General features: G+C 42.4%; 3 protein-coding genes across 4 annotated transcripts in view; 2 read left to right on the top strand and 1 right to left on the bottom strand.

Moving 5' to 3' along the window:
- The first annotated feature begins 15552 nt into the window (after window positions 1-15552).
- ELL2 (elongation factor for RNA polymerase II 2) lies at window positions 15553-50593 on the top strand. Its single transcript, XM_005145977.2, has 12 exons — window positions 15553-15681; window positions 24617-24664; window positions 31850-31971; window positions 34343-34506; window positions 39384-39643; window positions 41347-41471; window positions 41591-41678; window positions 43159-43720; window positions 46560-46629; window positions 49180-49351; window positions 50283-50327; window positions 50465-50593. Exons 1-12 carry the CDS (start codon window positions 15553-15555, stop codon window positions 50591-50593), a joined length of 1914 nt encoding a protein of 637 aa, XP_005146034.2.
- Window positions 50594-59777: 9184 nt separating this feature from the next.
- GLRX (glutaredoxin) lies at window positions 59778-62520 on the top strand. Of its 2 annotated transcripts, XM_031046200.2 has the most exons (3): window positions 59778-60054; window positions 61816-61930; window positions 62300-62520. In XM_031046200.2, the coding sequence occupies exons 1-2, from the start codon at window positions 59857-59859 to the stop codon at window positions 61921-61923; spliced, it is 306 nt and encodes a 101-aa protein (XP_030902060.2). In that variant the 5' UTR covers window positions 59778-59856; the 3' UTR covers window positions 61924-61930; window positions 62300-62520. The 2 variants fall into 2 exon arrangements, with proteins under 2 accessions (XP_030902060.2, XP_030902061.2); XM_031046201.2 differs by lacking the exons at window positions 61816-61930; window positions 62300-62520 and adding an exon at window positions 61657-61800.
- A 5587-nt stretch (window positions 62521-68107) lies between these two features.
- RHOBTB3 (Rho related BTB domain containing 3) overlaps window positions 68108-71281 on the bottom strand; it is a 31283-nt gene continuing 28109 nt past the window's right edge. The window contains exons 11-12 of the mRNA XM_005145971.2: window positions 71204-71281; window positions 68108-68223 (exon numbers count right to left, since the gene is read on the bottom strand). The exon at window positions 71204-71281 is cut by the window's right edge and continues 19 nt beyond it. Of these exons, the coding sequence (XP_005146028.1) occupies window positions 68108-68223; window positions 71204-71281 (194 nt within the window). The remainder of the gene's footprint in view (window positions 68224-71203) is intronic.

Here is a 71281-nt window from a genome sequence, read left to right as displayed (position 1 = left end):
CTCTGAATCTCTTCTCTGCCCAACCTGTAGCTGTGCCTGGGATTGCTCCGACTCAGGTGTAGACCCTTGTACTTGGCATGGTTAAACTTCATGAGGTTGGCATCAGCCCACTTCACAAGCATGTCAAGGTCCCTCTGGGTGGCATCCCTTCCCTCCAGCGTATCAACAGAACCACACAGCTTGGTGTCATCGGCAAACTTGCTGAGGGTGCACTCAATCCCACTGTCCATGTCAGCGACAAAGACATTAAATAAGACCGGTCCCAACACCAATCCCTCAGGGACACCACTCGTTACTGGTCTCCAGCTGGACATTGAGCCATTGACCACAACTCTTTGCGTGTGGCCATCCAGGCGGTTCTTTATCCACCGAGTGGTCCACGTATCAAATTGATGTCTCTCCAATTTAGAGACAAGGATGTTGTGCGAGACAGTGTCAAAAGCTTTGCACAAGTCCAGGCAGGTGATATCAACTGCTCCACCCCTGTCCATTGTTTCCGTAGCCCCATTGTAGAAGGCCACCAAATTGATCAGGCAGATTTCCCCTTAGTGAAGCCATGCTGGCTGTCACCAAGCACCTTGTTGTTTTTCGTATGCCTTAACATGCCTTCCAGGAGAATCTGCTCTAAGATTTTGCCAGGCACACTCCATCTCTAGGCATATCAAGGATGAAGGGGTCATTAAGAACAGCCAACATGGTTTTATGAGGGGGAAGTCATGTTTGACCAACCTTATAGCCTTCTATGAGGAAGTGACTAGGTGGGCGGATGATGGTAGAGTGGTAGATGTGGTTTTTCTTGATTTCAGTAAGGCATTTGATACTGTCTCCCACAGCATTCTCATAGATAAGCTAAGAAAGTGTGGGCTTGACGATCAGGTAGTGAGGTCGATCAAGAACTGGTTGAAAGGAAGAAGGCAGAGAGTTGTGGTCAATGGCGTGGAATCTAGCTGGAGGTCTGTGACTAGTGGAGTCCCTCAGGGGTCGGTGCTGGGACCAGTGCTGTTTAATATTTTCATCAACGACCTGGATGAGGGAACTGAGTGTACCCTCAGCAAGTTCTCTGATGGCACTAAATTGGGAGGAGTGGTTGACACACCAGAAGGCTGTGTTGCCATTCAGCCAGACCTGGACAGGCTGGAGAGTTGGGCAGGGAGAAGCTTGATGAAATTCAACAAGAGCAAGTGTAGAGTCTTGCATCTGGGGAAGAACAACCCCATGTACCAGTACAGGTTGGGGGTTGACCTGCTGGAAAGGAGTGAAGGGGAAAGGGACCTGGGGGTCCTGGTGGACAGGAGGATGACCATGAGCCAGCAATGTGCCCTTGTGGCCAAGAAGGCAAATGGCATCCTAGGGTGCATTAGAAAGGGTGTGGTTAGTAGGGCAAGAGAGGTTCTCCTCCTCCTCTACTCTGCCTTTGTGAGGCTGCATCTGGAATATTGCGTCCAGTTCTGGGCCCCTCAGTTCAAGAAGGACAGGGAATTGCTTGAAAGAGTCCAGCGCAGAGCCACGAAGATGATGAAGGGAGTGGAACACCTCCATTATGAGGAGAGGCTGAGGGAGCTGGGTCTCTTTAGCTTGGAGAAGGGGAGACTGAGGGGTGACCTCATCAGTGTTTACAAATATGTATAGGGTGGGTGTCAGGATGATGGAGCTAGGCTCTTTTCGGTGATATCCAGTGGTAGGACAAGGGGCAATGGGTGTAAACTGGAGCATAGGAAGTTTCACGTTAACATCAGGAAGAACTTCCTTACTGTGAGAGTGACAGAGCACTGGAACAGGTTGCCCATGGGGGTTGTGGAGTCTCCTACGTTGGAGATATTCAAGGCCCATCTGGACAAGTTCCTGTGTGATGTACTCTAAGTTACCCTGCTCTTGCAGGGGGGTTGGACTAGATGATCTTTTGAGGTCTCTTCCAAACCTTGGGATTCTGGGATTCTGTGATTCTGTGAGACTGACTGGTCTGTAATTCTCTGGGTCATCCATTTTCCCCTTCTTGAAAATGGGGCTTGTATTTCCCTTTTTCCAGTCATCAGGAACTTTACCTGACTGCCATGATTTTTCAAATATGATGGCCAGTGGCTTTGCAACTTCATTCGCCAGCTCCTTCAGGACCCACGGATGGATTTCATCAGGAAATCACATCAATCTGACTTGTGCTAAAACCAAGGCAGTGGTGTGCTGTGCTGTATGTGGTGGGTGCTCCCCAGCAGCGACCACACCTGCAAGGCATGTCGCGAGTACACAGGCAGTCTATATTTAATTAGTCTTTGCCTTAAAATATTGGTTTTTTTTTTCTTTAAGCAGGATAAAGAAAAATCTGTATTTCACAGCAGAAAAGTCAGTAATACCAACAGCACACATTGTGCAGGAATAATTGTTTCACAATTCTGCTGAATTTCAGCTGAAAAAGTAATGGTGATGGTTAGATTTAAAATATCACAAAACATTTTTTCCTCTCATGTATTTTCAACAGCCTTTTCAAAACAGAAATCTTGCCTGTTTTGATATATTGCCATGGAAATAAATACCATATATTGATTGATGGCTTGTCTTCGTGAGCATAGATTTTGGGAAGGGATTTAACCATGCTTACTTCAAGCATGATGACCAAGGGCAAGTGGGATATGCAAATCTGGTTTGAAAAGAGTGCTTAGGCAATCAGGAGTGTCTGACCAGGCCAGGGATGGAAGGTTTTACTTTTTGCCACAGTGATGAATGATCCCATGTAGAACAGGGATCAGGGATTACAGTGATGACTATAAAAAGAGAGACAAGACATAATTCTGTATCATTTGTATAATGGACAGTATTTCACTAACACTATTTTATGAACGCAGTGAAGAATCACATAAGTGGTTAAAGAGATTAAAATGTCAATATTGCACTGAATTTTAAAGCAACATTTTGACATCCTTGGAAATAATTTACCATTGAAGACTACCAGAAACTAAGTACAACCATTTCTTAGGTACACTTCAAGATTTTGTTTCAGCTCTCTGTGGAAGCATATTTTTAAGCTGTATAATGAGGAAATGGACATTTTTCTTGGCAGACCACAAAATATGCCCACATTATTTGGCACCACTCTTTTAGCAGCATGAATTATCACTGCAGTCTCCCTTGTTCCATAAACTACAAAGAGCTTGGAGTGCATTAAAGGAGGAACAAACAATGCATATGTCTGTTTTGCAGGAGTAAGTGGTCATTTCTCCACAAATGCAGGCTACTTCATATTTTTCTAAGTTAAAAGAAATCACTTTCTGTAACATTTGTTAGAGAAAGTGCTAGCCATTAAAACCTTGAGGGGTCCTGACTATTCAAGCTGTCCACATTTCAGTGGGCTCAATGTAGTACCACAGTAAGACTAAGCGGGACGCGAGTCATCTGAATTTTGATTGCAGTACCAAGCATATAAAACAGAAAACCCCCAAATTCCACAGGCTGGGTCATGGCAGCCACCTGTGAGATCTGATCCTACTTAACAGGAGCAGGTGGATGTCCTGCCATTGACATTATTGAACGGAAGATCACACCAAAACCTTTAAGTTGCAAAAGTCCTTTGCAGGTAGTTGCCTTCATCAGGCACTTACAAGCCCACCCTGCATACCAGTATTTCACACTCTTAAGTAGCAGCACTTCAGGGGTGCTGAACTGCTGTGTGCCCACCAGCGAAGTGCTCTAGAGAAACCCTTGCTAGAAATGAAGGGTTTCCAAAGCATCGCTATTTCCTTCTTCTCTTCCTGAACACAGAACAAAGCAATGCTGATTTTCAGCTGTGGCGTCATAGGAATGATAGCCCCATTCCTACCACCTGCCAGCTAAACCTTGTGCGACAGTAGCATACAAGCCAACACACCATACGCCTTAAAAAATTGTTGCTAAAGCTTGCTCTTTAATTTTGTGTGTGTGTGCATATAAATGCCCTACAGTGTTGAAAAACTGCAAAGCAATTTTGCTCATTTCAGTATAGAATGAAATACAGGAGAAGCAGAGGAAGGAATGAAAATAGTCTGTTTTTATCTGTCATTTCCCTTTGGCTGTGGTATTTGCTACAAGCTTAATTGCGCACCTCTGAATCACATCTGGGTTCTTACATATGCACTCCCTGTCTCCTTTCACACACACTCTGCTCTGTCACACCTTAATAGCCAAGGGAGGAATGATGCTGTTGCCCAGCTACCAAGCTGCTTCTTTTACAGATCCTTTTTTCAAGAAGCTCATCTAGGACAAAGTAGATTATGGAAGAGAAAATAGTATACAAAACTAGCAGTATAGTCAGCTCCCTTCTTTCATCCACTCTCCTCTTCCGCTTTAAACAAATAAAATCTCCCAAACCTTACATAGAGATAGTAGCCTCTGCTTTTACAAAGCAACTATCACAAAGGAGTAATAATTTAAGCTTTTCAAAATGAAATTAGATTCCTCAATTTGACACTTGCACAATGCTGTTTGAAAAAAATCTATAAGAAGATCTAGAAACTGCACAAACGTTAAAGCTCATTTGGAATTTGCATTTTAAACAATTGAAGAATAAAAAACAAACACAAAACAAAAAGCCTTCTTCCATATCTATCTATGCTTATGAAGAAATTATTTCACTTATCACTTGCCTCTAAAGCAGTTAACTAAGTTCTTAACTTAGTTTTGTAAGACAAATTTAAACAACTTACTGTGAAAGAGACCTGTGTCAATTAGCCTAAACCTACTACTTACAAAGCTGCACCAGTTTAAGTAGCTCAGCATGCAATCACACCTTTAATTAAAGCATGCCAGGTTTTCTTCTGGGGCTGTTTGCAGGGAGAGGTCCTAAGAACATGCTTTGAAAAACCACAGAGCTGTGGTGTTGCCATTAACCTGGCAAGCTGTCTACTGGGTTTTTTTTTGTGACTCTCATACTGCATCCTTGTCCACTGTGATCCCAATTATAACAGGAGCTGGACCAGTTCCTAGATAAAGTGAACAAACAGAAATGTTTCATTTCCCACAAAACATTATTTACATTCTGCATGTTCTCACAAAGGAAAACTAGCAGCAGAAAGACAATCTGCAAGTCAGTGAACTGAGCACATATTAGGCTGTGCTTTTGCCATTGCTGAAGGTGTTTATTTTTCCACTATAAACCTTTGGTTTGTTTTACTACAGCTTCTGGCTATGTGTCTCTTGGATGAGGCTGTCTCAGCTTTTCCTAGGACTGCTGGTGGGGAAGAGAATTTGCCACCTTCTTCCTGTGGTGATCTGTCTGCAAACTTACTGGAGAGGAAAGGGGTGGCGAAGTCCCAAAATGAAGAGCACACTGCTCTATTCTCTTTGTCATGCATCTGATATCTGAAAATACAGAAAGAATTAAAATACACACCACACACTCCCAAAACAAGCAAATGAAAGCAAAGACCAAAAAACTCTCTAAAGGGCTGAGCAATGGTAGAATGTGGCTGAGCAGTGGTAGAATGCGTTAAGGGAACAGAGAATATGGAAGAGAAATGCACAGGGCTACTAAAAGGACCAACTATCTTCGAAGAGCTTACACAAATATTTTTCCTTCTACTTTCTTGTCTTTATTTTTGTACATATTTTGCATTACCACTTGTTGAATATATTATGGCCTGGTGAAAACTCCAAGACCTACACATTAAGGTGTTTTGAAGAAGTCACTAATATCTATTCTCCATACCCTAACAGTCCCCGAGAAGTTACTTATGTAAGAAAGTAGTCATGTTAAGAAAGATTCACATTCCAGAGAACCAGTCTTGTAAGGAAACAGGCAATCTTGATTGCAACAGAACACTGCATAGGCACACCTATAGGTACAACATTTATAGGTCTTGCTTAAGCCATCTCTAAATAAAAAATGACACAGTATGGATAGAATTATGCATATATATGGTCAAGAGACTGTTACCATGAGCTTCCTTTTTCTTTTTTTTTTTTTTTTTAATTATTTAGCTTGGCAAAAAAAGTGAAGCTAAACAGGTATATATCAAGAAGTTACCTGAAGAAAGGGAGTCATATGAGGGTGCATATGTATATGTATGTATGTGTACATATATATATGTATGCATAAATGAGGTTGTGTGAATATATATGTAGTCACATGAAAAACAACAAGGTGCTTGGTGACAGCCAGCATGGCTTCACTAAGGGGAAATCTGCCTGATCAATTTGGTGGCCTTCTACAATGGGGCTACGGAAACAATGGACAGGGGTGGAGCAGTTGATATCACCTGCCTGGACTTGTGCAAAGCTTTTGACACTGTCTCGCACAACATCCTTGTCTCTAAATTGGAGAGACATCAATTTGATACGTGGACCACTCGGTGGATAAAGAACCGCCTGGATGGCCACACGCAAAGAGTTGTGGTCAATGGCTCAATGTCCAGCTGGAGACCAGTAACGAGTGGTGTCCCTGAGGGATTGGTGTTGGGACCGGTCTTATTTAATGTCTTTGTCGCTGACATGGACAGTGGGATTGAGTGCACCCTCAGCAAGTTTGCCGATGACACCAAGCTGTGTGGTTCTGTTGATACGCTGGAGGGAAGGGATGCCACCCAGAGGGACCTTGACATGCTTGTGAAGTGGGCTGATGCCAACCTCATGAAGTTTAACCATGCCAAGTACAAGGGTCTACACCTGAGTCGGAGCAATCCCAGGCACAGCTACAGGTTGGGCAGAGAAGAGATTCAGAGCAACCCTGCGGAGAAGGACTTAGGGATGTTGGTTGATGAGAAATGAACATGAGCCAGCTTCAGTGTGCGCTTGCAGCCCAGAAAGCCAACCATATCCTGGGCTGCATCAAAAGAAGTGTGACCAGCATTTTGAAGGAGGTGATCCTGCCCCTCTACTCTGCTCTCGTGAGACCCCACTTGGAGTATTGCGTGCAGTTGTGGTGTCTTCAACATAAAAAGGACATGGAACTGTTGGAACAAGTCCAGAGGAGGGCCACGAGGACAATCAGGGGACTGGAGCGCCTCCCATATAAAGACAGGCTGAGAAAGTTGGGAAAGCTGTGGTTGTTCAGCCTGGAGAAGAGAAGGCTGCATAGAGTCCTCATAGCAGCCTTCCAGTATCTGAAGGGGGGCTACAGGGGTGCTGGGGAGGGACTATTTGTTAGGGACTGTAGTGAACAGGACAAGTGGTAACAGGTTAAAACTTAAACAGGGGAAGTTTAGGTTGGATATAAGGAAGAAATTCTTTCCTGTAAGAGTGGTGAGGTACTGGAATGGGTTGCCCAGGGAGGTTGTGAATGCTCCATCCCTGGCAGTGTTCAAGTCCAGGCTGGACAGAGCCTTGTGTGACATTGTTTTGTGTGAGGTGTCCCTGCCCATAGCAGGGGGGTTAGAACTAGATGATCTTGAGGTCCTTTCCTACCCTAACTATTCTATGATTCTATGGTGTGGTGCTTTTAAATTCACTTGGCTAACATGAAGTTGCTAAAGTAACCAAGACTGGAACAAAGAAACAGGAGAACCAACCAGTAGTTCATCTGGCCAAAGGACATTATCCACTTCTGTAATCAACTGTACACAAACATAATCATTACCATGACAACCTGGCATTTCTGAAGCAAATGTTGTACTTTCATTAAGGAGTAGCTTCAGGTGCACAAGGATGACTCTTTATGCTTCTCTGAAGTCATCTAGTAGTTTATAACTAAATTATTGCTTATTAGACAGTAACACTGGGCTGAGACAGGAAGAAACTAGGATTTGACTTTATGATTCGATTTTACTAATGCTTGAAAGATGTGAATAGAATGACAGAGTAGTTCACAGAAAGTTTTGTAAGTTTTGTTGTTGCTCTGTTTTATATAAGTTTGTGTATTTTAGTCTATAATATTTCAAAAGATAGTATCTGCTCATAGTTCAGTATGCACACAAGTGTTCGCAGGATGAAAAGTAAAGTAAAGTCACATATGTCTAAAGCAGAAGCACTATCAAGTACTTGCTCTCTGCCATGAGAATTTAGTTTAAGTAGTCCTGTATTTGTAATGTTAACTTGATGTTTCTTTGCAAAGCTGAGTAATTTTCTTGATCCATTATCAAGGCATGAAATTTGTTCCCCTGTTGGTTTAGGTGATTTTGGTAGGTAAAATGATATACCCATGTTTTTTTCTTCATGGTCAGAGAAATGGTCCAAAGCAACAGCAGCTGTTTGGATGCCCTCACAGGAGTCCCCTGCTCTTCACACTGTCATCTGAGTGTCTTGTCCCCATGTGGAGCCCATGTGGGACCCCGTGCTTCAGCTCCTGCTCCTGAAGGAGCAGAGGGACCTGCCTGTGGCATGAGAGGCTGTGCATAGCTGAAACACCAGCATCAACAGGCTAGCATCTGAAACCAAAGCTGTTACCAGTCAGGTTTACCACACCTAATTCTGCCTGGCTTATTAGCCATGGGTTGCAACACACTGTCCTTTGTCTCTTTTTTCCTCTCTGGAAAGCATGAGTTTTGCCCAGAATTAATTTTAAAAATATGCCTTCCTGGACTGGGGTAATTTTTCCCTGTTTCTTGGAGAGAAGGAGGTCAGTTTTCTGAATCCCTCCTTTCATTCGTGCTGTTCTAGGAGCTCTAGAGCATCACTTGGGAGCAGATGGTTGTCTGGGAAGTGGCTCTCTTTCTCCACAGCTGCAATAGGAAGAAGAGCTCATATGCCACACTCTGTGGTTTGGTAACCTTGTGCATTTGCAGTGAAAATTCATCGCATTTAGTATATTAATTGCAATTGAAATAAATGTAATTGAAACTGGTATATGCTGGTCCTAGAGGTTTGAACCAATTCAGCTGATTTCATCCTCCAGGTAATACTACATCCAGTCCTAGAAAGCCTCAACTGGACCAAAACGGCTTTGTCTGTCTGGTGAGGTATGCTAAAACTAAACATAAAATCACTGTGATGATTTGAGTGAAATCAAATCTGGAAACCAAGCACAAAAACTGCGTTTTATTTCTGTCAGACAGCAGTCTCGGGTGTCCAGCAGCCAGCGCAGAGCTGATGCCAGCATTGTGTGGTGTCTGCTGGCCATGTGTCCATATGGTGGTGCCAGCATCCTGGCACTTACATGGGGAGAAATGAGCAATACAAATTACTTAACACAAACTGGCTTGTGCTTTGAAATTATCTAGAGGCTTTTAACTAAGTTGTTGCTTAATAATAGATGGAAGTGGTAGCATTGGAATAGCACTGTTTGAGGCTGAGCAGTGAGAATGCTGCAAATATTGTATTTATGTTTTCTTGTCTATACTTCTGCTTGGCTCAGGCCAAGTTCATAGGGTCAGCTTGTTCTCAAACTGAGCAACACAGCTACATGTGTTGCAGAGGCATGGGCTTACCTGCTGTGTATTGCTGCAGTGAATGGAGAAGAGCTCACGGTACAGCTTCTTCACATCCCCTGTCTTGCAAACAGCTACAATCATCAATCCAGTCTCTCTGGATCCTCTCTAGTATTTCCAGACTTTAAAACAGTCATAATATTAAATCAGAAGCAGTCTTGTTTTGTCCTGAAATGTTGTCAGAGAGGACAGACCTTAACTTTGGTTTCCATTCACTTTAAAAATTAGTAATAATCTATAATATTCTTGGTTTCTCTAATGAATGAGCATTTTGTGGTTGTACTTTCTGTAAATAGCCAAGTACAAAGCAAATGTTATTAGAAGAAAATAAACATGACTTTTGCTTTCTGTCCTTACTTTTTGACCTTTTTTTTTTTAGAGAGGAAAAGAAGCTATAATTACATAATTTTCCCAAAATGGGGAAAATAGGGCAGTGATGGTGAACTTTTAAGTTCTACTTATTATTTTCTTTGTGAGAATGACACCTGATTTCCATATTTTTCTCTTTATTTTAAGATTATAGAATCAGTAAAAGCTTCCAGATTTTCTGAAGTTTCTTTTCATATCACTTTTTAACACACTGTGTATCAAGTATCTTTTATTTCATTGCTTGAATAAAATGTAGACAATTATAAAGGATTTTTTTACTCAGCACTACTTTTGCATAGTTAGAAACGTACCAGCCTTGATGTGCTTTCTTATGGAAGAGTTCAGCTGCTGAACTTGCTCCTTGTTAAAACATACGATTGAGTCCTTATTGTAGTTTTAGTTCTTATTGTAATTTTACTCTATAAATAGAAATACAGCCTCTTTGCAATATAATACATGTCTTATATGCGTCTCTTATGCTGCAGAATCATTAAACCAATTAGAGACATGTTTTCCTGACTATAATTTCTTTGAGATTTGCAACCTGTAATTTATGTGTAACTTAGTATGCAGCAAGACATTTGGTTTTTTCTTCTCTCTCTCAGCACCATTCTTAAAACTAAAATTGTCCCAAATGTTACAGCCGTTCAAATAGGGACATGCAGCACTGGATTTCTTTACAGAATAGCCCTATCCGCTGTAGTAACAAGATTTGTTTACCCTATTTGCTAGAAGTAGTCATAGTCACCATTCAGATATCTTCAGCTCTGTCAAAATACTACAGGTATTGTTATTTTGACAATTAGAATTGTGCATCCCAACTTCGCCGTTGTTTATACTATTAGGTAATTGTTAGGTAGCTACCCCTTATTATTTTACATTGCACTGTTTCAAATGTGTTTCGTTTTGTGTTCATTTGTTGTTTGTGTTTTTTTTGGTTGGTTGTTTTTTTTTCTTTCTTGTATTTTAAATCAGCTTTTTTCCTTCCTTTTTTTTTCTTTTTTTTTTATTTTTTTGTTGTCTTTCAATTGTAAGCTTGAAGTTTTTTCTACTTTGTCGAAGAGAATTTTAAATTTTAGACATAGGCTGTGACTGCTGAAACCAGCTTATATATGTTCACTTGGTTTTGATTTACATATGCTCTGTTCACTTGATTTTGGTTTACATATGCTCTGTAAAGCTTATTCATTCATCCAGACACTTAAGTATGACTTGGAATATTTGCCTTCCACATTAGCTTCCAGTCTTTAAATCTCTGTCATACACTCAAAAGGAAGACATAAATTTTGGTGAAAAAAGTAGGTACTCCATGTGGTCCACTGCATAAGGCAATTGATTACAATGTATTGCGTAAACAAAAATAATTAAATACATATACTCACTCAAAAACAAGAAAAAAAGGAAAGAGGTGCCATATACTAACCACTATCATTTGCTTTTAGGCTGAAATTCTGATCCCACTTAAACTGTTGAGAAACCTGCTGCTGACTGCACAGGGACACAGGTTTCACCCTAGGTGCCATCGTGCATGGCAAAGGAAGTAAACACAGCTCCCATTCTTTTTCCTTCCACCTCTGACCCACTGAAAAAAATGCTTTCTGGCTCAGACAGCAGCAGAAGCAAAGGCAATTCAGTTTCTTCACAAAAGCAAACAAAATCAAAATAACTAAATATGAGATGAAGTTTTCAGTGATACCTACTGTAAAGGAAAACTGGTTTATGATTAGGAACTGGTAGATGCTAGAGTTGTACAAGTATATAATAACAAAAGGGGTGGGGCTTTGTTCCTGCTCCTGGCAGTGACTTGCAAGGAAATAATTTCTTGGCATATAATTCTCATTTACGTACCTTTGCAGGTAAAAATACAATGACTATAATATATCTGCCTTACTACAAAGCTAAACTGGAGAGTAAGATTAATTGTATTCTCGTGCCATACAATAAATAATTTATCCTTAATCCTGAAAACCTTTTCATGTGTGATTTATATTTCCTAGGAGCGGTTTCAGTGATGGAGAGCCACCACCTGTGAAGCCCAGAGTGGGATTAGTTGGTAATTAGTTCTCCAGATAATGTGAGATGATCATAAAGAAATGGACAACTTTCAGAAAGGGACTTTCTCCCGATAATACTTTTCCTGAGTGGTGCATGTTGTGTGTGTTCCTGAGTGGTGTTGTGTGTGCTGGGGTGGGGGAGAGCTATTTCACAGGGAGAAACCCATACATTCACAAGTGGCCTGAGGTTCTATTTTGCAAATAATTCCAATAAGGTAAAATACACGAGCTTATTCTGATAAGATGTAAAACATCCCTTTTAGGCCATTCTGCAGCTTGTGTTTCTGGATGCTGCCAGTGAGGTAGTGTAGGAACTAAAAAGCAGATTTTGGGGAGTTGCCAAAATTACTAGAGTAGAAAAATTAATAAGCAGTTGCCACTGACTCATCCTACCTGCTAGCCCTTCTTCAGTATCCTGAGGCAAACTCTCCTTCTGACTATCCCAGAACTGTCTTGGACCACTTCCTTGAAAGGGCCTTTAATAGATATGTCAAGCTTGCAGGCTTCTAAGAGCCACCATATACATGATTTCTCTTTCCAGGACACTTGTGGACTAAGTCTTACAGCATTGGTTGGTTCACAGTAGGTCCCTGTGGAATCTTGTTAGCACATTTCTAAGTCACTGTCATCAAAACCCATAATGACTTTGCTCAGGATTTCATTAAGTTAGGAGTAGATCTAATTAGCTCCTTGGTGTTAAAACAGAAGGGCCTGTAACTCTTTCTCTGGACAAAAGACTTCACTGACAAAATTAATGTCCTCACCTTTCAAGGGCACCTGACATGCAGGGGACAGGAATGCTGCCTCGCATTCCTGACAGAATCCTTGCAGGGAGCCCGGATTCCCAAGGCGATCTCAGACCACTCTTGGTGCCTCATCCAGGCATGTATGGCCTGATTTCTTCATTTGAATCTTTTCTGTGTGGAAGAGACAGACTTGCCAGTGTGTTTACGGATTTCTCAACCATCTTGCCCCTGCGAGCTGATATGTGACATATCTTCCTGCTCATTCTTCATATGAGGCAGGGGTTCAAATGCAAGAAATGCTCTTTTTTTAAAGTTTAGGGATTTTCAGTGCATTTTTTTTCTCTGTAAGTAGCATAACATTACTCCTAGCACTACACAATCTCCCTATAATAAAGTTTCCTTCCTGGATAAAGTTTTCTTTCTGTATAGCTCCTAGAAAGGCTGCCATGGGGGGATGCCTGCCAGGATGCACATCTACCAGGCTTTGTCCTTACCTGGACTGCTCTGAAACGTTTTGGTGGAGAGAAGTCACCCATTGCTAAGTGCTGTGACTTCTTGCCAGTGTCTTGAGAACTGTTTTTTGTGGTGGTAGGATGCAGTGACTGCTGCCCCAAGCCTTGCCAAGCTGTGTGATTCTGCTGAATTTACCACTGGAGCAGAAAAATGCATTCAGCCCTTTTACCAGCCTTTAGACATCTTGAATTGAGGTAGAGGATAAATCTCATCCACAGAAGGAAGCAGGTAAGAGCAATAGCTACAACACGACATGAAGTGTGCATTTGGCACAGGGCTGAAGGGGGGCTACAGGGGTGCTGGGGAGGGACTATTTGTTAGGGACTGTAGTGAACAGGACAAGTGGTAACAGGTTAAAACTTAAACAGGGGAAGTTTAGGTTGGATATAAGGAAGAAATTCTTTACTGTTAGGGTGGTGAGGTACTGGAATGGGTTGCCCAGGGAGGTTGTGAATGCTCCATCCCTGGCAGTGTTCAAGTCCAGGCTGGACAGAGCCTTGTGTGACATTGTTTTGTGTGAGGTGTCCCTGCCCATAGCAGAGGGTTTGGAACTAGGTGATCTTAAGGTCCATTCCAACCCTAACTATTCTATGATTCTATGATTCTATATCAGAAAGATAATTTGGTCTAAGGCAATATAAAACAAAGATCAACTATTACTGGAGGAAAAGAACAAAACTGGTAGAGATGAAAACCTAATCAGTAAATTATAATCTGAGCATGTCAGCCAGGAGACCAGAGCATGGCAGATACAGATGTAGTCTTAAAGGTAAAGATAGGAGTTTAATTTGTGACATGGGAAATGTGCTTTGGAAGATAACAGTGAACACATTTTTAATAGTATGCTTTTAAATGCCAACTCTGTGAAGACTGGACCCAGATTTTTTGGTGCTAGCTGACCGAAATGGATGGTAGAGAAGATGGGATAGCAGGAAAATGGAAGTAAAACTATTTTAAACTGCCTGCACTTTCCATGCATGTAAGATTAAATTGCTACCCGCAATCAGCAGGACTGTAATTTTGGTCAAGGGCTAAAGCAATCACTGTTTCATGCCAGCTCCTCCTACAGAGAACATGGAAGCCTTTGGATGCTGCTGGCTTGCCTCTTTTTAGGAAACTGTGGGGTGGGAAAGAAGGAAATCTCAGATGGATTTTGTTAAATAGATTAAATGAATGACCACATATTTTTGATCAGGCATTGGAACAAGCTGCCCAGCCTGTTCCAAACCCTGTTCCAAGCCCAGGGACACATGGTCCCTGAAGTGTTCACAAACCGTGTAGCCAAGTTTCTTAGCGACATGGTTTAGTGGTAGCCTTGGCAGTGCTGGGGGAACAGTTGGACTTCATGATCTTAAAGTTTTTTTCAGTCTGGTTGATTCTGCGCTATCATTCTAAATTATGTGAGGCCTACACTAGAAGGGTACATGTGTGCAGTGATATTAAACTGTTCCTTTTCCTATGAGACAATAAAATGGGGTAGTTTCCTACTGAAACACTCAATCCACACTAGAAAACTGCTTCAAAATGCCTAGTGCACTACGTCCAAAACAAAACAGTAATTAGCAATAGTGGTGCAGTGGATGAAACTGGCAATCTCCAAGGTACCATCATGCCTTCCTACAGGTAGTATGCCCGAAACAAGCAAGGCAGTTTCATGATGTTTCTTAGAATCATAGAATTGACCAGGTTGGAACAGACCTTTAAGATCAAGTCCAGCCTTTACACCAGCATTGCCAAGGACATCACTAAACCATGTCACTGAGGGCCTTGTCTATACAGTTTGTGAACACTTCCAGGGACTGTGGCTCCACCACTGCCCTGGACAGCCTGTTCCAATGCCTGAACACCCTTTTGGAGAATTTTTTTTCCTTTCCAACCTAAATTTCCTGTGGCACAGTTTGAGGCCGTTTGCCCCTGAACTTGTTATTTCGGAGAAGAGGTTGACCCCCACCTCACTACAACCTCCATTCAGGTAGCTGTAGAGAGCAATAAGGCCTTCCTGAGCTTTCTCTTCTCCAGACTAACCCCTCCCCCCCCCCTCCCAGTTCTCTCAGCCATTCCTCATCTTGTGCTCCAGGTCCTTCACCATCTCTATTGCTCTCCTGTGGACCCACTCCAGCATCTCAATGTCCTCCTTGTAGTTAGCATCCCAGAACTGGCTGACTTTCCCAAGGCCGGGTTAACTTGCCCCAGGGTCTCTGCCCTACACCTTAAGACCTGGTGTGAAGGGCACTAGTGCCTCCTCAGGCACCTGGACGAGTCTTCACCCAGAGTCGATCACAATCCCCCCGCCGCCACCCTGTGGAAAAACCCCCTTCACGAGCATCGAGAGCACCACGACCACCACCTCCACTGCCCCCACCGCCGCCGTGGAACCTCCCCTCAGTGACGCCACGTGTCCGCCCCTTCCCTAGCCTTTATAAGGAGGCCCCGCCGTGCCGGGCTAGTGAGCCATACGCGGTCGCGGGCAGGCGGTCCGGTAATCACCGGGATGAACAGTGAGCATGGTAGTGGCGGCGGTAGGAGCAGTTGAGGGGCTCGTTAAAGATGGCGGAGCTGCGGGAGAGGGTGAAGTACACCATGTCCAGCGCGCAAAGGGCACCCAATATTTCGGTGCTGCCCATCAGGATGACCGAATCCGCGATGCGAGCGCTGGAGGAGTACCAGAGCAGCAAGGTAGGGGGTGTGTGCTCTGCTGGTTCGCACCGCGGAGAGGGGTGTCACTTCGGTTTCGAGGTGTGCAACACCTAGTGTCCCTCCTGCAGGACCTGCAGTAACGGGTGGGCAGGTGTTGTGCTCCCGTCTTCGAGCAGCGCTCGCTCTGTCTCCGCTCCTGCTCTGTGGGCTTCCCGGGACGCAACGCCCCTGGGGACGGGTCCAGGGCTCTAGGTGTAAGACAGCGGTTATTGCACTTTTCCGTGGCACTTGACGAACTTCCAGCCCCACTTCGCCGCACCTCCCACCCAAAACTAAGGACTCCATCGCCGTGCAGTCCTTGGTACAAGGGCCGCTCTGCTGTCACAGCAGGTTGCTCTCACACATCTCTTGGGCTGCCACAAGCTCGAAGCCCGCGCGCGTCCAAAAGTGACTCAGGTTCTTGGTAGTTGAAGACGGTAGTCGCCGTCTCTTTCCTTGGTGCCAGCATGCCGTAAGCTCACCGAAAGCTTTTAACTGAGGACGGGCGAGTTCCGTGGTCCGGAGAGGGGATGCGTGTACCTGGCGACAGGCGCTGAGCGCCTCTTCTCGGGTGTTTAGGCGTTCTGATGGGGAGAGGTGAATCTCGGGGAGTCGCATACACATTACAGTTGTCGCGGTTTGACACCGGGCGATTTTGTATGTTCGAGCATGCTGACCGTAAAAAAAAAAACAAACCTGCTTTCTTCATGGCAGGCAGATAAGTTTGGAAGATTTTTTTTTTTTATTTATGAAAACGGAATTACCTGTGGTTTTTTTGTTGTGTTTTTTTTTGTCTTCTTTATCTAAACCAGAATGAATTTCCCAGTTAAATATAATTTTCCATTTAAAAAGCGTAATACAATGCCTAGTTATCTGGAAACTGCAAACTTGCTAACAAGCTATTTGTGGTCATTCTGATAGCGAAAATAATTGAGATTCTTTTCCCTATTTCACTATTTTTTCTTCTCCCAAACTGTAAATGAGTCTCTCCACTCTTCCTGCCAGGTCTGCTTTCCCTCACCTACTCACGCTGGAGTTTGAATGTGCTGTGTAGAAGAATGTGGCAAAGTGGAAGAATAATGGAACACAAAAACTTAAACTTTGTTATTTTAGCTTCCAGAATTTCTGGGTTTAGGAAGGGTAATCTTTAAAACTGTTTATCCAAATCATGCATTTCTGACTTTTGCACTGTCAGAAAATCCTTCTATGGCACTACTTGGGAAGTGATCTCAGAGTTATCTTGCTGCAGATGCTTTGTGGTTTGTTTTACTAGTATTTGACAAGAATATCTGCATCAGGCAGAAGAATCAGGGAGGGAGAGCAAACTCTCTCTGTTCTCTCAATTTTAAATAGGTACAGTTGTGATCTGCTAGCTCACACATCTGCCTGGTGCAGGAGAAGGACAGGATTGATGGTCTGTAGATGGTGCTACCTTCCTTCTGTCTAGCTTAACGCTCAGCTACGTTGCTGGCCCATTTCAGTTCTGACTGTGCAACTGAAAAATTTGCAGTGAAGGGTGAAAATCAGCCTTGCTGAAAACTGAGGAATGTGATAAAGTGAATATGTGGGAGGTAGCAGACAGCTTTACTGCTGCCTCTGTCCTGGGCTGGAAGATCTTATTTGTGTAATGCTGGTAATCATATCACAAAAAGTTGTAGAGGAGAGAAATCAGGATAACCCTCCCATGACTTATCACCATCACCTGTAGAATCTGGGCAGCTATAATCAGTCTCTGCATACTTAATTGCTTAATGTTCAAATTTAAACAGTGTGCATAAAGAATGAAGAACTCACTCCTTGTTACTGCTGCTCAGGATTTTCTTAGCTGGCATGACAGTTAAAGTTTGAAAGACTCTTGAATTCTTACATTAAAAACATTAGCTTCACCTCCTTCTTTACAAATACAGAATAGAGGTTGTGTCTCTTGGGCAGCCTGATCTCTGCAGCTTTCCATAGGTGAGGAGAAATTCTGATGCTGTACTAGCTTTCCATCATGTACACTCCATCATTGTGGCCTGGGACTGACTGGATTCAGGGGATGGAGAGCATTCTTGCCTAGACTTCTTTTGACTGTATTGAGCAGCACGCTTTAAGATCCTTGCACATCATCTGTGGCAGTATTAATTTAAAGCACAGCTAATGTTTTTGTGTTCTGTGTAGTTGGGAGCAGTACTTTGGCTTTAGTTTGGTTAAGTGCTATGTGTTGCCCTGAAGGGTAGAGTTGCAGCTATGCCTCTGGAGAGAACTGGGAGAAGTGTGGGACAGCTTGCCCTGGTTCAGTGTCTGTGTCCTGCAGGCAGGATGTCCCGCGATCCTGCACTAAGAGCAAGGCCAGGCAGTCCCTGCCCAGTTTGGGAATGGGTAAGTGCTAGAGGGAATGTGTAAAGAAAGGAGCCAGACTTAACTCTTTCAGGCACCGTGGGCTGTTAAGCAGTTGATGGCCATGTAACAAGAATACAGCTTAGTTCCATCTTCTAGCCAGCAGACCACCTCTTTCCCTCTTCCAAGGGTTATCCTTTCTGGCCCCAGAGCTGTAATGTCAGTACTGTGGACCCAGGAGATGGGATGAGCAGATGGAGATGTGCCAGGGAGGCCCATTCTGCTCTGCATCTGCATGCTGATTCTGTTTATGTTGTTCCAGTGCTGTCAGTCTGGTTTTGGTGGTTGAGTGCTCTCTTTGGCAGGATTCCTTGCACAGACTGCCACTGCAATGTGCTGGTCATGGGTACAGTAAAGGGAACCACGAGCTACAGGTAAGCATACTGGGTGCCAAAGAGCCTCAGTGAAAATCTTAACTTTGATTTTTCACATCTGACACCCAGAACTACCAGGCAATACGGATTGTTATAATTTCTTACTGCTTGTAAAATGGTATTTAAGCCTGCTTATGGTGAATACGATAAATTAACTGGTTTTTGTGAGGTGCTGCTAAGGTCTTTTCAATGTTTTGGGGTTTCTGCTTACTGAATACTGTGCAGAAGGCATTGCATATTAAAAAAAAAAAAATCCACAAACCAAAAAATTAAAACTACCAACAAAACACTAACTCTAGACCTCAAAAAATCAGAATGGAGGCACCAAAGGAGTCTAAGTTACTGTTGCATCTCCATATCCATGTGTTGAAATGGCTCTGCCACCCAGAGCATGTTTGTTTTTTTTAATGTGATACACTTTGGGAAGTCAAAGTTGGCTATCAGAACTTCAGTAAGTGCAGATTGGCTGGTTGCTTTGGTACCTCTGTCTTTGCAGCCAATGGGAAGCATGATATGATGGATGCACTCGCTGGAGTGTGTATGTAAGGAGGGATCCTCCATGGAAGCGGTACTATTCTCTGTAGTAATTTAATGGAATTTGTCAGTGCAGGTAGTCTTTCCACCCAAATGCTTTTTAGTTTTCCTTGTGAGACCTCTATAATAAATTGTGTTGATACATGGGATGCTCTGAATTGACAAATAACATTTTTTGGCTCACTGATTGGCTATAAGCCCTGAAAGGAAAGAGAAGCTGCGTATGGGAGGATGAGGGAGAGTGAAGAAATCCTTAGGATGGCATTCTCAGAGAGTCCTGGTGTCTTCTAGCCTCCTCCTGCATAATACATAGTTCTTTAAAGAGTTATCAAAGCACATGAAGAATTTTATAATACATCACAATCTTTAATGTGCTGATACGAAGGCATCTTCTGCTTACTCTGAGTCATCATGCCTGAAAAACAGTAAGTCAGTAGCTTCATATACAGAGGTGTTGCCTTATAAATATCCGAGTTATTTGCAGTGTGCCATGTGTGTGCAAAGAGACTTAAGCAAAACAGTGGACCTGGAGAAGCTCTTGAGTTTTTGGGCCCCAAATTAAGGGGAGATATAAGACCTGACTGTCACACCTCTAACTAATATTTTTAAGCAGGCCTGTGTAGAACTTATTCCTTACCTAACAAAGAGCAATTATGTAGGGGTGATGGAGAGAGTCGCTTTGGTGCTCTGCAAAGCTCTTTGGTGCTCTGCCAACCCACACTTTGAGTCCCCTGTACAATCTTAGTTTCTGAGGGGTACAAGGAAAGACTACTGTCCTCAGCTTGTTCTCTTCAGCTGTAGCAGGAGAGACCATGAAGGCTCAGGTATGGAGGATATGGTACTGTGGCTCAGGGAATTGTAGGTGAGGTGATGGTAGAAACTGATACTGCCCACATCTTCAGTACTGGAGCAAGAGGGCAGCTGATGAAGCTGGCAGAAAAAAGTAAAGCAAGTGGGTCTGTTCACCTGTTGAATGGTGGACTTGTGCACCTTGCTGTCATAGGAGGCTAGGAGTGCTCAGTATCAGAAGGTCTGAACAGGAACTCAACTAATTAGTGGACAGCAAGTATATAAATGGATGCAGTACAGGGCTAATGAGGGTTGCACCCTCTAAACACCTAACAAGGGTGGATGGTAAGGAAGTATGAGGGGAATGAGCATGGGAAAGTTATGGGACTTTTGGTCTCTGGCTTCTCCAAAGCTTCATACTCTTTGTTGTGAGAAAAGAAACTCAGAAAACCTGGGGATCTTGGGAGCAGAGGGAATGGGGGCTTTGAGTAGCGCCTTCTGCATCTGTGCTGAAACCTGAGATTTACCTCCTCAGGTCCACAGCTTGTGGTGGTTGTCAGCTTGTAAGACACAGAGGTGACAGAAGGTTTGGCTGCCCCTCTCCCTGCCACAGTAGCCTGCTGCTCCAGGCCATCTCTCAGCACTTAGGTGGGACCTTTCTGGTTGATGCCCTGCTAAATTTGCATTGTTTTTAATGGCATTTTTCTCACTGAAGCAGGGGAGGTGGCTGGTTACACCAGCATGGTCGCTCCAGCTCAAAAACCAGTTTGTGTCAAATTCTGTGAGTCACTGCTTCAGTGATGACTGCTGCGTGGTCCTACGCTATCATTGCATTGCCTGTCTGGCTTGGTGTTTTGTGAATTGCCTTCATAGGTTAAACTTCATCCTGGAAAATGCCAGACAAGGGTTAGGATTCACAGCTGTTAGACAGACTTTGTATAACACTAATTTTTAGAATTAGCTTACTAGGGTGTGCTGGCTTAAGCAGACAGGTACATTGGTAGTCTCAAATTCATCTCATTTCTAAAACCTTCTGCCTGTAAGTTGGAAGGTCTGTGGATGTCATGGGTTCAGCAGTTCACATCCTCAGAGTTCTTTTCCAGGAATCCCAGTGTCAGACTTGTTTCGCCCACGACGACCCTGCAGCAAGGACTGCTGAGATGCGCTGGAAACAAAACTCAGCCCTGATGAGCCAGACCTCCTCGCTCCCCTGGCTGACGGGTGAAATCTTTTCGCATATTCCACAGCTCAGTTGAGGTCCGAGATCGAGAAGTCACCTCTTCTTCTTCGTCGTGTGATGATGACCCCTGATCAGATACTAGACCAGGTAGTGGATGCGTAGTTTCTTCATCCTGCCTCGTCCTTCTTGCCTCTCTTTTGGTTTTTCTCTTGTGTACAGGAGCAACCGATATTGGTACGAATTGGTCCTGTAGTTCAGCTGCACTGTCTATCGCAGTCGAGGTTTGAGTAGCTGCTGTACTTGTTGCTGGGGTAGCAGTTTGGGTAGCAACTGTACTTACTACTGGGGATGGTGTAGCTGCTGTACTTGGAATTGGAACAGCTGCGCTGACTTCTGTGTTGCTATCAGATCCAGGGGCATTTTTTTCCTTTTGAAGATGTTGGATAATGTCGATCAAGGCCCTATAAGCATAGGCCAAGCCCCAGCACGTTGCTGTAATTTGTCCATCTCTGGTATGGCCAGGACGACAACACACCTCATTTAGCTGTTTTACTAATTCTTCCGGATTCTTCACTTGTTCAGGAGTAAAATTCCAAAGTACTGGAGGGGCCCACTGACCTAGATGCTTGCCCATACTATCCCATACACCCTGCCACTCATGACTATCCAGCCTCTGGGAAGATTTCCTGGTCCTCCTATTTCGTCGTTTAACCCCAACACAGGACCAGACCTGACTCCGCTTAACTCTTGAAATCAGATGAAATAACTGTGGGCAAAACACACTCTGTATGCGTGCTAATATGGTGATCCCCATCGCAATCAGCATACAAGTCTCAACAGTATTGAAAGGCCATTCAAAAACTTCAAAACCCTCAAATGATGTTGCAGACCATCTGGAGAGAACACTGGGAGGATAGCAGAATGTCTCCTTCACAGGTTGACCACCCGAGAAGGAGAAAAAAGATGTGAAATTCCCAAGCATTTCTATTATATACCTCCCAAAATATAAAGTTGGTGACCATACCGGGAGCATAAACCAAATCAGTTTCATGATTAATGTTTCTATTGTATTACAAGTCATTACCATAAAGTACAATGAGACCAGAACCTTAGCCCAAATCCCATGATTGATAAACACTAACACAGCTAATATATATGAAAAGTAATTGGTAAAATCCTGAAACCGTGAGAGCAAGAGAAAAAACTGTGAGAGCCAATAAAACAGCATTGTGACAAATGACTATAAATCCGCTCAGATCTGTTCTTATCTCAAACCCTCTGCCCCACGTTGGGCGCCAAAAAATGTTGTGGTTTAAATCAAGTCTCCCTACTCCCGGAGAGTTAGGAAGAAGAATCCAAAGAATGTAGCCCCCACGGATTGAGATAAAAACGGTTTAAACTAAATCTGCACAGTTCCCCCTCTGTTCCCCTTCCCCCCCCTCTCCTTCCCACTCCCGGAGGGATGGGAAGGAGAGCCGGAGGGATACAACTCCCACGGATCGAGGTAAAATCAGTCCAGCAATCAAGGTATAACAGAAGTAAACTACCGGTACCAATAACAAATCAAAGTTAGAGGAGACAAACAGAGAGAGAGAATACGATACCACCAGCCGCCACGAGGCCAGCAGCCGGAACCCCCCAGCCGGAAGCCCCAGCCCGCGCTTCCCCTTCCCTTCCCGAGCTCAGCCCGGCGTGTTAACTCCTTCCCTCCCGGCTAGCTTCCAGTCCCCTCCCCAAGCAGGACGTGCTGTGGTATGGAATACCTCCCCGACTAGCCCAGACCAGGCGCCCTATCTCTCCCTCCTCACTGGCAGAGCATGAGCTACTGCTGAACCCATGACAGTGGAGCAGACAAATTTTCAGCAACCTATATTTCAGTGTTTAAGGTTGTATTTGTTGTTGGCTGCTGTGTATCTTGAGATAATGTATAAGCCTCCAATTGTGGAAAAACAAGCATAGTAATTTCTGAAGACCCTACTGCCAATTCATGTGTGAACTCCAGCCCACCAGTGGTATTACTTCTGCCTGAGCCCCTCTCCATGGTTTTGTGGCACTAGGTGATGATCTTATGCAGTGTTGAGACTTGGCTTAGTCATACATACCAGCACTCGCTGGCACTCATATAAGCAGCACCAGTTCATTGGCAAGATCAGTGTGGGGAGTTTTCTGCTGGATGAGTGAGACAGATTTTATTGCAAGAGGGTGAGAGAAGTGCAAGTGAAGGAGGAGGAATCTGTAGCTGGAAGGGAGAGCAGGGGTTGTGTCTAACTTGACTTCCCAATCCTGGATGCTTCTGAATGGCACCTAAACTCCAAATCCATAAACACTTGCTTTTGCTGGAATGAAGTCTTTATTCATTAGGATTTAATCCTTTGGTACAACTTGTTTAGGTTAAGTGTTTGCAGTGGGCTGGCAAACTCCCTGTAATACGCTGTGGACAAAGCCTAGCAAATTGAGCTTGTCAGCATAGCTTACCATGGTTTTGTGTCCAGCAGCATAATTTCAGGATCCAGTAGTACTGAGCAAAGTCAGCATTGTTGCTAGAATGGGATATTCTTATCAGTGGGCTCCTGCTGGCACTGGTGGTGTTGCTGTTTGAGCTGTTTCGAGGAGCAGACCTGATCAGAAACCAGCTTGTGACAGAGAAAAGACATTTCAACTAGCAAGCTCCTTGCTTTTTTTTGCTTTTCCTTTAACATTTGCACATCTTCACAGACAGTGTTGTCAGCACAGCAGCAAAGAACTCTTCCATCCTCACAGGTCAGGTGCAGGCTGAGGACTTCATAGTGACAAAGTGAGAGTGTCTTTTACTATTTTTGGCCATGTTGTGTATTTTGCTTGGCAGATAGGTACTAAAGAAGTGAGGATTGTTTGAGGGAGCTCAGGATTTTTTGGGAGCCAGTTTGATTTTTGACTTTAAGACACATGCTCGTTTAAGTTGGAGAGTTCAGAGTGTGAGGGAGAAGAGGCTACTCCTTGCCTTTCTAAGGACAGCAGGGCTGACTGCACTGCTGGGAGGTGGTAGGATGCTTGGTTTCTAGCACTGCAAGTGCTCCTTGGCATGGTCCACACCTGGAGATCTGTTCAGAGAGCAGTTAATCTGTAACAGGGGAAGTGACAGGGCCCTGCACATTGTCCTGATGAGGAATGCTGTTGTTATCAAGACCTTTTGAGTAGACGGGTTGCTTGTGTTCATCATGTAATCTAAGCTAATACCTAGAACTCAAGTACATGTGAAAATGTGTCATTGAGTAGCCTCTTGTGAAATGAAGCCATCTCAGTCCATAAGCAACTGCGGCAGTAGGGCAGGGTTTGAGAGTGGGTCAGCACATGATTTTGGACTCCCACATTAGTGGTACTTCAGGCAGAGAAAGGATTGGTTTTCCCTTCAGTGCCAGCAGATACCATTGTACAGCTTTTTCTGGGCTCCCCATGGTACCCTGATGATGATAAAGTATCAGCTGTTGTGCTCCTTGGCACCAAATGGAGGAAGCCCTGCATACAGTGAGGAGCCTGGAGCCGCTGCTGGAGCCCTGGCCACTGGGGTCTGCATCATGGTAGGAGCATGAGGAGTCTGCTGTTGGTGCATCCACCTTCTCTCTCTGCAGACAAAGACCTCTCTGCCAGAGTGTGGAGGTTTGTCAGTTTACTTACATTCTACTTATTTTTCCTCTTGTAGGATCATGTTTCTTCTCAGCCTTCAATTCAGTTTCAAGGATTCCAAGGGGTAAGTATTTTGTACGCTTATTATATTAGAAAATAGATGCAGTGTAGATTAACCACTTCTACTTTTTTAAAAATAAGCTACATTCATAAAATCTGCTTAATGCCTGATGTTTTTCATTGCGTATTTACTTAGTAATAATTAATTCAGTGTAGTTGAAAGTGAAAGAGAATCATGCTTTAGATATGCTTATTTTTTATCTTGCTTTTCTTACTTTTTAGCCTAAATTTGAAAGCAATGGGAATACCTTGTAAGTCATCAACTAAGCAGTGCAAAGTTAAGATTTTAAAATGGACTTTCAGTGGTTGGTTTCAAGGTGTAAAGTGCAATGGCAGTGCTCAGGGGTCGGGGTTTGTATACCACAGACTACCAATTGTTCTTGACCCTGTCCTGAAACTCTAATAAAACAGTATTTCAAGCCTGTTGAAAAGTTGAAGGAAAACAAGAGGAAATGGGGCCTCCTAAAGGCCATAGGTCCTGTTAAACAATCAGTTTTGCTGTGGTGCAAATTGGATAACTAAGGCTGAGCATAAAATTAAATACAGACTGCTTTCCAAGTAGAATGATTAAAGATTCTGGGTTTAATATGTGAATTTTAGGGGATGGTCAAAGACTCATTTTTAAAGACTGCCCACAGGTGTGAAACTACAGCCCCAGTCCAGCTCAGTCTGGCTGAAGGGCACTCAGATGTTGGGAGAATCATGTCTATAACAAAGCTACTTCTGCAGACAAAAGTCTCTTAACATTGCACTTGTAAGAAGATCCTTTCTCATTGTAGATTATTTGCAATTTAAACTATACTGGCAAATATTTATACTAGTAAAAGAATTTCTTTGCTAGAGTGGATAATCATCTTAGTTAAGAGAGTCAGCCAAAATAGCAGTACCAGGAGAGAGTGGATGCGAGCACAGATCTATCTGAATTTGTGCTGCCATCAAGAGGAGAGTTGTGTTGTACTTGTTAATTTGGCTGGGAAGTGAAATTGACTGTCTGGCTCCACTGATCAGCTTCCTGACCCGCTGTTTGTGGCAGCAGATGCCTGAGGGCTGCAAGGGATGGAGCAGGAGAGGAATTCAAAATAAGCTCTCAGAGTAGAAATAATGAATCTATCTGTTAGCATGATGACCTGCAAGTGAAGGAAAAATTACCAGTATGCATTATCTGCCCTGCACCCGCTCAGTCTGTGCAAAAGTTCATGTGCTGTTTTCTTCCATGTTCTCTAGTAGCAGCTTCCAGGTATCTGAAGTTTGAGATGTTACTAGGCTGGGGGAGGCTTTGTATCTCAGCTGTAAAAAATCTGGGGCTTTTATGAAAAAGTGTCAAAATCTCGGGACCACAAGGCTGCTGAAGAGCCAACTGTTAACTTTCAGTGTTGTCACCCTTGTTTCTACTAAAAAGTTAATCCAGGTCTGTGGTTTTTCATCATGTAACTCAGCAGTAAGGTTTGCTCCCTTGCTCTTTAAGATGGAAACATCTGCAGGGACTTTGCTGCTTGCTGCAGAAGTAATAAGCTCATATAGAATCATAGAATAGTTAGGGTTGGAAAGGACCTTAGGACCATCTAGTTCCAAGCCCTCTGCCTTGGGCAGGGATGCCTCACACTAGACCAAAAGTACATTTCAAATCTATCCATATTTAAAGAAATGCAAACTAAGGAAGTTATTGCAAGAGTTTCCTAGAGCCTAAGTCTCAGCAATAAGGAGAGAAATTTAAAGATATTAGGGCAGATGGTAAGTTAAAACAGGACATTTACTACTGTACATACTGCAGGAGAAAATGGTTAGGTCATTATCTCTGTATTGTGCAGCCATGTATTAAGTATTTCCAGAGTACACCAGTTGCATGACAGAGGACTGGCCTGGCTCTTTGAAAGGTCTGCCTTCCTCCTCTGGACTGGTTTCGAGTTGCAGGTTTCCAGAGTGAGGAGTGTTCAAGATGCATTTTTGCCAAGGTGTTGCAGGTCACCTATGATGGCAAAGAATTTCCTTAAATGCTGCTAGAAACAGGCAGTGATTTTTGTCTCTCAAAAGTGTTTCCTCTGCAATTCATGCAACTATCTTAACTTCCAAATGAGGATAAAATACTAATATTAAAAACAAAGATTTTTTTAAATTTATTTTTTTTTACTATTTAATAGTCCGTGTTCCATCTCTAGTTACACATATTCTAGTACCAGTCCTCTATAGATGATCATAAAGGCTGGAGTGGAGAAATACAGGTGCCTTGTGGCTTGGAGTGGTCAAAAGTTACATTACATGTGGGAACTGAGGAAAGGAGATTTATGCAAGAAGAGGCAAGGGAGGAGCTTTTATTTCACGTATACACTCAACAAGAAGCCAATATTCATGCCAGAGGGGCTTTGCAGTCATGTTGCCAAAAACCCCAACCCCCAAAACCAAACAAAAACCCCACTAGCAAGCTTAATTTTTTTTTCTGTTGCATGATAGAGTTGCTCTGAAGGGATCTGAAGCTAGATGGAAGTATATAGATGGCCTTTGAAGGCTCAACAGCAAATCTGCTAGTGCAGTAAGATGGTTTGCATTCTTGAGGATAGTAAATTATTTGTCCGTACTGCATAGATAGCCTCTAGATGCTGTTCAGCTCAAGAACCACTGACATTGTCCTGGAACAGTTTGCACAAAGCATAGGTAAGAACCCTGTGATTTGTGAATTAGTAAAATAGCTGGTGATTGTTAAGATAAACTTTCGTACCAGATCACAGGTCAGTCTTTAGGAAGGAGAACTTTTCTTTTGTTTGGGAATATGTCACTCCCAGACAGTCTGGATGGTAATGTCTGCTGATGGCTAAAATACCTGAAGGACAGAGGGACTGCAAGAAATGGATTGTTACATCGTAAATTTTAAGAAATACATTGTAATTAAAAATTCTGGAGTATGTATACTTAAGATGCCCAGAGAACGTAGCAGCTATGCTGTACTAGATAAAATAGCCATGAGGAATGTGAATATTGGCAATTAACTTTTAATGCAGTAGGGATACATTTAAATATATAAAAAATAAAGTCTGTTTATTGTCCAGTGGACTTCTGTAGTGATAATGTTTCAGACTACTGCTCTTTCCATGATGTGGCTTCCTTCCTGTATTTTTATCTTTCTCTGTTATGCAACTTCCAACTAAATTTATTAGACAGAATTTCTGAGGCATATGCTATACCTGTATCTGGTCATGTCCTTGATCTTCTGCAGCGATGCACATCCCTAAACTGGAGGACTCTGCAAATATGCATTTTTACCTCCTTTAACCCTGTATAGAGGCTTACAGTGTAAACTGGGTGCTGGTGTGGGTGTGGTTTGTGAGCTACCATATCTTATTCTTAAAAGGTAAAATGGTAAGGTTGAAATGATTCTGAGAAAAGATGAAGAGAGAGATTGAGAGAGAGAGAGGACTTGAAAATGTATGCTGAACAGAGGCACCTGAAAATACAGTGCTCATGTCAGCCTCATAAGATGATGCAGTACTATGGAAGAACAAGAAGAGAGAGTAGGAAGGTATGCTCAGAAAGAGATTAGGTGACCCTACTCTGTTCTTCAGACCTTGGAACACTGCTGTTCTGGTGTCCTCAACACAAGGGCATGGAACTGCTGGAGCAAGTCCAGAGGTGGCCACTAGGGGGCTGGAGCACCTCCCGTATGAAGATAGGCTGAGAAAAAGTTGAGGCTGTTCAGACAGAAGAATAGGAGCTGCGTGGACACCTCATAGTAGCCTTCCAGTATCTGAAGGGGGCCTACAAGACGCTGGAGAGGGTCTTTTCATTAGGGACTGTAGGGGTAGGAGAAGGGGTCATGGGTTCAAATTTAAACAGGAGAAGTTCAGGTTAGATATCAGGGAGAGGTTCTTTACTGTGAGGGTGGTGAGGCCCTGGAACAGGTTGCCCAAGGAAGTGATAAATGCTGCATCCCTGGCAGTATTCAAGGCCAGTTTGGATGGGAACTTGGGCAGCAAGGTTTAGTGTGAAGTGTCTCTACCTGTGGCAGGGGTTTGGAACTGTATGATCTTAAGGTTTTTTCCAACCCGAACCATACCGTGATTGTATCACTCAGGCTTGGAGAGCAAAATACATCTGGCCTGAATTGAGGATGCTGTAGCAGCATACAGTACCAGCAGAAATGATGGAAAAGATGAGGACAGAAGTGACAAAAAGCTGAGAGCCAGAGAAACTGGAGTGATTCTGCACAGGAGCTTTTGGAGAAAATTATTTAAAACTTCTCCTACATTAGAGAGTCAAATGAGGATGGTATGTCAGAGTGAGATAGAGTAATATGATAGATCCAGAAATCAATTATTAAGAGGAAGGGATTAACGTCAAGGGTCTGAATTGTTCTAGTGGATATTCTCTATTACTGCATCCATTAGATGGTTAAGAAATTGCAAACAGTTTGAGTACATGGAATTTAAACTAGCATTTTTGAGTAGACAGCAGAGGGTCAAGTTGCTCAACACTTGTTCTGAAGTGCTTCAGCCTGGCCAGATATGACACTGGGGGCCAGGTCAGGGCACAGCATGCCACTCTCCATGCACATCAGACATAATGTGGAAGGGTCTGCAGCATTGGGTTTTGCTGGGAAAACTCCCCTGTTATGGGATGAAAGGCATGAGGCAGGAATGGCGTACCTCTGTGTGTCACAAACAATGCTTTTGGTGATGCCCTCTTCTGCCTAGTTTTCCCCAGGTTGTACAGACACTTGATTGGAGCTTACCAGAGTTCATCTGTGTTTAAGTCTTGCCTTTTTGTTTTTGTTTTTGTGTGTGTCAGTTAAAAGGACATCATTCTGTGATTCTGGAATAGGCTTGGTGGCCTACTGTCTTGTGTCACTTATTTTCATTTGTGAAAGTTTAGAAGTGCTTCTCTGCATTCTTGTTTCCAAACAGATTGAAGTAAGAAGGCTTTATCATTTTGTCCTGAAGTCTCAAATTTCAAACCCATAAAAACTTTGAGACTTAACCTCTACAGACTGTCTGTTCTTTCACTTTTTTTTTGTGTATCCTATGCTTTTTTTTTTTTTTAATCAAAGAGAATGCTTTGCCAGCTTACTCCTTTCTTTCTTATGGGATTTCCTTTGGGAAAGGCCTGAGCAATGGTCATCTAAAAACTTTGAGAAAAAAATATCCTAAAAATTTGAGAATGAAAGTAAATTTCTAGACCCTTTCTTTGCTTCTGCAAAAACAGCTGTCATAGTGGTTGTAGTAGATGGCTCCCTCATCATCTTCAGCCTGTGTGTGTGAGGGAATCTTTAAAACACTCAGTGTTTCCATTTGCATTTGCTCCTGGGAGATCATTGTTGGTGATAATCTTCATAGCCTCTGCTGATAAGGAGGCAGACTTGTTTTTCTCATACTTTATCAGTGTCTTTTTCAAGATCTGGGAGAAGAAGACAGTGGAACAGTGATAAATGTGTTTTTAAATGTGCTCCAAGGCTGCTTCTGCCTTCATGTTATTGCATCAAAACACACTGAGACACTCTGAGGTTTAACAACCACAGCAACCTTCCAGAATTTCAGATATAAATATGAGGGTACAGAAATGCCTGATGTATATGCACTATGTTTCTGTGCATACACATTCTTTAGGCTGATCAATGGAAAATATTTACTCAAAATAAGCTTTGAGAATGAGTCCCAGCATGCATAGTAGCACTTACCTGCTTCTTCTGTTCAGCTGTATTTCTTAAGGGCCAGCCTTGGCTTGATCATAGTAGAAAGCTGTTTTTCCAGAAAGTGTATTAGGTGAAAAGACACTACCTCTGCTACAGTGGGTTGATTTCAAATTGTCAAATTCATACATACCTGCAGTATTTATAGTAAAACCACTATGCTGACACATTCAACCAGTGGTAATAAATTTTGTAGGAAGTAGATGAATTTCAGTGTCATTTAGGCCCGGATGGTCATCTCAGATTTATAATTACTCTGTGGTAACCTTCATAATCATTAAAAGGTAAAGCTGCACATGTAATCCAAGATTATGTGTTTGGTAACTCTCTCAATTTATTTCCATTCTTTCATAAAATGCATGTATTGAACTTTTCGGCATACTAGTACTTAAACCTTAAGTAAAAGAATATGGTGTTCAGGTGACTTGCCTTTCTCTTTCACATCCAGTCACTGTTCCAAGCTGATACAAGCTCTGCCAGTACTAATGTTTAAAATATAAATAGTAATGGAATTGTGTTGTAGTAGGGCCTTGTGCAAATTACATTGAAGTTTATTAAGCCAATCTCGGAAGCAAAATATTTAAAGATTTCTAGAAGGCTGTTAAATACTGCTTTTATATATCTTTGTCCATCTTATCTCATATTTCATTAAAAATTCAAGCAGATTTCAGAATACTTTTTTCTTTTTAGATTTGTTGCCATCTAGTTTTACTTTTAGAATAAAAGTAGTTGGATGGCAGTAGGCTTCTTGTGCTTCAGTATTGTTTTATATGGCAGCAGATTAAAAAATGTGCTTACGCCAATTATCAATTTAATGCTTCCTTATATTTACATTTTTAAGTTCCAGCAGAACACAGCAAATTCTGTACTAAGTCATTAGTTCAGCTGAGGAAATCCAGTGTTACTACACCTGATTAAGCTTACAGAAGTATTCACATTTTACATTTATGCAAATAATTTCATCCAGAGCTGAGTAGAAGAAAAATTTTAACTCAGAGTTGAAATTCGTCCTTTATACTTATAAGAAATTTTACTCTTGTAATTTGGGTGTTGCTGGAGCTTTTTCCCTTCTTGGAGATAGTTTCCAAATCTGCTTCACTGGGACCAAATAAACCACGAAGCTGGGATAGTGTCTGCTATGGTCTGTGAATTGCACTCATCTGTTCCACCAGCTGAGCTTCAGTCCATTTAATTGTACTTGGGTGCATGCATTTAAAGTTAAGAATGTGTGTATTCATTCCAGTAAATGGGAAAGGATGGCTTGCTACATGAGTGCTTTGCTGAGTTAAGAGGCTGATTGATGGTAGTTTTTCCAGTGCAGTTACTGCTGTGACAGACACATAGCCAGTGTGTCAGAGGGAGAATTGTGCCAAAGCAGCCTTTTTAGAGATGTGATTGAAATTGTAAGAAAACTTTTGAATCACAGTTTGTCATTTAAAATTATGGTCCTAGTTAATCACAAGTAAAAAAAGTGTAGACTAATGTTTTTACGTAAACTTTTTTTTCCCCTTTTAGCTTATTAAAACTCCCAAAGTTGATCAGCCAAATGAAATGAATACATTTAACTTTGTAGTGTCAAATATTGGCAAAGATAATTCTCAGGGAAGCTTTGACCTGTTCCAGCAAAAGGCCTCAGGGTAAGTTTTACTTAACGTTTTCTTTCATTGCAAATTTAAGTAGATTCTGTGGCTTTGAACATACAGTGAAAACCTTTAACAGAAGCATGCTCTGCTGATGAGCTGCAGTAGAAAATTAATTTCTAGCAATAGCATGATTTCTTACTAGTTATAAATACTTTCTTTTACATAGATTTTTTTTTTTTTGGTTTTGCTCTTTAAAAAGTAACTTTTTTAGTACTTTCTAACCCACTAATGCTGTTTTTGAAAGCATTTTGAGCTCAGCATCATCCAGGCTACACCAAATCCATTCTATAGCCATATGTAAATATGATTATGGCTGGCAGCGTGCTAGCATGCTGGCCATGATGGATGGTTGTCTTATTTTAAGAACCACATAAATCAGTGGCTTTACCCATAACTGTATGACCATGATGTTTCAGAACTCAAATGTAATAGAGCAGTGCCTTGTCCTGGTCCTTTGAGTCAAATTGAACAGTGTTAACAGCTATTAAAAAGGCAAGAAAATACCATTTGCTTCAGCTTCTAGAATACTATGCTTAGTCTAGTAATGGTGACACTGAATAACTGTTTGTTCAATTTGATTTATTAGCACGTTGCAGGCAGAGTTCATGTATTGATTTGGAAGCAGATAAAAAGCAGGCACACCAGCACAGGTCTCCAGAAGGTGTTGCTCAGGTTCTTGGTCACAGAGGAGCGTCTGGCTTCAATTTCAAAGCTGAGATTTGTATAGATAGCAGGTTTTAGAAGCAATAAGAAAATGAGCTGATTTAATAAGCTCTTTGCCTAACAGGAGATCTCTCAGCATCCTCATCCTCTTTGTTTTTCCCCTTGCTTTAGGTCTTTTCTACTACAGTACAGTCTTTCAATTAGCTCACTTAGATGATGGGGTTGGCAAAAAGCCAAATGGTTTAGTGGCAGACCTGGGAGACTTTTGGCAGTGTGGGGTTTTTTGTGGGATTTTCTTTTGGGCTTTTACTGTATCTGAAAGGATTCTACCAGCTCCCAAGGCAGCTGGTAGAATTGCATGTCAGTGCATGTCAGGTGTGAGAGGTCCTGAGCACTCTCCCAAGCATCTCTGAGGGCACCTGCTTCTTTGGGAACGCGTACCTTCAGTTAAATTATTTTTAAGATTAAATTTAAGCTGCTTTAGTTCTGAATAATTCTGAATAGTATGTCTGGGTGGTTTTGTGGTTTGTCAAATGTGGTAGTCAATGTTACTTTACTCTGGTAGTTTGTCAAATGTGGTTTGACTACAAGGTCCTCTGTAGCCAGCTCTCAGCTTGTGCAAAGTGACTGCAATGTTAATGCAAAACTTGAGTAGTATTACATGCAGAGTCATTTGTTGGTTTTCTTTTTAAAAAAGAAAAGGTAAAACTAGAAATGTCGTCTGCAGGGTGTCTAGTCTGATTTTGTGCTCAGTGCAGCTCTACCTTCACCCCTGGCTTGGCAGATGATTGCACAGCCCAAGGAGGAGGACTGCATGTCACAGTCCATGCTCACCCATTCTGGTTGTGAAAAAGAGTGTGAAGTCAGGGATGTTCAGAGAAGAGGGAAATGGCTAAAAGCTGTGCTTTATATGGCAAGAAGCATCTTTCTTATTGTTGTTCGTGTGGTGATTTCAGAGCAAGGAATATATAGCTCTAGGCTATGGACAAAATTGTAGCTGAAATACTGGCCATTGGCTTGGTCCAGCTTTGTGGCTTTCAGATATTATGTAAGTTGAGCAATGGGATTCGTGACCCTTCTTCTTGAAGCTTTGGTGCAGAGTTTAGGGTGGTTAAATTGTTTCAGGTTAGCTAAAGCTTGTGTCCGTTTCTTAGTCAGCGTTCTTCAGTGTCAGGTGCCACCCAGCCTCCTTGTTAAGAGCAATGGTAGGCCAGTTTAAAGAGAGCTCTGGGTGTGCACTTGGACTGATCACGGTGGTCCAGGCTCCTCCAGAAACATCTGCTGGAGCCCAGCATCTGCCCTGAAGCTGTCGAGGAGACATTGCCATCCTTCCCCTCATACAGGGTTTGCTCAGTGCCTCTTCTCAAATGTGAGTCCTCAGAGGAGTGGACAGGTGGAGCACAAGCACACTTAAGCACTGGTGTGACTTCCTGAGCTGTCCCTGCCATTGTCATAGCAGCCATTACCAGCCCAGCCCTGAGCCTGCCCAAGTACAGTTACGTGAGGAGATTATAATTAAGCTGACAGTTAAAACAATTTGGATGTGTAGAGACAATTTGAAATCTACTTACACCCTAGCTACCTGTCAGAACTGGAAAACGTTTTTCTTCACCTGTTAAGACAGGTTTTGAAGTTCCTGATACAACCACACTTCTAAATCTGAGCTAGTGCTTGGGCTCAACCTTTTTCAATGTTTTTGTAGTTCTGGACTCTCCCAACTCAGCTGCCTGGGAAGTATACAGAATAAAATTACAGTATGTGCAACAAGTGATTCCCATGTGAAGACAAGAGAGCGCGTTGCCCAGGTGGAAGAGGAAGCACGCAGTCGAAGTGCAAAGTTTATTAAACCTGGTGGACCATTTTTAGGTATGGTTGTATTTTGTTTTTTACTAGATTGTCTGTAAGTTTTCATACTCCGTAATTCATCTTTTCAGTGTATTCTTGAGAAAGATGGTGTGTTTAGAGATCTCAAGTGCAGGTAGCTTACCCTCATGTTACAGAGTTGCAGTGTCCTATTGCTGCGTTTAGACATCGGCCTTTGTTCTTTTCCCTCAGAAAGCCTGCCAGGCTTTCCTTGCCCCTATATTTCTTGGCTAGTGGAAATTTTGACTACCGAGGTGAGGGGTTTTCACTATCCAATGCACTTAAAATCACTGCTTTAGTATCTGTTTGGTTTTGGGTTGCTTTTTTTTTTTTTTTTGTAACAGCGCTTGTGGGTACCTAAACATTGTGCTAAACCATTAAGCTTAATTTGTAATCTAAAAAAAAAAAACAAAACCCAAAAAAAAACCCCAAAACAAAAAACCCACAAACAAAATCCAGGAAGTCCCATACAAATTCAGAAGTTTAATATGAAAAAAGTTGCTTTTTACACTTTCTAATGCTGATTAAGTTTTATTTATTTTATGTCTTGCTGATTAATAAGTAACTGTTACCACAAGATCATGGCTTTGGTTGTTGTTTTGGTTTGTTTGTTTGTTTGGGGTTTTTTGTTTATTTTTGTTGTTGTTTAAAAAGTTCAAGTAAGGTAATGCTGCCATCATCCCATGGATTTCATCATTTTCCACAAAACATTTCCCTGAGGAGCTTGCAGATAGACACAAGGTAAGCATCCATCTTACAGGCACTCAGTACAGGCAGCAGTGGTCCTGGCCGCAGCAGCAAGCTGAACCATGCCCATCCGTCTTTGTTAAGTAGCACAGTCTCTCTCTGGCTGTGCCTCCTGTCCTCTGCCAGCACGAGCATCAGTGACGAGTCGTGGTGCAATGCTTGCTTTTCCTCAGTGTACTTCAGGTTTGTTTTTTTTTTTACCCAGAGTCATCATGGCTTTTTAGAGGTACAAAACTAGGTATGTGTATCCTTGACACCCAGGGAGCTCAGCACAGGTTGCTACCAGGACGTGGAGTAGGGACTGCTTCCACTGTGTTGTCTAAACTGCTAGTTAATGGCAATGTGAGAGGTGCCACTTTCACGTATTTCAAAATGTCTCACTGGGGAAGGTCTATTTGACACTTGAATCATCTTGCTAGCAGCTTAAATAGATCTTCAGTGAATATTTAACATTACATAAATTGAGTGTGAAGACTGGCAGTAAGACAGTTACAATATTTAGGATATTTTTATTTCAGACTGGCTTTAAGGATGCTCAGGTAGGACAGGTATAGTTGTTATGTCACAAGGATGACTTTGCAACATGCTTCATGCAGAACAAGTTATAAACTGGAACTGGGGTTGTTAATCATGTTAACGTTTGGTTATGTTTTCAGGGTGGGTTGTTTTTTTTTTTTCTTAAAGTGAATCAGAGACATGACTTTAGGAGGTGTTTTGTTTGAATGCTGCTTACACTATTGTCTGTGTTAGGGTTTTTTGCACCTGCATTGAATTTAACTTGTCAAAACATTTGTAATGCGTTCAATAAACAACTAACAAGTTCATATTCTAAAAAATGTAAACATGTGTGTTTGCATGATGAGGTTTGCTACGGAAAACCAGAAGGGCAGAGTCCAGAGACCATGCAGGGTGAAAGGTTATAAAAGTTCGGCCTCCACTGCAAAAATGGAAATAAATTTTTACTATTCCTAGGGACATGTAGTAAGTATAGAAGCACTGCTCAATCTCTGTGTGTCTGATAGAAAAGAGCAAGCTCTTGATTTTCTCACCAATACTCAGCAAGTGTCCCTCATGTACTAAACATAAGTTGTTGGTTTTGGAAAAATACCTGGTTTGTGTTACAACCTCTGTTGGATTAGAAACAATATTTACTACAAAGATTTTCTGTACTATTCTGAGAAACCTTTTTTCTGTCTGATAGCAAATGCTATTTAAAAACATAGAGTAGAGAAGTTTGTGTCTTTTTCTGGAAAACTGAGATTCAGGTTGGCAGGTATTATTTTTAAAATCTGGATGGATTGCTTGCAAGTACTTGTATTGTGCCTCCTCCTGCGAAATGTGTCCTTTCGTAGAGTTTGATCCAAAGCACTACGCAAGCCATGTTTTAAAACCTTGCTGGCCCTGGGCCCAAGAACTATTAAATTTTTGTTGTGATGTTCCCGACAAACCTGATCTTATTTAATAATAGGGGAACTTTTCAGCTTAAAATGTGGTGTAACTTAGGGTAATTCAAGTGATTAACACTAAGCATCATTAGTTTCTTTAAACAGTGTTGCAATTAATTCTGTAGACATGGTCTCTCTAGACATTAATAGGAAATCTTTTTAATTATATGGAGGACCTTTGCATCATACTTTATAGTACTCATCTAAAAAGAATGGTGTTCAGTGCTTGAGCTTATAAACTGGAAAAATAATAAAAGCCCCATCCATATAAATAATCAGTTGTCTTCCTACATGTACAAGTCAATTGCTCATTTGCCAGCTTTTTTTAATACTGAATATTTCTTTGTTAATGCCTGTCCTGGTTTGAGCAGTAGCAGTCATTTTTCTCCTTCTTGTAGCTGGTGCAGTGCTGTGTTTTGACTTCTGGGCTGGGAACAGTTGCTTGACAGGGAGCATGTTTTGAGGGTGTTTTTGTTCAAGGCCTTTTCTGAGCACGTGCTCTGCCGGGGAGGAGGGGAGGCTGGGAGGAAGGAGAGACAGGACACCTGACCCAGGCTAGCCAATGAGGTATTCCATACCATAGCACGTCATGCCCAGGATGCAACTGGGAGAGAGAGCTGGAAGGGTTGAGCTCTGGGAGGAAAATGGAGGAGGGAGCACGTGGTGCTCGGCCGGGCAGGATGGAGTGAGTTATGGGTCGGTGTCTGGTGGGGTGTTGTATTCTTTTTGCTTGTTATTGGCTGTATCATTATTATTTGTAGTGGTAATGGCAGTAGTGTTTTGTGTTGTGCCTTAGCAATTCAAACCATTCTTATCTCGATCCGTGGGGGCTACATTCTTTGGATTTTCCTTCCTAACTCTCCGGGAGTTGGGGGACTTGGTTTAAACCATGACATTTTTGGAGCCCAACGTGGGGCCCGAGGGTTTGAGATAAGAACAGATCTGAGCGAATTTATGGTCTCTTGTCACAATGCTGATTTATTGGCTCTTAGAGGTTTTTCTCTGGATCTCACAGTTTCAGGATTTTGCCGGGTACTTTGTGTATGGATTGGATGTATTTGTGTTTATCAGTTATGGGGTTTGGGCTAAAGTTTTTGTTTCACTGTACTTTATGTCAGAGGCTTGTAATATGGTGGGGCTCCAGCAGCGGGGGGGATGGACATGGCCGTGGACTTGGACTTGTACCAGGCCATCCCGCTGCTCTTTGCTGTCCTTGCCCTTGTACTCGCCTCCGTCTGCGTGAGGCTGCGTGAAGCCAGGAAGGAGCGGCCCCGGGAGCTACAGGCGGCTGAGGCTGCCAGGGAGAGCGGCATGGGGAGCCAAACGGCTGTGGCAGAGCAGCGGGAACAGGCGGGGAGGTTGCGGAGGGGGGCGGTAGCTGAGCAGCGGGACCAGGCAGCGGGGGGGGGGGTGAGTCCCGCAGCCGTTCCCAACCCCACGACGGCCGAGAGTGTCCCCCGGAAGTCGCCCGCCGAGCCCCAGCAGGATGCAGCAGACCACACAGCACTTCCCAGCAACGCAGTGGAGGAACCGAGTCCCGCCGCCATTCCGAATGCCGCGACTGCCGAGAGTATTCCCCGGAAGTCACCCGCTGAGCCCCAGCAGGATGCAGGAGACCACGCAGCATTTCCCAGCAAGGCAGAGAAGGAAGATCCGGACTCAGGAGAAGAGAAGCTGGTGGTGGGAGAACAGGCAAGCAGGGCATGTGGGACAGTATGGCCAGGTATCTGGTCCACTGGGTCCCTCCAGTGCTTTGGAAGCATTGGAAGTGGAAGGCAGCTGTATGGAGTCCCCAGCAGCAAGCTGTAGAACTGCTGAAGGGGTTGGTGAATGATTTTGAGCCTGGTGGGCCCAGATACTTCAGGCCATCATTCCAGAGATGCAACATAGAGATTGACTCATGATGGAGGGGTGGACTTAAGAGTGATGGTGTATTGAAAATATGGGATCTGGGCATGACGTGAATGGTGTGGAATAAGGGGCAGATAATGTCATGGGTTGAGCAGTAGCAGTCATTTTTTCTCCTTCTTGTAGCTGGTGCAGTGCTGTGTTTTGACTTCTGGGCTGGGAACAGTTGCTTGACAGGGAGCATGTTTTGAGGGTGTTTTTGTTCAAGGCCTTTTCTGAGCACGTGCTCTGCCGGGGAGGAGGGGAGGCTGGGAGGAAGGAGAGACAGGACACCTGACCCAGGCTAGCCAATGAGGTATTCCATACCATAGCACGTCATGCCCAGGATGCAACTGGGAGAGAGAGCTGGAAGGGTTGAGCTCTGGGAGGAAAATGGAGGGGGGAGCACGTGGTGCTCGGCCGGGCAGGATGGAGTGAGTTATGGGTCGGTGTCTGGTGGGGTGTTGTATTCTTTTCGCTTGTTATTGGCTTTATCATTATTATTTGTAGTAGTAATGGCAGTAGTGATTTTGTGTTGTGCCTTAGCAATTTAAACCGTTCTTATCTCGATCCGTGGGGGCTACATTCTTTGGATTTTCCTTCCTAACTCTCCAGGACTTGGGGGACTTGGTTTAAACCACGACAATGCCTAGCTCAATGCATCTTTACTGCCTGTATTCTAATAGATATTGAAATGCTAGCTAAATACAATTTTCAGAGTTTATCTTGTAAACATCAACTTCCTTGTCTTGTTTATGTTTGGTTTTTTTGGGGTTTTGTTTTTTTTTACTGTTGCTTTAGGAAGAAGACTACCAGTTAAAAGAGGACCACAAAACATTCCAGATTTTGTGCCCGTCAGGAAGAGATCAACTCCCATGAACCCTGCAAACATGATACGAAAAACTCACACAATAACCACTGTTTCTCAGCGGCCATACAGGGACAGGGTGATTCACTTACTGGCACTGAAGAATTGCAAGAAACCAGAGTTACTTGCTCGCTTGCAGAAAGATGGTGTAAACCAAAAGGACAAGAATTACCTTGGAAATATCCTGCAGCAGGTGAGACCATGGAGTTTGTGCCAGGAGTTTTTCCTTCCTGCTCGTCTTATAATTGTAATTTTGAGCTGTGTTTCTCCAGTGTTTAAATTAGAAAATAACAAGGTACAAAATGCTCCTTGTTTTATACAGATGCCCCAAACTGCATGTCCATGTGAGGAAAGGCAAGAAATAATGAAAAGTTCTGGGGGAGTGTTTTGATTTTGCTAGAATGGCAGGCAATAATTAACTGTTTCTAGCTTTGTTGCTCCTGCTGTCTTATTTTGTTCTCTCCTTTACTTGCATTGCTTAGCTGCATAACTGAGAGAAACTGACTATACCTTCTCTCAACTGTGTGAAATAATTTATTTGTGTTTCTCTTGGCTTCATAATGATATTTTTTGTATAAATCTAAAAGCAGCAGAACTTGCTAAGATCGAATATGCACAGATTTCCTGCTTTTAGAATACACCTTCAGTTCTATTTTTAAGAAGTTGATTATGGTTTCAGGGTATCTTTGTTACTTTTAACTTTTTTTTTAAGCTAGGGACAGGCAGACATGCACACAGACATGCATTATTATTATTTGTCTGTCATGTTTTGGAGGGAAAAAAATAAAGCCACGACAAGTGGTAATGGTGATGTATTGATATGTTATTCTGCATTTTGTATGGGGCAAATCAATAGGAGACTGTTTTTCTTTGATGTTTTCTTCAAAAGTCTGAACAGGTATTGGGTGTAGAAGTCTAAACCACCACTTTAGGTGTAAATGATCTCAAGGTTTTGCTAGTTTATTTTAACTTCTTGAGTTACTTTTTATTTGAAGATATAAACCCATTTAATTTTCAAAGGTAGCAAGGCATACACACGACCTTCTCATGACCGCACTTTGCTGTAATCAGCTCTGTGTCTCCAAAATAAAAAAGTGCATTTGGGCCTGTACACATTTCCTTAAATGTTATAGCACTAAATCTCATTGTCAGAATGCAGCTTGTTAGAGATGAGTGCAGTTACTTCTTCCCAGTCCATAAAACTTCAATATGTCTTAAAACTTATGGGATAAATGAAGAAGCTTAGTGCTCGTTACCACATAGAACTGTTTAGGAGAAAGCTATAGTTTCTTGTCACTCAAGCACTTGCAAAAGATGCAGTTCTGTTTATCAAGACAAATGATGACATACTATGGTCATTCATGGAATGATGGAAGACATGCATTGTTCTAGGTAGTCTGTGCTCTGCCATCACATTATAGCTGTGTAGAGGGAACAACAGATGTCCTCCTGAAGTTGAAGAAATCTGAATTTGTATGTGAAGATAGTGTACTTCAGTTCTTAAAAAGGAAAAAAGAAAATAAAAACTTGGCCTATTGATGTATTTCATGCAGTGAATATTTAAAGTTTTGGCATAGCTTGCCTTAATTCTATTTTAAAGATAAAAAGCCAGACACATGGTACAGAGAGAGATTTTCATAGAGTACGTTTCATACATGCTTGCAGCTGTTTGGCATTTTCTGACATCCAAATTTCTACATACCAAATTGACCACATTTTAAAATTGGCACTTGTTACCTGAGAGCTACTTTGATTGTCACATCTGAAAAAAAAAAACCCCAAAACTGGTGTGTGATTTCATTTTGAGGTTTGATAAAGTTTTGCAATACCAGTCTTATTTCTATAGTTTTCATTTAGGTATAATGAACGTTTATTTTCTTAAATGTCTACCTGTAGGTAGCCAACCTGAACCCAAAGGATAATACTTTCTCTCTGAAGGATTATTTATTTAAAGAAATTCAGAAAGACTGGCCTGGATACAGTGAAACAGATAAACAGTTGTTGGAGCTAGTACTTTCTAGGTAAGTTCAGTCTCTAAGGGAGGGGAAAATAGCCATTAAAAATGTCCTCCCTGTAATGAAAGAACATAGGGTTTGGGTTTTTTTGCCTTATAACCTGAAATGTTGGGTTGTCATTGTAGAAAATTAAATTCATCTGAGAATGCCACCAGCACCAGCTGTTCAGAGTCTTCTGTAACTTCTAACACATGTGCTCCATCAACTTCTCAGGTATTTTGTTTTGTTTTATTTTTTAAATATTATTTACACCGTATTAAGACATCACACTGTTATACTGGTGTGAAAGCTGTGATGTGAAGCACTGATACTGTTTTTAACACATAAAAAACTGGAACATTTATTTCTAATTGAAATATTATATTTTTTTAAAGACAGTTACATCAATGGCTGCAAAAAAACTTCAGGTCACATAGGCTAAGGGCTGCTATATTTAGCGTTCTCTGTTTCAGAATGCTTATTACCTTAAATGTTTATTTAGAAAAATAAACAGTTCCTAGGTCTGCACAATATTTTGTAAACACATCTTGATCTCTGACACCAACTACCCTGGTGCTAATGTAGGCTGCTATATCCTTATGCTACTATTTTAAGAAAGTCTAGAGAAAAGGACAAATTACAATAGTGATCTACTTGGAGGAATTTTTTAATTTATTTTTTCTCCCTGTAGGAATGATTTAAGTACTCAATTTTGATTCAGGGTTTCTGAGGTGTGAAAAGGCAGATCTGAATCAGCAGGCACTACATCTGCCTTCCCCCAGCTTTTTCAGACTTAAAATGTGTATGTCCCACTTTCCTGTCAATGCAACAGTACAACACAAACCCTTTCAGGAGAAGCTTGCAAAACTCTGCATAAAAGCAAGCATTAATTTAAGGAAAGGTTTGATACCTTCTGTGATTAAAACTGTGTTTCAGTGCTTGCAGTGTACAGCCATAAGCTGGGAAATATGGAAAGTCTTTTACCACTGACATGATTACATTTAAATAGAAAAAGGAGGGCAGACCTCTTTTTTATTCCCTAACTTTCTTCCAGTCAGGGCATTAAATGGTGCAGGTCCCAACAACCTCTTTATATCTGCCTTTCTACACACAGATTCTGGATTTATTTCAACTGGCTGGCACTCCTGGTCAAAGCTGCCCCTTGTACATCAACATCAGCAGTGTATACTTGCTAGAGAAAAACATGTTTCAGCTGGAGAACCAGATGAATGACAGCTGTAGTAAAACTCAGGCTTTTACCTGTTCTTACCAGTTTTGCACTTCACACTCTCTGATAAGCACACTGCTGCTTGCTTCTTGGGGTTGATTTAGGAAATAATATGGCTGTGTGGCAGCAAATGTTGACTCTTAACCTGGTATGTCCAAATGGAAATCGGTACCTAAACAAACAAACCCAACCTCCTCATCTTGGTGAAGCCTTTGATAACGCTGCTGAAAAGAGCATCTTTTTCCTAGAACCTTTTAGCTGTAGATTAGAAGAACAGCTTGCTAAGATTAGAAGAACAGCTTGCTAAGATTAGAAACTTAAGAATGAAATAAACAGTGTAATAAGGTACAGTAATTCCTTGTTTGACAGCTACTTATAGATAAAAATGTGTTTTCCATAACTGCTTGCTCAGAAATACTTCTTTTTCAGACTGACAGCAAAACCTAATTCTGATAATGTTTTTAATGTTTTCTTATATTATCACAGAAACCAATTTTGAGTTACAAATTTTTCGATCCTCTGATAAACGAGATGCAGAGGATATCTCATGTGAGCAGTCAAGTCCAGCCAGCATTCAGTGGCCACTTGCAGGCCTCCAGTGAGAAAGCCACTGCTGCCCATCCACTGCCTGTAACCCCTGCAGCCACCACTACTTATCCTCTTCAGCCACTGCCTCCTACACTCCTTTCCACTTACAACCTTCCTCAGACCATCAGCTCCAGCTCTCCCAGCACCTCTGATGGTAGGGGGACAAACTTGCTGGTGGACAGCTTCAGCCAAAATTACAGTAGCATCTATGAGAACCAGCAACAAAAATACACCTCTCAGACTCCTTTGGGTACCCAAGAACCAGCTGTGATGTGGGTGAAGTCTCTCAAGTCTGCAAGAGAGAAGTATGCAATGTGGTACCAAAATCCCGAAAAGGTAAATAAAAAGGAGGAGAAGGATAAAAGCAAAATGCAGGACACTGGGAGTGTGAGCAAGAAGGAGAAGGATGTTAGAAAAGGAGAAACTGTCAAGCTGGAAGAATCCTTCCGTTTAGATTCAGGTGAATAAACTGCTTTTTCTAACTACTGTATGGGTAGCCCTGGTAAAAAGCACCAATAAATCCAGGGACTGGAAACACGAGTGGTCACTTTTTTACTTGCTTTGCTGTTATCCCAGCTCTATAGTCATGAATATTCTTACTGAAAATTAAGGTAATTTTTAAGAATTCTCACTGTGTAATACAAAAAACCATCAAAGAAATCTTAAATGGTTTGCTGTGGTGGGCAGAAATGTGTTAAAGGGAAGAGCTAGATACTAGAAAAACACTGATAGTTCACTGAAACTTACTCTTTTTCCATCAGGAGGTTTTAAAGTCTGCATGCTGAAAATAAAAACATGTCACACATTTATTGCATAATAGTTTACTGAGACATGTAGATCAGACATGATCTACCCCTGCCATGGCAGAGGGGTTGGAACTAGATGATCTTAAGGTACTTTCCAACCATAACTATGATTCTATGACATAAATGTCTTTCATCATGTATCATACTCATTAAACTCTGCCATTTCATGGGAAGTCTAAAATCTGCATAAACTGATACGTAGTTTTACCAGAGTTTTGGTTTGAACTGTGTTGTAAGCTCGTCTCCACCTTGGCTGCAGAATTTATTACTTCAAAAGATGTAGAAATGGTGCAGACTTAAAATGGCATTGAGAAGTTAAACAGAAACACGCAAAGAACACATGATTTCTTAACGCATATGCACACAGAAAATGGGAGTTCAGTTCCTTTGTTAAATGTGTGTTTCATTTCAGAGGTTTAGCTTACAAATTAGAAGTCAGATTTAGCCCTTTCCTATCGCAGGTAGGAGACATCTGTAGAGTATGCAGGGTGCCTCTTCAAAGTGTTGTTGCACTCCTAAAGGTGCGTTAAGATAGTCTTTTCACATCAACCCTGGACATACTACACAGTTCCCACATGGCTTGAGGTTGCTTTGAAAATATTCATGCTTGAATTCATGAACATGTGAGCATCTTTCTCCAGAAGCTAGTAACAAAACTGACCAGCTAGGTAAGGAAAAGTCTATACTATGTTTCAAGTTGGTGCTTAAGCAAAGCTTTGAAATGAACTGAGCCATATCAATACATGCACTTGAATTTTTTGATATTAAGTGCTCACAGCAAAATTGTCTGCATAAGTTGTATTGTACATACTGTGACTATTAATATTACTGCTGGCATTTCCCTCAAAATTTGTTCCCACTTTTACACTTCTTTTCATATTCCTGCTGTACCATATAATTTTAATATTGAAGCAGAAGAATCAAGTGGAACATTTCATGATGTCTGTTTTTAATCCCAATGACTTAAAGCTCAAGTAGCTTAGAGATTGGCAAGAATAGTTGAGCTTTAGCAGAAACACTGTGTTTACAGAGTGTCAGTGCAAGTTAATAATGAGTACAAAGGATTGTATAGTTTTTAAGCTTGCCAGAAAACACCACATGAAAAGCAAAGAGATATTACCAAGATACTTAGTGTTTCTTTCTGTTCCTACTAACTTTTCATTACAACAGCTATTTTTCTTATTTATGGGAAAGACAGGATACTCCTGAAATACTTTTTTAAAAAGAGGGATTAGAGATTAAGTATATCATGCTTTCATAATGACATTTAAAAGAGCAGAAGAGCAGTTTACAAGTGCAAATAACTTTGAAACTTGTATTGCTGTTAATGAGGAGCAAGTCTTTATTGCAGGTTATTGAAGCCTGAATGCCAGCAACCCATATACAATGCTACTGACTTTCCTGTTTAGAAGAGTGTTGAAATTAAATGTAATTTTTGATATCTGTAATTGGCAGGGATGAAGGGATAAAAACATGGCATGAAAGGAACTTTAGCTTTCTACTGTATTTCTTACTGGAACCTGGATGTTGAGATAGATGTATATATACATATATATATGGAAATACATGCTGTTGTGGTTTAAGGCCAGCCAGTAACTCAGAACCAAGCAGCCACTTGCTCAGACACTCCCCCCCCCCTTCTTCCTCCCCCCACTCCAGGAGGGATGGGTAGGACAATCAAAAGAATGTAACTCCCACAGGTTGAGATAAGAGCAGTCCAGTAACTAAGGTATAACACAAACCACTTCTGCTACCACCAATAATAATAATGATAAGGGAAATAACAAGGGAGGAGAACACAACTGCTCACCACCTGCCTACCGATATCCAGCCCTACCTGAGCAGCGATCTAGCCCTTCTGGGTAACTGCCCCCAGTTTATATACTGGGCATGACATGCTGTGGTATGACATATCCCTTTGGCTAGTTTAGGTCAGGTGTCCTGTCTCTGCTTCCTTCCGGCTTGTCCTTCTCCCTGGCAGAGCCTGAGACTCAGGAAGTCCTTGGTTGGAGTAAACATTACTTAGCAACAACTAAAAACATCATTGTTATCAGCATTGTTCCCAGGCTGAAAGGCAAAACCACAGCACTGCACCAACTACTAAGAAGGAGAAAAATGGCTGCTATAGCTGAACCCAGGACACATACATATTTATGTATCATGCGATTGTCTTGTGCACAGCTATGTCTGTTGCTGCGTAACTTGAATTGCTGTGCAGATGCCGCATGTCTTCAAATAAGAAAAGCTGACCTCGGGTTAATATTGCAGTAGCACAAAGCCTGTAGAACAAAGTAGCCAAGCCATTTCCTAAACTAGTACTGCCTACTGTGGAGAAGGTTGTGTGGGCACTATTATTAACTTATAGAGGCTTATTCAAATAATTCACTGTGAGAGTAAAGTTGTAAAGGTATTTTTTCAGGCCCATCAGGTTGGTACTGTTTGGATATATTAAAAGTGTGCTTACCACAGGTGTCATATTCTGCTTTTCTGTAGGAGTTCAAGAAACTCTCACTGCCTTGACATACATTCCCCTACCGAAAACTGAACAACCAGACTACTTAACGTGAGTAAAGTCATAATTAATTCTCTTGCCATTCATGGAAGCAGTAAAAAAAAATACCTATAAAAGCTCTCAATTAGCTACAAAATTGAAAATTTACCAAAATGTATTTTTAGAATAATAACAAGTTTCTTAAAGTCACCATACTGCTTTGCTTGAGTACCTGTGAGTTTTAAGGTCTGAGGTTATCATCCCTTAATTACTGTGGATGAATAGAAGTGCTAAAAAGAGTTTTTAACATATTTTAGAAGACCACTTAAAATGTTTAATTTAATTGTTCTTCAAGAGCACAGTAAGAAGGAACATGAACCTGCACTGTTTTCTTTTTAGGAGCGAGGCAATGCAGAAGGAAAGCTGAATACTAAAATATTCAATACATCAATTTGAACATCTTTTTTGTGTTTTCACTGCTTAGTGTGTCTATGCTGGAAAGGTTGGGAGGGAAGAAGACAAACTTTTAAAGTCTAGCATGACAAAGCCTGTATATGAGCTAAAGAGAGTTAACCATCAAAGGTTTTACTAAAGCTTTAATATAAAATGGCCACTAACTTGAAGCTACAGCAAAATATCTGGTTTAACCACAGAATTGCAGACCAAAAAGCTAAAAAAAAACACAAACCCTCAATTCAGATTTTAAATTTCAACTGCTTAATTTTTACCACAAAGCAAGATAAAAATGCACTAAACTTGACTGTGAAATGTTATGTATCTACAATGACTGGTACAATGCAGTCCATAAAGTTATAGAAGGACTTTGCAGTAAGTTTAATTTTAGCTCCTTAACAAGTTGTCACACATCAGATTAGCATTCTTCAGTTAAAATTTACCTCCTATGTAAAAAAAAAAAAAAAATATCCATGACAAGTATTAAATAACTTGCTTTAAATGAAATAGCTCTAATAACAGAATCATTTGATTGCCTAAACATCTTTTAGAATGTTTAAAAACTTCTCTGTCAGGAGGATTCTTCTTTGCTGTTGAAAAACAGAGAAATAGCTTTTGCAAATGCCTAGTGTCTGAACTTTTTCCCTACTGTTTTATGGGTGACCATTTTTAAAAACATGTGAAAATTAAGGAGGCTGCAATGGAATAAGTTGGTCAGTGGAACTTTTTTTTTTTTTTAATTTTTTGGAGGTGGGGAAGAGAGGGAGTTGGCACAGTGAGGGCCAATGTAAAGCTCTTTTCTCCATTGGAAGGTTTAGTTTGAGGTTTTGACAAGCCTTCAATGCTCAGAGCTTAAATGAGCGCCATGATAGGAAAAGCCAGGATAAGCCTGATGCTTCCCAGCCATGCAATTGTGCAGCATGGGCCTAAGCAGAAGCATTGAATCCCCTTGTCATATCTACAGTACAGAATAAGGGGGGGACAATTTTGTCGGTTTCTTAAAATGCTCTGAATTGCTGGGTTCACCAGCTTCTCTCAGAGGAATAACATCACAACAGGGAGGGAGGTGTTTCAACTTTGGTGCATTTTCTGTCTTTTTAAGGTAGACAGCATGGTAGTATCCTGCTTCATACTTAATACAGTTAGTGGTGCTGACTGGAAAGACTGAAAGCAAGTCTGGCCTTTCAGAGAAGCAGTTTAGTACTTCATGTTTTAGGCTGAGAACTCAAATTTAATTCCCAGCCTCTGCTGGGTGGAAGTGAACAGATTCAGCTGTTTGCTGTCTGTTTCTCAATCAGTGGAGGACAGTGATACTGAGGAGTAAGGGATATGGTTATTTGATATAATCAGATATTAAAGATGGATTGTAGAATCATAGAATAGTTCGAGTTGGAAGGGAACTTAAAGACCATCCACTTCCAACTCCTCAGCCACAAACAGGGACATGTTCCACTAGAATGGAAGCCAACAGCCATTTCTAAAAGTAAAAAAAAAAAAAAAAAAACAAAGAAAAACATAAAACAACAAACCAAAAACCACCACACGCAAACAACCCCCCCGCCCACACACACACACAAAACCCTACAACACCTCAACCAACCAACTAAAACCAAAGCAAAACAAAAAGAAAAAAGCCTTCATGAAAGATTTCATGAAGTTTTTATTCAGATTTCACTAAGTGCCTCTAGTTAAATGGAAACAATGGAAATGGTGTTCCATAAAATAATCAAATTTTGTCATTAGCTATGCTTTACAGTTAAGTGCATTCAACTCCTTAAATCAAATCCCTTCCAAAAATGAAAAATATAATTAAATTAATTTTCAAAGGTAAATGTAACTCAATTAACCTTCATAGGAAGAGACTATAATCTAGCAGTTTCCTTTCTTTCACTGAAGCTAATGCATTTATTAGTCATTCTATATTTGAATGATTGCTAATGTTTTCTAAGTGTGCTATGCTTTCTTTTTGTGCAGCTTCCTAATAAAAACCCTCAAAAGTAAAATATTAGAAACAAATGTCACAAAAATGTGATAGATTTCTACAGTGACCTAAATAAATTATCTTGGAGCCTGTGTGCTTATATACAGAAGCAGTCAGTTAACTGGCTAAAGCTTGGGTATCACTATGTCCTTGGGGGGAGATTGCATGTGTGCTTGTTTTTCCATTAGGAAATACACAGATATCGTCTCAAAAGAGCAACTCGAGAGTTACAAGAAAGATTTCTATGCAGAGTATGGTGAATACAGGATTTTGCATGCTTGGATAGAGAATTTCACCAAGAGATTCATGAAGTTTGATGAACGATGGAAACATCTTCCTCCAGGGTCCAAAGAATATCAGGTAAAGAAGGATGAAAGTGTTTCATCTCCCTCTTATCCCTTCCACATTTTCGGCACAGGCAGATGCCTCATATATTTATCTATTAAATTTTATAAATGTAGTTTTAAAAGACTTGCCAGGTTCAGTGTCTGAGACTCAATAACTTGTCACAGAGCTGGAGCTACCAGACTGGCTCAGATTTTGCCGACCACGTCAGCATTCAGGCAAGGCAAGGGAGTGGTATTGGACAGATGAGGAAGAAGACTGGAATAATCTGTAATCCCAGAGCTTTCCCTGGCCCTCTCTTCTCTGTGGTTTTAGACATCTAACTAAATCTGTATCCACAATCTACCCATTTTACAGGTAGCTGATCCTAGCTATGATTTTAGCAGAGAAGGAGCTTAAAAATCTAATATTCTGGATCTCCAGCCTGGACTGCTCTGATTTGGACATACAAATTCCGCATGTTTAATATGAGAGTTCTTCAGTTCTGTGTGCACTGAGGATTTTGATTGGCTTTTATTTGTTGGCCAGATTGAAAATGTATTTTTGAGTGTTTTAAAAACTCTTGTTCTGTGCAATCAGACAAAGGGAAAACTTGAAGAATTTGCATACATGCTCTGACCCTGCATGGATTAGCTCTGGTTTTTGACACTTGAGAAAACTCTGCAAAAAGCTGTTCAGCCCTCAGACTCCACCTGTTTGAGCTATCTGTGAACACAGATAGCTGTGTGAGCAACTTCAAACACATGCTCTTTTTGTTGCCTATTTGCAGGTTTAATTTCAGATCTTGAGTGATACAGGGGCCTGTGGGTTTATTTTGCAATGCAGAAGAGTGGTGGTTCACAATTAAGAAAATACCTTGACTGAAACTGAGTATATTTTTAGTATTCTATGTAAATTTACATTTTCTGCTGTAGTGAAATGTTGTTAATTTTCCTTTTATTTGAAGGTATTTCATGAAGAAGTTGTAGAAGAGTACCAGGCGTTAGCACAGGTATGTGTAACAGCAGACTTGTGGGATGTGGTAGTCACTGAGACTGGCCGAAGTCTATTTTTAAGCAAAGGACATGAAATACTGAACTCTTCTGCAGAAATGTTTTTGTGTCCTAATTTTCTTTTTATCTTTTACAGTCTCGTCCCAGCTACCATGAACAGAAGAGGAAATGCGAGTACCTCCACAGCAAGCTGTCTCACATCAAGAGACTGATTGTGGAATTTCATGAACGCAAGCCTACTGATGACACTAGTCTTCTGCTTTGATCAGGACATGTGAATGAACCGAAGCTTATCTATGTAAAACCTATGATTAGTTGCTCTAAGATTCTAAAAAATAATATCAAACTTATGCATTAAGGAAGTCTCAGTAGTAGCAGACTTATGTTAACTACTCTAGGCTTTATTTGTTGTTGCTATATACATATTTGAAGCTGCTTTTTCTGGTCCCTTCTCTTCTTCAAGTTTTATGTTTGTTTATTTTAAATAATTTTATCAGTAGATGCTGAGGAACCAGTACCTCTACTATGAAGTTCTGCACATTTTAAGAAAATATTGTAGCAAATTGAATTGTTTTGGGGCTGGGTTCTGACCTTTTTGTTAATGCAAAGTCTTTGCCTTAAATGGTAGAAGGTTTAGAAATTTCCACAAAATACTTTAAAAAAAGAAATCACATTGTTTTGGAGGGTGTAAGAAGCATGTGTATGTGCTGTATAGGGCCCATTTTGTTACAACAGAAACTAACCACTGCAACTTAAACCCGCCTTTGCGGTGATTGCCTTAAGATATTTGATTGGGTATATTTAGTGTAGCTAAATTATTAGCTATATTGCTTTCCACTTTGCTGAAGCACCTGGGAAGCACTACATGGCCTATGTGTACACTACTTGTGTCTGGAAGTGTATGCTTGTACTCTTGTATGTGTGCAAGAATGTGTGTATGTGAGCATGTGTGATGGGGAAAAAAAAAAGCTGCTACTCTTAGTAGGCCAGACACTCAGGTTAAAACAACTGACAAGTGTTGCTGTAGATTTTTCCTGTTAAGATTCCTACTTCTGTCATAGAAGATGTGAGCATTCCATTTCAATAGTTATCAGCTTTAATAAGAGGAAGCTGATAATTTACAAAAATTAAGATATATAGTTTTTGGGCAAGATTATAAAATTAAACATGTAGATTACCTATTTATATACTATTACTTGGGGATAATAATTATAACTGAATAATCATTATTATTAAAAATATTTTTGAAGAGAGATATGCAAAGAAGCTATTGCTACATGAAATATATTTTAAAGATTTTTGTCCTGGATACCAGGAATATAACAAAGAGTGGATGTATTTAACCATAAAATACTGTGATCACCAAACAGCACAAATTTGCATTTCATGCAGGTTTTTTTTTTTTGTTTATTTTGATGTAAAACCATTGCTTGGTGTAAAACCATTGCTTGATGCAAAACCATTCCGTGGGTTAAAACCATCGCTTACCTTATCATATTACATCACAGGTTATTTGGTCATAATTGATCAAAATCTTATGTGTCTTACGGTGTTTGTCTTTTCAAAATGCTGCCAATGGAAAAGCAAAGCATTACATGTGCAGATCTGATTTTGGACTTTTGCCAAATTTTGCAAGTATTGCTAAGAGACTTGATCTCCAGCACTAAAAAAATTAAAACAAACAAAAAACCCCACCAACTGTTATGTATCACTGTAAACAAGAAAATGTTTTATTTCCAGAAAACATGTATTCAGGTAAAAGAAAGCAATGGAATTTTTGCCTTAAATTGTGAGTTCAAAGGTGCTGTGAGTAGCAAGCGAAGTGGCTTGCCAGTGATTTTTGTTACTTTCTTGAGACCATGTTGACTTTAAGGACTGTTGTATTAGTACAGTGGTTTTCAACTTCACATTTCAAATAGCAAAATGAAGAGAAGACTTCTTGGTTCCCCTCTAGAGCTGCATCCACTCAGCTTTAACAACTGGATGTTGTCCTGAGCATTGTGCACACAGTCGTGCACAGGAACTGTTAAATTAATGACAGTTATGCCACAGCTTCACTGGGTGGTTTGCTTTCAACCTAGAAATTAAGTGGCTGGTCAGGTTAAAACAAGGTACAGTTCCTGACACTGGGACACATTTTAGCAGTTTCGTACTCCCCTGTGCCTAGATCTGATATTATCGGCTGTTACAGGACTTGACCTTACTGCTACAACTGTTTCAGTGTGTTGTAATCACTGCTACTACCCTCACTCTGTGACTGGAACTCAGTGCATTAATTGATTTTATTTCCCCCTACCCTTTGCCGCAGACCAGCATTCACATTGAATCTTCTGATTTATAGGCTGCATATGTGTTGCAGCTGGAGGTTAGTGCTGCTTCAGAGGTCTGGCACTGCATGTTGTCACCAGACCTGGCTACATTAAAGGTCTTAATTGAAGGTTTTTCTTGTTTGCACTGGGCATTTCTGAAGCATTGCAAGTGCACCTTGCAGCATGTGTATTGCGAAATAGGGCTGTAAGTCTATGTATCGAGTTCAGTGAATGCTGGGAGCCTACAAAAGCAGGGCCTCTGACTGAACAATTGCCTTCCCTGCAAAACTAGTCTGCTTACTCAGAAACAAACATTGCCTATTCTGGCATCTTGGCTGGGGTTACACTACTACAAACCAGAAGCAAATGGTTAATGTAGAGGAGAGTCAATTGTCCACATCTTCTGTGTGAAAATTACGAATTTCACTACATTTTATATAAAAATTGCATGGTTGAAAGGGAGGCAATAGCCCTTTCCTTTAGACTGAAAAAACAACTTAGGAGGGTTGGTTTCCAGTCTTGCTGGGGCCTGAGGGAGAAGAACTGCACCAGAAATATTTTTTTCTTCTAAGCTGTAGTTATGCTCTATGCTGTCACTTGAAACAGCTCACTTGACTGCTTTTAACTCTGCACTCTACCTTGCCGTTTATCTGACAAAAAAAAAAAAAAAAAAGGTGATATTCAGATAGTTTGGAAGGGTAAAACACAGGCAAGTGGTGGAGGCAGCCTACTTCAGTAGGTTTCAAACAGAAATTGGGTTAGTGTGTTGATATTGTAACTTTGCTTGTTTAGTATGTTTTTAAAAATAGTAATGCTACAAGCAGTTGTTCTAGATAGTATCTGATACAGATAGTAACTGTCAATTCATGCAAAGACCTATGGCTGCTTTAAAGTATAGTTCTCTTTATAATTTTACTGTCCTTTGTTTCTGTACCTGATGGATGTGGCTAGCAATTCCATAACTATCTTTTGGGGGGGGATATGAAATTGGTCAAGGGAGGGCAATATTTGAGAACATGAAGGCTTAAAACAAGGCTGTGAGTCCCCATTTCTGACTTTGAGAGTATTTTACAACTTTTCAAATTGTTTCCATCTAAGCTGTATTAAGACTGTATGTGAAATATCTTGGGGTGTTTTGTTAATGAATACTTGAGCCATCGTTGCCTATTTGTTCTGTATCAATTAAAGTTCAGTAAAATGTTAACTTTGCAATCCTGAGACTTCACAATTTCATCATGGGGGGTGGCTAACGGGGCACTTCCAACAATGCAGCAGTGCCGCAAGCACTGCTATGGGTACTGCTGCTTTACCCTGGGAGCACCTGTGGTCCATCAACTTGCCTTAAGATCCTGCTGCTCATTTACAAAGCACACAAGGTAGTGCTCTGCAGTGCAGATAAAGAAATGAGAAAGATAGACTGGAGACTGGATGTCTGTATCCTTCCCCTCAGGGGAAGGACTGGTGTCTGGTGACAAGACGCTCCCCATGACCCAGCTTCAGTGCTCACTTGAGCCCAGAACCCCCCTTGTGTGCTGGGCTGCATCCCCAGAGCATGAGCAGCAGGTCAAGGGAGGGGATTCTCCCCCTCTGTTGTGCTCTGGGGACACCCCCCCTGCAGTCCTATGTCCAGCCCTGGGGCAGCAATACAAGAGGGATGTGGAGCTGTGCCTTCACTGCCTTAGCTGAGCTCTTCATGCAGCAAATCTCAGTGATGGGTCCAGAAACCAAAGAGATATCTTTCTGTCTTTTACCTACATTTTTATAAAATGATAGGTGGTGTATTAGTAAGCACTAATACATACCAGCTACTAAATAGGAGATTCCTATCCTCAGACTATCAGTCAGCAGCTTGCATAAACAGATGCTTTAGATTGACTATCCCAAAAGATGCTTAAACTTTCACAGAATTTTAGATTCATGGAATTAAAGAATTGTTTAGTATGGAAAAAAACCTCAAGACCATAAAGTTCAACCATTAACCCATCACCATCAACGCCACCACTAAACCATGCTCCTTAATGCCTTGTCTACATGTCTGCTAAATACCCCCAGGGCAATAATTTCACCACTGCCCTGGGCAGTCTGTTCCAGTGTTTGACAACCCTTTGGTGAAGAAATTGTTGCTAGTATCAGTTCTAAACCTTCCCTGGCACAACTTGAGGCCATTTCCTCTTGTCCTATCACTTGTTACTTGGTGGGAGGGACCGACCGCCACCTCACTACAACCTCCTTTCAGCTAGTTGAGAGCAACAATGTCCCCTGAGTCTTCTGCAGGCTGAGGAGCCCCAGTTCCCTCAGCCGTTCCTCATCACACTTGTGCTCCAGGCCCTTCACCAGCTCTGTTGCACTTTTCCGGACCTGCTCCAGCACCTCGATGTCTCTCTCGTAGTGTGAGCCCCGGAACTGAACACAAGATTCGAGATGCGGCCTCACCAGTGCCCAGTACAAGGGGGATCATCACTGCCCTGACCCTGCTGGCCATGCTATTTCTGATACAGGTGAGGATGCTGTTGCTCTTCTTGGCTACCTGGGCACAAGCTGGCTCAAGTTCAGCTCCATCAGTCAGCATCCCCAGGTTCTTTTCCACCCACTGTTCCCCAGACATGGAGCATTGCAGTGGGTTGTGGTGACCCCAGTACATGACCCAGCACTTTGCCTAGTTGAATCTCATAACATTGGCCACACCCCATCTATCAAGCTTGTCCAGATGCCTGTGCAGAGCCTTCCTATCCTTCAGCTGATCAACACTCCCACCCAACTTGGTGTCATCAGCACATTTACTGAGGGTGTACTCGATCCCCTTGTCCAGACCATTGACAAAGATATTAAACAGAGCTGGCCCCAGATGTGGTGAACCTTGGGGAACACCAGTTGCACCTGGCAACCAGCATCTGACTGGGTGATGTTTTCCTAAGCAAATGCAGATACACTCGTGTCCACATCATGAGCTTGGCAGTTCAGGGAAGGGCTTGAACAGGTTACATTCACACCTTTTGTGATAGTGCCTATTGCTGTGATTCCCTCCTGGTCTTACATGGGGCATTGCTATGAGAAATAATTTTATGAAGAAATGCAAGACTTGCACATGTCTATATACCATGTAAAGCAAATGGGATAGCATGTGATGGCAAGAGGTAGACCTGATTTTATTTAAATTTAATTCCCCTCAAGCCCCAGCTAATTATGGATTTTTTTCTTCTTCATTAGCATTTCAGTGAAAATGTGCTGGGTTTGTTTCTAAAAATAAAATACTGTATGTTTAAGAGTTTTTTTTTTCTTCTAGGATTTTTTTATTAATACAGTTAATCACCATCACAGTGCTAAAAGCAGCAAGTTCTCAATGAGGTTTTTTGGCCATATTAGAGTAGGGGTCTTGTCTGAGTGCATAACCAAGGGAAGTAAGGGATCACTCAGAAATGACAGAAAGTGGAAGCCTTTGATAAGCAAATATTGACCACTGTGGAGGTCAATTGACGCAAAGCAAACACTGTGTGCAGCAGGGGCAATGTTTCAGTTGGAGTAATAATCTCACCTCTCCCTGGCATCTTTGCCTCAGCAGGGTGACGTGTGAGTTGACGTGCACCAAAAGCCCTTTCCAAAGGCAAGGCTGTCCTGGAACAACTCCAACTGGCTCAACTCCACGTATCCAAAGGGCACCTCTTTCATATAAATTAATGTCCAACTCCCTGAATACGTGTCTGTGGCACCTTCTGCATCCCCTCTGTAGAGCTACACCATAACTGTGTCTTTTAGAAACAATCATAGTATCATAGAATCAACAAGGTTGGAAAAGACCTTTAAGCTTATCAAGTCCATCCATTACCCCAGCACTGCCAAGGCCAACACTAAACCATATCACTGAGGGCCTTGTCTACACAATTTGTTGAACACTTCCAGGGACAGTGACTCCACCACTGCCCTGGACAGCCTGAACACCACTACCCTGTTCCAATGCCTGAACACCCTCTCGGTGAAGAAATTGCCCCTAATATCTAACCTAAACCTTCCCTGGTGCAGCTTGAGGCCATTTCCACTTGTCCTGTCACTTGTTGTTTTGGAGAAGACAGACCCCCACCTCACTATAACCTCCTTTCAAGCAGCTGTAAGAGCAATAAGGTCCCCCCTGAGCCTTCTTTTCTCCAGAATAAATCCCCCAGCTTCAGCCGTTCCTCATCACACTTGTGCTCCATTGCACTTCACCACTTTCGTTGCCATTCTCTGGACCCGCTAGAGCATCTCAATGTCTTCCTTGTAGTGAGGGACTCAGAACTGAACACAGGATTTGAGAGGTGGCCACATCAGTGTAAAGTACAAGGGGATCATCTCTGCCCTGATTCTGCTGGTCACACTGATGCTGATCAGGCCATATCTCAAGAGCATCTCAAGGGTCATGGTAGCATTCAGGATTTCTCTGTTATACCCAAGAAAGAACCCACACAGACATAAAAGATAATCAGGTTTATCTCATACAGCACAGTTTATGAACACAGGATGACAATTCAGTTCAAACAAACATCCCATTGGGAAGGGAAGAGCTCAAAGTCACATCAAAAGCTGACATTCCTCCTCAGACTGGTGAGCTCATAAGCATCACCTCCTCCACAACCAGCAAATCTGACATCAGTGCTATCAGCCCCCAGGGGGTACCTGAGATTATAAGACCCACTATTCCCAAAAGAAACCACCAGAGCCAGTGAGTCTTTTCACACCAAAGCCATGCAAAGCTGTCAGCCCTCTTCCTATAATCACTAGGGGAGTGCTTTCCCCTTGGTCACCCATGTCAGTGTGGTCTGACAGTACCCCTGACCACACAAGGGGGTGGTGAATGGCTTGCCTAATCCTGTCAGGATCACAGCATTTACTGGTTATTTCCCACATCTAGACAGTCATCACACTATGTTTCTGGGAAAGTAAATTTTGAAACTCTGGTGGTGATTACAAGAAGAGGGAAGAGGCAAAGGATGGAGTCAAGAAGACATTACATGGCCTCAAGCCATGACCTCTATGCTGGGCAAGAGTCTGGTCAGGAACTTTGCGTCTCAGTGCATGAGAAGGAGGCAAAGGAAACTGCTCAGCCAAAGTATTTCAGTGCTCTTTCCTGCCCCCAGATCCCACTGGAAAGTCAAATCAAGCGAAAACATTGTTTGTGAATAGCAGCGATTTGTTATCTCAGCCCTCAGCACCTCTGCTGCTTCCATAGCCTTGGCATGAGCCCCTTCCTCAGCCCGGGACAAGTCACCGTCACTCTACTATCCTCTCCAAAACGGCGGGACGGGGAAAGAGAAGGTGGAGGGTTGGGATACGCGGTCCGCGGGCTGCAGAGCTGCGCGCAACCTCCACCGGGCGGCAGCATTGCCCCCGCTCAGCTCACCGCGCGTCCCCCGCGCAAGCCCCCAGCATCCCTGTGGGTGTCCCTCGCGCATCCTGATGACCGTCCCCCGGGCGTTTCAGCACCCGGCACCCCCGCACATCCCGCCGTACGTTCCCTGCATAACCAGTGAGCGTGCCCGCGCGCAAAGCCCCACGCAGGCAAATGGTTTCAGTGGCCGGTACAAGGCATGGTTCCAGTTGCAGTTTTCTAGTTCTGGGAAGAGCATCTGGCCTCAGGAGCCTTCTGTTTTCCCATGAGTAAGAGGAAGAAAAATCATATTGAAAGTTGACAGTGAGGAGAAGTTTTGCTGCCCAGGACTGCCACAGCTGTGGCCAGGGCCGAGCAGAAGCTGTGGCTGTGCTGGTGCACAAGGAGCTACTCAAAGTCAGCTGCCTCCGTTTTACATCCTGAGGACTGCAAAGGAGTGTGTTGAGGTTAAACTGTGTATTTGCGCACAAAGGAGCAAGTTCCCTTCTACAATACTGATGGGAAGCCCTGTGTGGGGAAGGGGCAGCGCTCCTTAGCCTGCCTGTCACATGCAACACTGATCGGCTGAAAAACAGAGAGCCTGGGCCCTGCGGCTGCTTTTCCCCTTTCAGACTCATGAAAATAAGAAGCTAATGTCCTTTATTGTCCTTCTGTATCAAGCCTTCTTATTTTAAACAGCTAAAATGTGAGCGGATTGCTTGCTTGCTGAGTGGCCCAAGATCCTTTTGGGAATTTCTCACCTGTGTTGGACCAATTCCATGCTCCCCAGTGTGAGACCAGAGAAGAGGATGCTTGGGGTGGCGGTCTTGCGCACGTGCCTGAATACCTGATGGAGGAATGGGGATGATGGAGCCAGGATCTTCCCAGCGGAGCCCAGTGCCAGGACCAGAAGCAACAGGCAGAAACCAAAACACAGAAGGCTCTCTCTAAGCATCAGGAAAATATTTGGTTTTGATTGTATCCTTGAAGACATTCCAGCCCTGAGGGGACATGGCACAGAGCAACCAGGTCAGCAGCTGCTAGGGCTGGGTGATGTCCAGAGTACTCTGCTGTCCTGTGTAAATTAAACATATAGAAAATGCTGGAAACTGCCAGGCAATTAACCAACCGAGTTCAAGAGAAAGCAGAGCAGGGAAGTATCTTAACAGAAGTCGAACTAAACATTAGACCAAGTCTGCCCAGCAACAGTGTAAGATGTTGCACGTGGTGATTGCCACCCCTGGAATAAGGCAGCTGTGTGTCGGTGAGGGGAGACAGGCTCTGCCTGAGCAGTGATGCAGTGGTACTGGTGATGGTCATCAGGAATCTCAGTCCCACCGAGGTTCTCACTTCTGGGTGCAACCTCACTGCCACAGCTCGACATCCAATATGTAGGCAAAGTTTAGCCCTACGGGGCTTGCCACCCAACTGTGTCTTGTACAGCTTCAACTCTAGGAAGGAAAGCAGCCTTAAGGTTTTCTCTTCTGTTCAGTTTACACAACTGTACATAATTAAGTCATACAATATGCATGTTAAATCCCTTTGATTCCATTCACCTTCTTCCTAAGCACATTTGCAACACAGGCCTGCAAAAGAAAGTCTGAGTTTTGTTGTTTTTTTTCAGTTCTGGAGTTCATTCTTTGAATTCTTTTGGTTCTTATTTCCTGACTGGGAGAAAAAAAAAAAAGGAAAAAAAGAAAAAAAAAATTGCTGCTTTAACAACTACGCTTTGGTGAATTGATGACACACTCCTGGGGAGGAGCTTCCAGGAGGAAACAGCTGTGCAGTTCATAAGTGTCTCAGTCTGGGATTGCTGCGATCTCCTCTGCCCGTGAACGTGCTGGTGAAGGGCAGCATTCCTGCTTGTCTTGAAGCAGCAGCATGGCTGATAAGCTCGTGGAGAGCAAGATCAGATGTGACAAAGTAACCCTCTTTAAGGAGAGAGGCTGCTGTTACTGCAGGAATGCCGAGGAGATGCTCAAGCAGTACAACTTTGTGCCTGGAGCTCTGGAAGTTGTTGATATCACCCAGCGCAAGGATGTCCAGGATTGCCTGCAGCGAAGAACAGGGCATAGAACCGTAAGTTCTCGCAGCTGTTCCTCAGCACTTGCTGATCCTCTATCCCAGAACACCTACAACCTGGCCAACTGCTGCAGAGGTGGATGCAAGGTCTCCTTCCCTATGGCTTTTCCTGCTGGATCACAGGGAGAAACTGCAGCCCGCTGCACTGGAAAGGAAGTTCCTTGCTTTGCCCACCCTGTGCGTCCCGTCACTGTAGCTACTGCAGGGCGAGAGCTCGGTGCCGAGGTGAGCGCCCGCTCCTCACCACAGAAGCCGCAGGTGCGGAACTTTGCCTGCCCAAGCCCTCACATGAAGGGCAGGAGCCACCCCCCGTTGGTCCCCGCACCTCTTTGCACAACTTTGCTTTGCCTCCCCAGTCCACTCCAGTGAGAACAACATCCAGCGATGCCCAGGGGCGAAGCAGAAGGGACATGCTGGCCATCTGCCTAGCCACTGGGGCTTCAGGGGAGTCCTCCTGCAGTGAGTGTGCCTCCAGACATGTGGCTTGACTCAGCCCAAGGAAAACCCAGAACTGGAAGGCTGCTTTCAGTGCAGCCGGACTGCTGCAGGAGGTGTTCCAGTGTCTGTCCTGCCTGAAGGACAGCAAAGCGCCAGCGTACCCCCTGTAGAGTGCTTGCTCTTGGAGTTAAGCCTCTGTCCTGCTTGTGCCTGATCCTGCTGGTTCAGTTTTAGTCTCTTAGGGATACCAGAGGGGACCATAGCTCTTGCATGATGCCCTGGCCCTGTCCTGGGCCTGGGTATGGGGCAGCAGCATGTGGGAACTTCTGGATTTGCCCCTGCCAGGGCAGGACTATGGGCAGCCATCAACCCCCTCCAACGCAAGGAAAGGCTTTCTGAGCTGCCATTTTCCAGTGACACTTTTCCCCCTTGCTGTTTTACGCCTGTTCTGGCCCCTATCTTCTGTCTTTACTCCCTGAGCTATTCCTGTCTCAATAGCTCTACTCCTGCCAGTGTTTCCATCTCTTTTTATCTTCTCTGGCTTGCAACTGTGGCTGTGGTGGTGTCAGCAGTGGCTCACTTCCCTCCGCAGCAAAGCTTTGCCTTCAGAAGCCTCAGTTCTAAGGATCCAAACTGGCTCCTGGCCTTCAGGAGAGACTGGAGTTTAATTTGGTTTTTACATTTGTTTCTGCACTGATTGATGTCATCTTGCTGCCAGGCAACCGTCACGAGGTAGGCAAGAGAAGGGACAAGCACAGGCAGGAAAACAGCAGAGGCTGTTTCAGGGCTGCGAGGTAGGAGGAGGGCAAAAGGCCAGAGAAAGGGTATGTGGAGAAGGCACTGAGCGAGAAAGGTGAGTTTGCAGGACTGAGGGCTACAAAGGCTTTTTGATAGTGACGGTAGCTGTTACGGAGACAGCACATGGCACCCAGCACCTTTATGTGCTGGGAAGCGCTCGGGAGCACGCTTGGGAGAGCCTGCCGTGGGCACACGCATGGTCCATACGCAGGTCTAAGGACGCAGAGCTGCTCGCTTGCTGCTCACTCGCTGCTCTGGGATCATGTGCTTGGAGCATCTCCAGCAGTACCCCAGAATGTACTTTTACCCTTCTGTAGCCTCTGTGAAATGCAGAGGCTTCCCCTTCCCCTTTTTGTCTTGCAGCAGTTTTCAGAGAGACGGGAACTGGGCATGGGAACAGGAGGACTTTGTAAATGATAGTCTCCCTGGTGCACAGTCTGCTTCCAAGACAAATCCTTTCCCCACACTCTGCCTTCAGCAACCAGCTCTTCTGATTAACCTGTGGCATTGCTTTGTGCTCAGCTGCCTGTTATCTTCGTTGGGAAATGCTGCATCGGAGGATTATCTGATCTGCAGAACATGGACTGGAAGCTCCCCAGAATACTGCAGCAAATTGGTGCCCTGCAGTAGTGTAAGGGTAAGTCTGAGGACTCTGGTGTGTGCTACAAAACAAGGAGATGGAGCCAGGCCAGCAGTTTGAGTCGAACAGAGGAGAGATCCCGTGGGTAAAAACTAGACTTGCTATCCCCACAGAAAAGAGCTTAGGAGTCTGACCAGAGGAGTTTAGCAATGCTGGCTGGGCTTACAATAGATGTCATGTACGTCATATGTGTGCATATACACAAAATCTCTGTGCATTTATGCAGACACACACATATGTCTGTAAACAGGTGGAATACCTAGCTATGTGCAAACATGGAAAAACACCGTTTAGTGGCATTTTCTTGACCTAATAGTTCCAAGCACCTGTCTACCCTTTTTGTCTACTGTTTGTTTCTGCTTTCAGGAGAGAGACGACCAGGAGCTGCATCTGCCTCATTCTGACATCCAGGGGCTTCCTGAAGGATTCCTGGAAACTTCCTTCTGTGGGATCGAATGTATCCTCCTGGCCAATGCAGCTTCTTTCCCTGTCAGTGATCAGTGGCTTGAGATGTGACCATATTTCCATCCTTCCTGCAGCTCCACAACATGATCTGCTTCAGCCCAATAAAATACACTTGCTCTAAGCATCTGTGTTCACTGTTGTTCTTTTTCACACAGACCTATCCACACACTCATCTGCAATGCTTCTCTGCTCTCTGCAATCCCTTTCCCACCTCTCTCTCCCTACTGACCTCCTCAAACTTCTCCATGTTTGTTTCCCATATCATGTACAAATGTCATGACAATGGTCTGAGCAGGAGGGATGCACAGGCTGCTGTACTGTCGGTGCCGGGTGGTGCAGTGCTGAGGATGGCTGAGGCAGCCTGTACACGCATCCCCTGCCCTGAGGACCGATCTCCTCCTGGCTAACGTCTCATGGAAGGTTCACAACAAGGCCTCAGACAAGTACTCGTTTGGCAATGGTTTTGTTACAGCACAGCTGCCGGCAGGATGTGATGGGGGTTCTCATTTATACTGCAGTGCTGTCAAGTGACGAACCAATGCAGCAGATGGTTAAGAGCTGCTGAAAACAACACAAGCCTGCAGAAGTTTGCACAAGTCAGTTTCAGCTCTCAAGGACTCTGAAATATGAGCTCATTATTCTGCCAGGAACTGAAGGACTTTGAACCTGCCAGGAACAAAGCATTTGGATTTCCTGGACCTTTTCAAGCATGGGATAATGCCTGTGGTTTCAAAATTTACTTTCCCAGAAACATAGTGTGATGACTGTCTAGATGTGGGAAATAACCAGTAAATGCTGTGATCCTGACAGGATTAGGCAAGCCATTCACCACCCCCTTGTGTGGTCAGGGGTACTGTCAGGCCACACTGATATGGGTGACCAAGGGGAAAGCACGGGGGGACCGAGGGGGTGATATGGGTATGTTACAGCATTCATTGACCACCTTGAGTCTGTGTCACTCCTTTTATCTGTTTGTAGTTACCTGATTGTGATGGATGGTTTAACTCTTATTGGTAGCGATGAATGTGGTTTTAGGCTGGTGCAAGCCATGGACAGTTGGATCCCGCAGGACATAGCTGCAGCAGAGAACTGGACCAGGAATATATTGCATGGCCTCGAACCGTGCTTCTCAGCTCTGCAGTGGGCAAGAGCCCTGGCCAGGCACTTTGGGTCTTTGGCACTTTAGGGTCTCAGCTGAGTGCTGCTGTCAACAGATGTGAGAGAAGGGATAAGATCTTTAGGGACCTGGACAGAGTTCAGAGATGGACCCGTGCCAACCTCATGAAGTTCAACAAGGCCAAGCACAGGGTCCTACACCTGAGCCAAGACAATCTCACATATCAAAACAGGTTAGGAAAATTTTGAGAGCTGCCCTGATGAGAAGTAGTACTTGTGGGTTTTGGGTGACGAGACATGCCCCAAGAGCCAGCTTCAGTGGGCACTTGAGCCCAGATCCCACCTGTGTGCTGGGCTGCACCCCCAGAATGTGAGCAGCAGGTTGAGGGAGGGGATTCTCCCCCTGTACTGTGCTCTGGGGAAGACCCCCCTGCAGTCCTGTGTCCAGCTCTGGGGCAACAACACAAGAGGGATATGAAGCTGTTGGAGCGAGTCCAGAGGAGGACACAGAGATGCTGCAAGGCCTGGAGCAGCTCTGCTCTGGAGGCAGGCTGAGAGAGCTGGGCTGGTTCAGCCTGGAGAAGGCTCCTTGAGACCTTGTTGCACTATTGAATACTTAAAGAGTGCTTATAAGAATGCTGGAGACAGAATTTTTAGTAGGGCCTGTAGCAATTAAGCAAGGGAAACTGGTTCTAAACTAGCAGAGGAGAGATTCAGATGAGGTAGAAAGAAGAAATTGTTTACACTGAGGGTGGTGAAACATTGGCACAGGTTGGCCAGAGAAGTGGTATTGGCCCTGCACCTGAAAAAGTCAAGGCTGTGCTGGGTGTGGCTCGAGTCACCTAGTCTGGTTGAACGTGCTCCTGCCCATGGCTAGCAGGTTGGATGAGATGCCCCTTAAAGGCCCCTTCCAACCAAAAATATTCCGTGATTCTAATAAGCTACAAATGTATTTCCAGTGTAATTCTCAAATATTCTAATGTGCACAGGTAAATAATCACATGAGAATGACTAGAGAAAAGTTTTTATTTTGTAACAAAATTTTACATACTCAATCTGAAAACATGTACATTTAGCCAGGGTATATTAAAAACACAGCATTCAGGAGTTTCAACACATGCCTAATAAAATAGCTTTTCTTCCTCCTAACAGATTTTTCAGATCAAATACACCAAGACCTAAAGGATGATTGCAGAGTTTTGTTTAGCTGTCATGTGGTAAACATTATCTGTGCAAAAGCTTTCTATGTTAGTCTCTCTAAAGCTTAGTGCTAGCATGGGACAAGCACACACATCTATAGGTGCAGTGAAAATTGTACAGTGCAATCTGCTATTCAAAAACTTGTCTTCTAAAAGTGGATTTTGAGAGTTAGCTCTAATGAAGGACTTGGGCATTGAAACTCCATTTAAACCAAAGTTTGAAACTACAATCCTAAACACTACCACATCTGCCTAGGGACAGCAGAATTCAGCAATGGCCTCAGAGTGTGGGAGACACTGGCACCAACGGAAGCCTTTTTCCTTAGACATTTTAATTTCTTAAAATCACATGATTAAATAACTTTTTTTTTTTTTTTCCCGCAGCTGGTCCCTGTTTTCTACTTTATACCAGAGTATAAAGGTGTTGGTTTTTTTATACCATAGCATTTTTTGCTTTATACCACACAAAGTTACTCATAAATACCAAACTCAGTACTGGCCTAATTCCTGACTATCCATGACAGATACAGTCCATGGTTTAGTGTGAGGTGTCGCTGTTCACAGCAGGGATGTTGGAACTAGATAATCTTAAGGTCTTTTCCAACCCTAACTATTCTATGATTCTAAACCCTCTGCTAAAAAAATAACCTTACTGACAGCAACTCACCAAGCATCAAAGCATCAGGATCTACTTTCAGTCACATTTCTGAATGCTGAAGTAGCCATTTCAAAAACAGATTTGAGATAAACACATTTCTAGGGAAAATTATCTTACAGAATAAAACCAAGAGTTTATAATAAGAAGTCTTCTAATAATTCAAATTTTTCAGACTGTCTATGCCTGCCAGAACAGCACATCTGCACCTGATACAGGCAGCATTGTGGGGATACTCAGTAAAATGGCAAGCTGTTTTATTGTCTGAATAGTAAGAGATTGCTCTTCCATGTAGTATCATGTATTAATCTGTAAATAAATAATAATATTAATAAAATTAATCTGTAAATAAATAATATTTTTACACTGCCTGGCTTCTCTGTATAAAACCTATAGTTATTACTGACTAAAATACATAATAGCAAAATACTTCTCTTGGTTGACTATAAAGTGTTTGTATTTCCATTAATTTATATTTCCATTTCTACTTTTAAATACCTGTAAAACTTTATACGAAGTTAAAAGTATGACCTTGTTATTTGTTATCTATACTTAAATTATTGGCAACAGAGTAACTTGTGGCAAAAAACCTGGAAAAGCTTCAAAGAGTTAAAAATTTAGGACTATATGCAATGCAGACAAATGTTCATGCATATTTTGTATCGGTACAAGAAGTCAGCACCAGACAAATGATCCATACCATTGACAATGCAGCTGGCTGCTGGTAGAAGCATGTGCTGCCACCAAGGATGCTGTCAGGTGTCCAGGCAAGCTGTAGTTCAGCTGTATGCTCATTTTTGTTTATAACTTTATGCTTCAAAAACCTGCTTTATTTGCACATATTCAGTTAATGTAGATTTAAAATCTTTAATTTCTACTATAATGGTAGGAAATTACCTTTTCACATTTGAGTTACATACATATAACTTGCCTATTAATTTTTTTCTTTAATGTTTTCAGCTTTCTTTAGTGATCTTGGAAAAACAGTGTAATGTTCTATATTTCACATTCACTATATGCAAGATGTAGATAAGTATATCTCATCTTTTAAAAAACTTAGTATCTCCAGGCGAAAAGCACATAGGAAAGGAAATACCCTCTCAAGCTCTGCAAAGCATCACCAGGCAAAATTAAAAAATTAAAAATCCCGATGACTCTAGCATGAAATCTGAAAAGAACAATTTATCAAGAAAATGGTTCAGAAATACGAAAATAATTCTTATGAGAAAAAAAAAAAAATCAGCTCCAGAAATTTTCTGTTCCATCTTCATCTCCCAGCTGCAGTTTTCAGATACATTTGAGGTGAACTACTGTGGGCATTGTGGAAACAATAAGTAATTTTCCAATATCTTTCCTTTGTCTTTCTTGGTTAAGATTACATAGTAAAATTAAAGGCAAAGCAGAATAAGTATCAAAATTATAACGAAGCATTTAGCTCCTTGATAAGATCTCATTTACAGAAAAGTACCTATGCTCAGACAGGTATCCCTGTGCAAAGGCTGGGTTCATTTTATCTTTACTATTACTACATTCTTATAAGTTAGTGGTGTGACAAATTAATGATTAATTCAAGAAAATTCTCTACCCAAGAAGAACCCACACAGCCACAAAAGAAAATCAGTTTTGTCTCATACAGCACAGCTTACAAACAGAGGATGACAATTCAGTTTAAACTGAGCTCCTACTGGGAAGGGTAGAGCTCAAAGTCACATCAAAAGCTGATGTTCCTCCTTGGACTGGTGAACCCATAAGGGCTGCCTCCTCCACAAGCAGCAAATCTGACATCAGTGCTGTCAGCCCCCGAGGGGTACCTGGGATTATGAGACCCACTATTCCCAAAAAAGTCAGTAGGGCCAGTGAGGTTTTTCCCACCACAGCCATGCAAAGCTGTCAACTCCCTTCCCTTTTGGTCCAGTCCCTACCAGTACCATGTCGATACTCTCCAAGTGAACTTCGTTCTCCCTGAATTCTTTCCTCATGGGGAAAACCACAGTATGTACACACTAACAGAGGTGTTCTACATGTTATTGAAACAGACCTTTTTCTATTCACTGAAAGGAAACACTATTTCAGTTTGTAGACATTTGGGAAGTAGTAGAGAATACATTGATACATGGGCATTCTTCTGGAATTAAAATATCTACTCATACAACAGTAAGAGTTCTGTAAAAGGAATTAGAGAGTTACCTTGAAGTAGAAAAAGAATCATAATTAAAATTATTAGTATGTCTACCCTTTACTTTGAAAACCAACAGAAGCTGCTATGAATTTTTAGATTCTGAAATATTTAAAGAACTTAGGAGTTGGCTTCTCAACTTCTCTGCAATACTACTGTGGTACTATTGTATACTGACTTACAAAAAAATCTGTTTTCAACCAGTGCCTTTTTAGCATCCAAAAAATACCCATGAAAACCAATAAAACAATCAATGCAGACGTTAGAAGGAGGAGCACATGACAGCATGACAGTCATGACATGATCTGTACTACATTTAATCCCCATGGTTATGAAATTCTTGTGCTTGAAATAAATCTTCATCATACATTTTTCCATGCTTTAATGGAAAAGTAGTAGTCCATTACCAAAGCAAGGAGTGTTAGTAGGTGAGCTGCAGTATGGCATATGGTTTTCCAGGGTAGATCAGTATTTTATTTGCTGTTGAAAGGACTTTTATCCTTTGTGTAATTCCCAGTCTGAGGTTTCTGAGTCACGATCCACTTTGCATGTGCTCAGTCTTCTTACATTACTGTGCAATGGCACTTCTGAGAGTGGATGTAGTTCCTGTAATCAGCAAGCTGCTTCAGGTACAAATGCGAAGGCCATCTGTGCATCTCTACAAAATTGCGCTCTTCCACTAAACAAAGCAATAAAGGAATTAAATGTAATATCCAAACATACCACACAAGTGCACAGGCTGTAAAAAGTCTATAAAATAGGTTGAAAACCATTAAGGACATAAACACAACTAGGGCAGTAAAGAGAAGTGCTGTCTGTCTTCTGCTGTCAGGCAGAAGAGTTACCACACAGTGTTCCTTGCTATTAAGTTACCAATAAATAAGTTACTTAAGGAAATAAAAACAGTACTTGGTAAAGAGAACAGAAAGGCTATCCTACAGATCAATGTTCTTTATCTCTAGAAGATAACCAGATGTGGTAATCAGCTGCAAGTATTTTGTCTATGCTGCAGCACTATCAAGGAGGGGATCTCAATCCCTATGCCAACAGTTCATCTCAAGAGCATTTCAAAAAGCAAGGTTAGGGGAGTGTCCTGGTTGGAGCAGTAGCAGTCGTTTTTCTCCTTCTCGGTAGCTGGTGCAGTGCTGTGTTTTGACTTTCGGGCTGGGAACGGTCGCTGATAGCAAGTATGTTTTGAGTTACTGCTCAAATGTTTGGTTTGTCCAAGGCCTTTTCTGAGCCTCATGCTCTGCCAGGGAGAAGATGAAGCCGGGAGGAAGGAGAGATAGGACACCTGACCCAGGCTAGCCAAAGAGGTATTCCATACCATAGCACGTCATATCCAGGAGGTAACCGGGAGAGAGACCCGGAAGGGCTGGAGCTCTGGGGGGATGGAGGAGGTATCAGTCGGTGCTTGGTCAGGCAGGGTGGGGTGAGTTATGGGTCGGTGGCTGGTGAGATGTTGTATTCTCTTCACTTGTTATTGGCTTTATCATTATTATTTGTAGTAGTAGCAGTAGTGATTTGTGTTATACCTTAGTTATTAAACTGTTCTTATCTCAACCCGTGGGGGCTACATTCTTTGGATTCTCCTTCCTAACTCTCCGGGAGCTGGGAGAGCAAGGGGGGAGTGAGTGAACGAGCTGTGTGGGTTTCGTTTTAAACCACTACAGGAAGCAATTCAGAACTCAAGATTTTTTATTTGTGTTGCATGTGTTTTTTGTTGCTGACACAATCATGTAATAGTCTTCGAATGCACTGCTGGGATGAATCTCTTTGCCTTGCAGAAATATGCATTGTCACCCCCTGCTCCCTGATTTTCCTAAATCCTTTCAGGGACTCAGACCAAGCTGGACAGAGACCAAGGCACAGCAGAAATATCCTAAGTGAGGGAAGGGCTAAGACTGGGGCAGCAGGCAGCGCCTTTCTGCCTACCTTTTGCCAAACACAGGGCTGTTCCTGGAGATTTCAATGGTTGAAAGCCACTGGAAAGCTGCTGCTTTGTACTGCATGGCTCTCCAAGCCATGACATGATGCAATGTCATGATGTCCTCAGGAATAAAGGCCAGATGCCCATAACTGCTGTTGGTGGGGAGACTGCTCTCCTCTGAATGTGCTGGAGGGTGTTTGTGCCCTGGCAAGCCAGAACAGAATGGTTCTACCCCCCCTCCACCTATATTTAGTTATGTGCTCCTATTTCTTTTCTCAGGCCATCTCACTGCAAGTTCAATGCAGCAGAATGTGTCAGCCCCTCAGTGAACCATGTGGAAGGGACTCAGAGGAAGGAGAAAGGCAAAGGAGAGGCTACCAGTCATATGGACACAGTTGGTGGAATATACCAGTGGTTAGAAGCAAAGAGGAAACCCCAGGTGACGAGAGAGCAAACATTTGCTATGATGGTATTGTACACTGAGTTATTCGGGTGCTGTCAGAGCACATGCTGACAAGTGCTGATGAGTGATACCTATCAGAAACATCACTGCATAACTTTCATGACACACTCATGTGCAGCCTGATATCCACTAGGATTGCTGCTACATGGAGGCAGAACTGCTATTGCTATTACTTTTCACAGAAAAAAAAAAAGGCAATATTGATAAATTGATATCCCACTGGGAAACTGGAAAATGGGTAAGCAAATGTGCCTAGATTGAGTCCTGCACTACCTTACCAAGGGGAAGTCATCTACAGTTCTCACCTTCTCCAAATGGTTGGGACAATTTGACTCCTGCAGCTTCAGGAGTGCCTCAGGGTGGCTGAAACAACACAGGCTTAGTCCATGTTTAATCCAGATCTGGCTATACAAAATGGATGTTTCAGAAGATACATAGATGGGCCACTAGAAGATAAATTCCAGATCCAAACAGAACAAAGAGGGTCTAGCTCTCCCTACTTCATTCATAATGATTGCAGAGTCATCCATCATCACACATATATATACGAGCCTTACAAATGAGGAAGGAGTTCTTTCGATGTACTTTGGACCAAACAAAGCTTCAGCTCATTGGAACACACTGGCCCCATACCAAGGGTCTGAATACAAACCATGGATCAAAACAGATGCACCCATCAGGACCACCTACACCAGGGTGTTGAAAATTCCCATAGACAATAAGCAAAACTCTCTAGAGTTACATATCAGGAAATGAATACAGAATTTGGGAAAATAAATATCACTTCCCTGGAAGAACCTTGTTTATTTATTTAAATGGACATTAGTTATTTGATTTCATGATATCTGCTGGAGGGTACTGTCAGAATCCTGTTTTCTTCGAAGAAAAGCCCAACCCTTGAAAAACAGGCATTGGAAGTGATTCATTACCTTGATTCTAACGCACCAACTAAACAAAATTACATACATAAAGTAGAGGGATTGGCACATAGTGACCAAAGCATCCCAGTTGAATCAGTTATGGGTAAGAACCTTACCATCAGTGCAGGAATAAAAAATACAATGGGATGTGGTTGCTAGACATTCTGTTCTTTATGTGTCACATGCTAGTCCACAGTATGGTGACATACCATCCAGCTCACACAGATTCTGGCCTATAGAAGTCCTAATTGTCTTCTCATGCAGATGTAGTATTTTTCAGTACCTTGCTTCTAACCTAAGCAGAGCTGAAAAGCATTTCTTGTTTTAAAAGTAATAGGTAAATTACCTGAAAGATCTTGAAATTCAGGCTTTTGACTGAAGATGAGGTAGTTAGTGGCAATAAAATGGAGAAGCCAAGTTGAAA

Source organism: Melopsittacus undulatus, chromosome Z (assembly GCF_012275295.1).
Source record: "Melopsittacus undulatus isolate bMelUnd1 chromosome Z, bMelUnd1.mat.Z, whole genome shotgun sequence".
NCBI classification, from domain to species: domain Eukaryota; kingdom Metazoa; phylum Chordata; class Aves; order Psittaciformes; family Psittaculidae; genus Melopsittacus; species Melopsittacus undulatus.
This window is presented reverse-complemented; position numbering and strand designations above follow the sequence as displayed.

Bases quoted from the DNA above. Each gene is read 5' to 3' on its own strand.
- GLRX (XM_031046200.2), top strand. From the start codon at position 59,857: ATGGCTGATAAGCTCGTGGAGAGCAAGATCAGATGTGACAAAGTAACC. The intron at 60,055-61,815 runs GTAAGTTCTCGC...CTTTGTGCTCAG, and splicing joins GAAGAACAGGGCATAGAACC to CTGCCTGTTATCTTCGTTGG.
- ELL2 (XM_005145977.2), top strand. From the start codon at position 15,553: ATGGCGGAGCTGCGGGAGAGGGTGAAGTACACCATGTCCAGCGCGCAA. The intron at 15,682-24,616 runs GTAGGGGGTGTG...TTCCTCTTGTAG, and splicing joins AGGAGTACCAGAGCAGCAAG to GATCATGTTTCTTCTCAGCC. The intron at 39,644-41,346 runs GTGAGACCATGG...GTCTACCTGTAG, and splicing joins TTGGAAATATCCTGCAGCAG to GTAGCCAACCTGAACCCAAA.